Raw genomic sequence first — 60948 nt, 5'->3', positions numbered from 1 at the left:
TCCTCCTCCTCCTTTGTGGGTCCTTACTTTTTCCTCCTGCTTCTTCTCTATTAATCCAAATCTATTAAGTCTCCATTACAACCATAATTCAATGTTAACCTACAAGTATTATTCCAATTCTACTAATATTTTTCATTGTTTACAATGATTTTTTAAGGCAAATTATATATTTTCCCCATTCCTTATTAAAGTTTTGGTCTTTCTGATTCTTCCGGTCATTTTTGCCATTTTGGCATAGTCCGTCAACTTCATCTGCCATTCTTCCCTGGTAGGGATTCTGTCTTCTTTCCATCTTTGGGCTAGTAACATCCCAGCAACAGTGGTCACGTACATAAATAGTCTTTTCTGATCTGTTGGTATTTCGGCACCTAGAATTCCAAGAAGGAAAGCTTCATTTTTTAAAAAAGAAAAAAGTTATTTTCCACATTTTTTTCAGTTCATTATACAACATCTCCCAGAATGTGCCACAATAGATTACATCTCAACCTCACAAAAGTCAGGGGGTTATTTATGCACACATACCTCTCTCCATTTCTGCAACCAGCCAAGCAAGAGTTCCAAGATCCCAGTTTCAGGATGCACCACAGTCAGGAAAAATCAATGAGTGCAACAGAGCACCCTGGCAAGAGGGATTGGCTGGTAAAATACTTCATGAATTGTAGCTGTAGCAACTCTTGTTGTTGTTTAGTCATTTAGTCGTGTCCGACTCTTCATGACCCCATGGACCAGAGCACGCCAGGCACTCCTGTCTTCCACTGCCTCCCGCAGTTTGGTCAAACTCATGATCGTAGCTTCGAGAACACTGTCCAACCATCTCGTCCTCTTCTCCTTGTGCCCTCCATCTTTCCCAACATCAGGGTCTTTTCCATAGAGTCTTCTCTTCTCATGAGTTGGCCAAAGTATTGGAGCCTCAGCTTCAGGATCTGTCCTTCCAGGGAGCACTCGGGGCTGATTTCCTTCAGAATGGATAGGTTTGATCTTCTTGCAGTCCATGGGACTCTCAAGAGTCTCCTCCAGCACCGTAATTCAAAAGCATCAATTATTCGGCGATCAGCCTTCTTTATGGTCCAGCTCTCACTTCCATACATCACTACTGGGAAAACCACAGCTTTATCTATACAGACCTTTGTCGGCAAGGTGATGCCTCTGCTTTTTAAGATGCTGTCTAGGTTTGTCATTGCTTTTCTTCCAAGAAGCAGGCGTCTTTTAATTTCATAGCAACTCTTAGCGCCCTTAAAAAACTACACTTCCCAGGATTCTTTGGGTGGGGGAACCATGACTGTTGTGGTGGTCAGAGGCAAGTATGCTTCAAAATACCAGCTGCTTGAAAGCAGAGGGGAGAGAGTGTCTGGCATTACTGCTTGCGGGTTTCCCACAAGCATCTGGTTGGCATGCATGAGAACCATATGCTAGACTAGATGAGCCATTTGCCTGATCCAGCATCGCATGCTCTTATGTTTCTACTGATAAAGTGCTTTGAATGCCTGAAGTGAATGCCTGGAGAAAAGGTGAAAGAGAAAGAGAGAAGCTGGAACTGACAGACTCATCCATCCCTGCTTATTCTTGTCCTTTTCTGCATTGTTAGAAAAAAGAACGTACATACTGTAAATGTCCTTTACGAGGTGTTAAAATGACGTGTGCACCTCTCTGTGCCCTTGAGAACATTCAGTACTTGCAACTTTACAGGGGAGACTGTTCAGTGAAACAACACAGGTTGTGAGTTTGATAACACACTGTCAGTTATTTTTCCTGAACACTTTTTTTTAAAAGCCACTTTATTGGTTTTCCTCATTTCCTGCCTGGTTGTTAAAATATCCGTACTCTCATTTTTTTCAAGGGCAGAGGCTGTTGAGTCCTTTCTCTTCATTAGCATCACCTTGGATGCTTCTCTTTTGGACATCTCATGTTTCCAGAATTAGCACACTCTGGTCCTCTGCAATTTGCTTGCCTCCCTTTGTTTGATCTTCTCAGTCACTGCTTCAGGCACGGCCCATGAGGTTGCCATAGAAACCACTCAGTTAACTAGCCCTGACACAGGATTTCAAACACACACACACACACACATACAAAATACAAACTAGGTCCAAATAAACCCTAAAATGCTCTAAACCAGGCATCCCCAAACTTCGGCCCTCCAGATGTTTTGGACTACAATTCCCATCATCCCTGACAAGTGGTGCTGTTAGCTAGGGATCATGGGAGTTGTAGGCCAAAACATCTGGAGGGCCGCAGTTTGGGGGTGCCTGCTCTAAACGTTTGTTGTTGTTTAGTCATTTAGTTGTGTCTGACTCTACATGACCCCATGGACCAGAGCACACCAGGCACTCCTGTCTTCCACTGCCTCCCGCAGTTTGGTCAAACTCAAGTTAGTAGCTTCGAGAACACTGTCCAACCATCTTGTCCTCTGTCGTCCCCTTCTCCTTGTGCCCTCCATCTTTCCCAACATCAGAGACTTTTCCGCCTCTTCTCATGAGCCTCAGCTTCAGGATCTGTCCTTCCAGTGAGCACTCAGGGCTGATTTCCTTCAGAATGGATAGGTTTGATCTTCTTGCAGTCCATGGGACTCTCAAGAGTCTCCTCCAGCACCATAATTCAAAAGCATCAATTCTTCGGCGATCAGCCTTCTCTATAGTCCAGCTCTCACTTCCATACATCACTACTGGGAAACCATAGCTATACGGACCTTTGTCGGCAAGGTGATGTCTATACTTTTAAAGATTCTGTCTAGGTTTGTCATTGCTTTTCTCCCAAGAAGCAGGCGTCTTTTAATTTCGTGGCTGCTGTCACTATCTGCAGTGATCATGGAACCCAAGAAAGTAAAATCTCTCACTGCCTCCATTTCTTCCCCTTCTATTTGCCAGAAGGTGATGGGACCAGTGGCCACGATCTTAGCTTTTTGGATGTTGAGCTTCAGACCATATTTTGCGCTCTCCTCTTTCACCCTCATTAAAAGGTTCTTTAATTCCTCCTCACTTTCTGCCATCAAGGTTGTGTCATCTGCATATCTGTTGTTGATATTTCTTCCGGCAACCTTAACTCCGGCTTGAGATTCATCCAGTCCAGCCTTTCGGATGATGAATTCTGCATATAAGTTAAATAAGCAGGGAGGCAATATACAGCCTTGTCGTACTCCTTTCCCAATTTTGAACCAATCAGTTATTCCATATCCAGTTCTAACTGTAGCTTCTTGTCCCACATAGAAATAGAAAGCAACAGTTTGATGATTAACTGTATAATGACATGGCACCTCAACACTTCACAGCCGATAAACAGGAGCACTTTAGAATCACAGCATTGTAGAATCATAGAACAGTAGGGTTGGAAGGGACCCAAGAGTCATCTAGTCCAGCCCCCTGCAATGCAAGAATCTCAGCTAAGGCATCCATAATTAAACTGTAGAGCTGGAAGGTTGTAGATGTTCAGATGATCCTCCCCACGCACCCACACATACACACACCTTGAAAGAAGGCATGAGGCAGGTTGTGAGTCTAAGACATAGCTTGGCATGACCCTAATCACCAGTGTGCTTGGTGGCCATGTGTCCCAGACATCCCTACCAGTGGGCAGGGTGACGCCCCTCCCAACATCCTTTTATTGCACTGTCATGATGATTTGTGTTCATGATGCTTTGGGGGGCAGTCACAAGGGATCCCACTTTTAATACCGTACTGCATGAGTAATTCCATGGTGACCAATGTAACATTTGTAAGCTTCAAAAGCTTCTTTTGTGTTTTATCTAAAGTTATTTAACTCCAGTTAACATTGTACCACAATATTACAGCTCCCTACAAATATAATCAAGTAATATGCCACAGGTAGCGTACCGTAAATGCTTTATTTTTTATTGTGTTTTAAAAGATGTGACTAATTTAACTGTTTCACAACTTCAAAAACCTGTCTGTAACTTGGACAAGTGTTTTCCTTCGAAGTATGAATCAACCCCTCCCCCCCAAAAAAAATCTGTGGCAGTATGCATAAAGAACTAACATGGGCAAGTGTCCAGCTTATGGTCCAACTGTGGCAAAAAAAAAGTTTTCTGGCAAATAAACTGTGACCAATATAACGTGACTAACATAACATGGGTTGATGGGAGTTGTAGTCCAAGAACATCTGGAGGGCTCCATGTTGGCAACCCAACCCTATGGCAGCCAGCCACAGGCAAACTTGAAAGTTTCATTATTTCCTCATTCATTTGCTAGAAGAGCAAGCTGAGATACCAATTACCTTGCAGGTCCAGATGGTTATTTTGTATTATTTTATTAAATTTCTATACCACCCTTCATCTGAAGATCACTGGGCAGTTTATACCACCACACCTGCTCTGAGAAAGCACCTGAGCTGTGCTCCTCTTTATCTCCCCTTGACTATGCCACTGTTAGCTTGGCCCTTTTCTGAATGTCTCTGTGTGGTGCACAGAGGAGCGCGCAGGCAGAGCAGGCGCATCTGGCAGCTGGCGGAGGAGCCGAGACACTTGCCGAATCATCCTCTTCTATACATGACTCTATTGCTGGGATGGAAGAAAGAGCCATATAGTTTGATGGAGAAAGAGAAGATAAACAAATGAATTGGCAGGGGGTGGGGGCTGTAGTATTTCGGTCATCTTCTTGTTGGTTTCTGCTCAAATCGCAGTGTGCATTTCTGGCACTAGTGAATGTTAAATAGGCTGGCAAATACATAAACTCACAAGACGAATGCATAAACTCACAAAACTAATCCTGGAGAACAACAACAAAAGCCCAGGATGGACTCCTGCTGCTATTGCTCAAAAACCAACCAGGCAGCCAGAGCAAATGATCAAGCACTTGAGCAAAGAGGCTTGGAAGGGGGAAATTTCACACAGCTACATCCAGAAGCCACACAGAGACATTCAGAAAAGCATGACACGGGCCTGCGCAGACTAGCTCAGCAAGCAAAGGACTTAGAAAAGAATCATCCAGGATTATCGGATATTGTCAAACAAAATGAGCCAAATCACTTAGGTTCATAAAGCAGGGGTATAAATCCAAAACGCCTACGCACTACATCTTTTTCTTTTCTTTTGGTGCATTCATCATGATTTGCGCTGATATAGAAAAATAGGGGTGGTTGGCTTTTGCTGCCCAACTCCCCAAGAGACTGAGTCCCCTAAGTCCATGATCGGTTGGAGATGAAAGGATGGAGGTAGGATGCAGTGAAAGCAAAGCACATCTTTATTTTTCTGTTGTAACAGAGTTCCCTCCCCTCCTAGCAAGGGGGCAAAAGAGACCCAGAACCAAGAAGAAACATCTCTTTTAAAGGCCTGCATTTTGGCATGGAGAAGCACAACGCCTCTACAAACAGTCAGAAATTACATCCCACCTAAGGTGGGGTTCAAAATTGGTTGAAAATTGGGAAAGGAGTATGACAAGGCTGAATGTTGTCTCCCTGCTTATTTAACTTACGGTATATAAACAGTTTGCCTGCTGCCTCTCCCTCAGCTGTAGGGCGGTTGAGTGGGAGGAGGCAGGCAGACTCCGGAGGCCCCGTGGAGCATCCTGCCCCAGCTGGCCCCACCCCTGGGCGCAGGGCACATACACTGCCCCAGGCGCCCGATCAACTTGCTCCACCGCTGCCCTTGAGGTCCCTTCCAACTCTACAATTCTGTGATTCTGTGGTAACAAGGTATCCCTAAATTTCATTAGATTAAATTGGAGAATAAAAACCACAGGTTTGTCCATCCTTACGTCCAGGTACCGTAATTGGCATTAGGACTACAAAAAGTGGGGTGTTTTTTTCTGGGAGTGCTCAAGTGTATGCAGTTCCAGCTCCTTCCCCCTCCCCGCTCCCCATTAAAAGTGTGGCACTTGGACCCAGAGCTTTAAAGTGTGAGCCATGCCTGGAAAATGCATAGGAGAGGTAAGTGCAGATAATCTTTAATCACTGTACTGTGTTCAGTTCTCTGCGCAGATATTTAAGAACATAGAGAAGCTAGATTGTGTCCGCAGGAGTGTGACACACATGATGAAGAGCGTGGATACTATGCCTTATTAGGAAAGGTCGAAGTCACAGGTTATAGTCAACCTGGATGGAAGATGTCTTAATTGGTGATATGATAGCCATCTTCAAATATTTAAAGTGTTGTGACATGCTAGAAGGAACAAAGTTGATTGCTGTTGCTCCAAAGGTCAGGATCTGAACAAATATTGTTCAAATTGCAAGAACAGGGGTTCTTGATTAAACATTCTGAATATTCTTGATGGTATAGGCTGTGGGACAGTTTGCCTTGGAAGGTGGTTTACTCCTCTTCAGCAGAGGTTTCCAAGAAGAGGCTGGATGGTACCTGTCAGGGATGCTGTAACTGCATCAACAGGGGGTTGTACTAGAGACCTTTAGGTCATTCTCTGACCCTCCACCTAAAAATCTAGATGTCCGGGGGGGGGGAGAGAGATCTAAACAGAGCCTTCATTCTGACATTTTGTTTTTTATGTGCAGCAATTATCACTTGTAGTTTGAAAGTGATGCAAAGCAATCAAATCAAGAAAAAGGGGCTTTGTTGTTTAAATGAGCTAACAAATATATAACTGAAAATGTGGCTTTTGATGCCTTTGTAGTAAAGTATGACAGATTGTCTTGATGATCAACGATGGCTGTGTAGCGAACTTGACGTTTTACACCCTGAATAGGAGATTATGTTTTTAGAAATTATTCATGGCTTGAAGTCCAAACAAATACCTTTGATCTAATCTTATACAGAGGCTTTGCAAAACAAAGTTTTATTTCACCTATTAAAAATCATTCAGGTGGACTCTCTTTCAGGGCTCTCACTCGACTTCTCCATGTGCTCACTTTGGACTTGAGGGATCGTGGTCACAATTGCTTCATGGATGCTCTCTGCGACATAGTCCAGGTTCTTTGAGTTAATGCTACAAATGTTGATCTGCTTGTTTGCAAGGAGGTAGATATGTTTGTGCTCCGCTAGGAACTCCACTTGGGAAGCTGGCAGGAAATAAGTAGCAGTATTGGCCTGGGCATAAAACCAGCTATGATAAAAAGGCTCATCAATGCAAACAACTACAAAAGAATTACGAAACACACAGGATGCAAATGAGGCATGCATGCATACAAATAATCTATATGTTTACTTAGCTTGAATGGCTACAGAGTTTAGGGCTGACCTGATACAAATCTGCAGCTTTGAGAATTTCCCATCCCCAATGTAACGGATGATGATTAAAAAGTCATATCTCACCCTTCCTCCCAAAGGATTCCAGGCAGCAAACACACAAACAATAAAACCATTAATACAACTTCTTCTTTTTTAAATGTTCCTGCCATTCTCCTGATTCTGCCAGTTCACTCAGATCATCTCTGAACTGGAGAACTCACTTCATTTCCATGCCCAGTCTGAATGAGGTGGACATTTCAATTTCTTATTCAACTCTAATACAGATAGCTAATTGGGAAATTTAATTAGTACAGAATCCAAAGCTTTTGTAATCGTTCATGAATCGTGACTGTGGAGCCACCTTTTGTTTAGAAATAAAACATTTTGAAGCATGACTCGCATATTAAAAGCATCCACCTCAATCCAACAAAGATTTGGGGACCTGTACACCTCAGTACATGTTTTCGGGGTGAAATCTGCAGATCTGGGGGAGGATCCCCCCCCAATTACTTGTAATCCTCTGATTCCATCCCTTGAACATAAATTAGAGATGGAAGTGAGATCTTGGACCCCCATCCCAAGATCTCTTATAGGCAGGTATGGCGTGTTCACCTCCACCTCCTGGCGACCCTGCCCTGTGAGTGGTAGGTATGTGAGCCAGGAAGTTGCACCTGTACAAACTCTCAACCTCAGTAGGAATCTGGTGCACTCAGGGATCCCACTGACATGCACAAGCCCCTTAACTGATGTTCTGCTAGGGATGGGGACCAAATTTGTTTTGGTTTGGACTGGCATCTGGGCAGCTGAACAGAAAGGGGAGTGACCAAGAGAGTAGGAGGAAATGGGGAATGATCTGGGAGACAGGTGGGGCAGTGGATGGGAACAGAGCAGCCAGGGGGACTGGGGAACAGCTCAATGAGTGTGCTCAGTGGCTACAGAATTGTGACTCACTGCTGGGGAACAAAACAGAAAACCACAGGAAGGGGAACAAATAGGAGAGACTCCCTGACCAAAAGCACTTCATGCTGCAATGTTTTGTTGCACCTCCAACTTCCACCTTTTAGAAAGCATTTTGAAAACAGTGCAGAGGCTCCCATAAGCCACCCAGAGGCTGTAATTTCCCCCTCTCAACACATGTTATTTGAGTTCTTTCTCTTAGGGGCAGCTTAGAGATGTGAGGTGGAAGTTACATCCAGGTGAACAGACCAAACCAAACACACAGTGAAGCAATCCTGTGGTTCCTCTACCATGCATCCAGATCAATGGCAACTCACCATGGCAAAGCAGGGAGCAAAGAGAGATACATACCCCTGCTAAGGTTTGAGCCTAGTGCTTAGGAAGGGCACAGTCCAGATGCAGACCTGCCTTGGGCTCACCAACAGACAATGGCGGCTGGTGCCCTTTGGGACTTGTTGGGAGGAAGGCAGGGAGGTGAACAGTAGGCACAGCAAGAGCAAATGACAGGCAAAGCCAACTAATTCTAGATTTGTCCGCACAAATCCTCATCTCTGCTGAGTTCTACAAGGCTAACACTGAGGCAAAGGAGGAGGAAGCAGATAGCAGCCTCTGGACTGGTTGTAAGAAAGAAGGCAGCCAGGTAGGGGCTGACTTAAGGTAGACCAAAGTCATGGAGCCCCATTTGCCCTAATGGACCAGCTCCCACTGTCAAGAGAATAGGCTTATTGGATACATACGGAGGAGCCCGACAAAGCTATTGACTCCTGATTGGGCTGTAATATGTTCCCAGGAACCCGGTGTCCCCAGGATACGCAGCTTTTCCTTCAGTTTTTCTCTAATCAGCATGATTCTTTTTACTAGTTTCAGCAGACTCTGTTTCCTGAGGACAGGGATAGAAAAGATATGGCATGAGATCCCCCCCCCGGCTCTCCTCAAAATGGCTGTGATGTCTGGTTCAGACATAATGACTACAGCCAGTGGCGGAGGAAGCCACTTTGTCACCCGGGGTGAAAAATTGCCGTGCCTGGGGGGGTGGGGTGGGGCGTTGCTACGTAATGACGCATCCCGCTGCATATGCGTGCTATGTAGAGGGGGATTGTGTGCCCCCGCGACTTCAAAACGGAGCCTAAATGGAGCATCCAGGCTCCAGGTAGATAGCCCACTGGCGCAGCGCGCCCGCCGCACCAGTGGGCTATCTGCCTGGAGCCTGGACGCTCCGTTTAGGCTCTGTTTTGAAGTCGGGGGGGGATGCAATCCCCTCTACGTTGTACGCATGTGCAGCATCCCGCTGCATATGCGTGCTACATAGAGGGGTGACTTCAAAATGGAGCGTCCAGCCTAGAAAGCTTCGCTTGGCGCGGCGGGCAAGTGCCACCCTGGAGCTGGACGGGGGTGACAGTCAGCGCCCCCCAATTCCCGAGCCTCCAGCCTCCAGGTAAAAAGTTCGCTCAGCACAGCGTGCTGTGCCGTGCCAAGCGTGCTTTTTACCGGGAGGCTGGAGGGGCTTGCCTTGGGAGTCGCTGGGTGGGGCGCCAACTGTCCCCCCCTCCCCTAGAGTGGAACCCGGGGCGGCCTGCCCCTATTGCCCCCCCTTGCTACACCCCTGACTACAGCCCAACAAACTAAAGTTTGTTGAACTAGGAATGAGTCATGCGTTCACCTACTCCCACATTCTTTCTCTCCTCCCTTCGCTTTCATGCTTTAATTCAATGTTCAGTTAAACCACAGTTTCCTTGTGATATCCAGACCAAGAAACTGTGGTTTGAGCAATCCATACAAATTATGATATCAAACCAGAATCGAACCAATCTGTGGGTCTAGACATCTATAGATTTTAAGAATGAGGCATTTCTCCTTTCACAGTAGTACCTGCTGTGACATGTCCATGAATCCTCTAAAAAAGAAAGAGGCTTTTTTTTGCTTTAGCAGCTGGTCTTATGTATAGGCATCTATGCAGATTTAAAGAGTGGATGAATGAACCAGTCAACCACCCATCAATTAATCATTCCTGATTTCTTTTGACAAGTGGACAACCCTAATTTTTGATTCTAATGATATAATCTGTATATGAGATCTCTGAATGCTTTTAAATGTTCCCCGATCATCCCTTCATCCTTAAGGGCACCAGGGCAGAATATTACAGGCATGACTAAACCAATCATACCAAGACAAAATACAATAATGCAACAAGAACAAAACAATCAATAAAACAGTTCATGAACCAGTTAACCCAACAGAGCAAACCAACAGCATAGCCAACATTTTAAATGTCCAGGCAAATAAAAGGGTGATAATTGTTGGCACCACTTACAGCCACGCTAGTTGGGACTGATGGGAAATGGAGTCCAGAGGGCTGCAGGTTCCCCACTGCTGCTCTGAATGCTATCATAGCACTGGTGCCTGCAGAATATTTATTCAACCCTTGCCTTGGTTGCTGATCTCCCTTTTCCCACTCACAGCAATTGTGCAAAAATATTTTGGGGGATATCTTCATTACAGGTGCATTGAAATATTCACAAAACAGCAGCAGACAATACAAGCCCCGACCATGGAGTTACCTGCCTTCCTTCTTACCACTCGTACAGCAGTGCAGGGCTGGTCAGCACCATTGCAATGACCCTTGCCCCCAAGCTGGTGGGGCTAAACCACGTCATGCATATTTGCTTGGACAGCTGGGATTGGATTCTGATCAGTGTCTGGTTGTTTTTCGTCACCACAATGAGATTTCCCACCCGCTCATCTGCATGGAGTAGCAAAAGGGAACAGGGCATGTTGAAGATGGCGTTGCCAAATCAATTGTATACGAATCAATTACACACCTTCGCAGCCAGCTCTCCCCACACAGAACAACTTCAGGCTACACTTCCTATCCTTCACCAAATTCAGAAATTGCTGGGGCTGGTGGGCTGCCAAGTATCCCGTATTCCCCGGGAAACCCCTGTTTTTCCAGCTGTCCCCAGCCGAAAAAACAGATTCCCCCCCCCCGGTTTATTCTGGTGCGGTGGCCATTTTGGAACAGGGCAGAGCAGCATCAAAAGTAGCTTCTGAACATGCTCCACCCAGTTCCAAAATAGCGGCAGCGCTACTTCCGGTTTGCTACTTCCGGTCCAGTCCCTTATTTCTCAGGCCGGAACTTGGCAGCTATGGTTGTAGGGAGTATCCCTGAGGCTGCCAGTCCAGAGGACAACCCACCCAAGCTTTCAAAGGAATATAGGAACATGCCTTATATTGAGTCAGTCCACTGAGGACCATCAGGCATAGGGTTGTCTACACTTTCACCAAATGAAATGCCTGGACCCTGAGATTGTCATCTGAGCCCCTTCTCTGTATGCCACCTCTGAAGGACATTCGGAGGGTGGCAATGAGAGAACATACCTTTTCTATAATAGCTCGGTATATATGAAAGGCTCTCCCCAGAGAGGCCCACTTATGGCAGGCAAGGTTTTGATTTACTGGGCACTGGGCAGTACCAGTGATTGGATGTCTGCATTATGATTATTATTTTTAATATGCTTGTGCATTTTTTATCATTGGAATTTTATACTGGTCGTAAAATCACTTTGGGGCTTTTTGTGGTGGGATTTAATAAACCGAAATCTACACTGTCAGTGATTCTCCGCTGCTTCAGGTGGGGGACATTCCTAGCTCAAATCGGAAATGCTGGGGATTGAACCTGGGACCTTCTGCATGCAAAGCAAATGCCACACCACTGAGCCACGGCTCTTCTCCTGTGTGATTAGTTCCTGATGAGCATCAGTCAGTTTTTACCCCTGCCACTCAATCCAATTTAGGAAGCGCTTTTGCATGGCAAACAATAGGAGTGGATTTTTAAACCTCTCCATAAAATCATCACAAGCAGAAATGTGATATAAACTGGGCATTGATGTAGTAAGCTAAAGTCTGGGATTACTGTACTTCCAGAAGAAGAAGAGAATAACAACAACTCGGAGTGAGTGCACTCATTGTTACTCGCTAATTTATGAACTCCTTTCTCTTGTCTTTGAGGACCTCTAGTGTTTAAATATAGGTATGATATCTTTTCAGAGCAGTCACGGACTTCCAGGCAGCCTTCCCAACTATGTGACACCTGCTTTTTCTTACAGCTCCTGGGTCCCCATGATGACGGGTAGGTTTTAAATGCAAGTGACAAACAAACAGACTCATGCGCTGAGAGCATATGCGAGGAGGTTGCAGAGCTGTGCTGCCTAGGCCTGCAACACGCCATCAAGGCACATGGCAGCAATGGATTTGGCAGCAATGCAACACAGGTTCCTGATATGGTAAAAGGGGACAATGTTATACCTGGGATGACCCCACAATCCTCTTATGCATGCTTTTGCTGTTCAGCGTGAAAGGGGTTTCTTGTGATTCCACTGCCCTCCCCCAAGATGCTTAGTCTGCCTATGACCCACTTAGTGTGACCATTAGAGTCCTACCGTATAGGCCAAACATTTTGGAAAAAGACTGGGCACACAGGAGCTCAAAACCCTTTGCTACAAAGTGCCGCACTGCCCAGGCATCCCTGTCCAAGTTTCCTGAAGCCAGTCCTTGAGCTACGATGTCGAAAAAGGGGAAGAGGTGCTTTTTCTAAGGACCCAAAAGAGGTGGGGAGAGAGAAGAAACAGATGCATTGTGAATTTGGCTGACTATAGCTATGGGTTTACCTAAAAGCAGCTTTGCTTTTAAGCAGTAGCCTGGCAATTGTGACAATGAATTGTGGGTAGGTGAGTAAATGGAATTCCATAGTGGTGAGTGAGTGAGCTAAAGGAGGATGGATGGAGCACCCTGTTCCTCCTCTGTAGCGCTGCATACAAAGCAAATTTGCTATCAGAGCAAGGAAGCCCCCTTCTCCAAGTCTAGCACAAAATACAGCAGGCTGCTGTAAGAGGACTGGAGCTCCAGCAGAATACAGGTTTGGCTTAGTTCTTTTGGGCAGGCTAGTGACTTTTATGGTCTTATTTACAAGGCTGCTTAAAAGTACAGTATCTCCTGATGAGTGTCTAGGATGGCTTGATGTTATTTCCTGAATGAACAATTCACATGCAGAGGTGGGATCTCAGAATGTGCATGGGGAAAACAGGCAGGCAGCAGGGTTGTTTTTAATGGAAGGGAAAGGGAAAGATTTTGGGATGCAGTCTCTGGTGAATGTGCAGCCTGCTGGAGGAGGGCTTCTTTTGCCTCTGTTGTAATTTGCTTGTAAATTTGTAAATCAAGCCAGTGTTATAAACAGAACTGAAGTTTCTTAACTGTCCACTCATTGAAAGACAAAGAAAAACCCTAAAGTTCTGTCCTAAAACATCTCACTTCTTGGAAGTGGGGATGGCATTCTTATTTGCAGTGAAGCATGGGATATACTTGCACATTATCTTTTTCACAAGTAGGACGTGCAGCAAACTGGGTATAAAGGATTTCTCCCCAGGATTCTAACCACTCCACTACATACCATGCCCCTTTTCCCAACAAATTTCCATTTTCCCACTATCAGATGGGCCCCATATGCCATATGCTTTTAAAGCAGCATCATACCCAGGCACAGGCAAACTCCGGCCCTCCAGATGTTTTAGGACTACAACTCCCATCATCCCAGGCTAACAGGACCAGTGGTCAGGGATGATGGGAGTTGTAGTCCCAAAACATCTGGAGGGCCGGAGTTTGCCTGTGCCTGATCATACCACTTTGAACAGTCACAGCGCCCTCTCCACCACCAAAGAATTCTGCTAACTTTACTTTGTTATGCTGCTGAGAGTTGTTAGAAGATCTCTATTCCATTACCGGATCTACTGCTCACAGAGTGGTTTAACAATCGATCCCTCTTCCCAGAGAACTGTGAGAATGGTAGCTCTGTGAGGAGAACAGCGGTCTCTTAACCAGTGTTTCTCAACCTTTTTTGGGCAAAGGCACACTTGTTTCATGAAAAAAATCATGAGGCACACCACCATTAGAAAATGTTAAAAAAATTAACTCTGTGCCTATATTGACTATATATAAAGTAATTCTCCCACGGCACACCAGGCAACATCTCGCGGCACACTAGTGTGCCATGGAACAGTGGTTGAGAAACACTGCTCTTAACAACTCTCAGCACTCTTAACAAGCTACAGTTCTTGGGATTCTCTGGGGGAAGCCATGCCTGTTTAAAGTGGTTTGACTCCAAGAACATTAGGAGGGCCGCAGCTTCCATATTCCTGGTCTGTTGAGTCACTGGCCTCTCTAGTGGATTCCTATATTTACCTCCATCACTGCTGCAACTTCTTCCCACTGCTTGTGTGTCAAGCCAGTTTCCTCAGGAGCATGCAGGAACACGATGGAGCCTTCTGGTGCGTCCTGAAAGCAAACCAATCCTTCAGTCAACACCTTATGTTGATTGAAAACACTGGGGGTCACACAGGTTGGGTGGGGGAGAAACATAGCTGCCAAGTATCCCGTTTTTCGCAGGAAACCCCCGATTTAAAATTTGTTTCCCGCTCTTCTCCCGTATTGCAAAATACCCCGTATTATCTCCGTATTTCTAAGACAGCAGCTGAGCTCCTGCCGGCCAGGGAGGCTCCTCAGCTGCATTGCTCTGTGAGCAGTATCAGAGCAGCTAAAGGGTTAATAGGAGTCTGAGAACAATTGGGGGCGGAGCTTGCATGCCTTAAGCCTGGGAAGAAAACTGGGATTGCCTGAGGCAAATGTTATGGTTTATCAGTGGCTATTGCTATCATTCCTAAGTACCGTATAAAACCTTCACATTCAGAAGCAGTGCACTTCTGATTACAAAATGCTAGGGACACAGAACAGGAGCGATGGTTTGTGTCGGGCATATGAGTGTGAGGGACGTGACACTATAGCTCAGTGTCAGAATACATGTGTTGCTTACAAGAGGTCCCAGGTTACAAAGGAACAAAGGAGGCTTCTTTATACTAATCTCAGGGCTCATCTAGACTTGCATTTGCCCTGAGGTTAGAAAGTGTGGGTGCCAGACGTTTTCCTCCTGCCCCATCGTTTCCTCCCGGGAGGGGGGGGGGAACACTCTTTGGCACTAGGTCAGAGCAAACCTCCATCTGGGAAAAATGATGTTTGCTCTGCTTCGGTGATAACAATTGGGTCTTTCCAGAGGAAGGCGGCAGGGGAAGAGGGCATGTGGATGAGCCAATAGTTGGTATTGTTTATGCTTACTTGAAACAGATTTCCATGATTTCAGCCAAGGGCCTTTTCCAGCCTTACCTGGTGATGCTGGGGATTGAACTTGGGGCCAGCTGCTCCATCACTGAGCTATAGGCCTTTTTCAAGGCCGAGCATCTCCTCTTAGCAGCATCAGGAGGCAGACAATGAGGACGACTTCAGACTGAGGCTCGGCCAGGGTAGATAAAACTAGACTAGGTGACACAGCTTCCTGTGTTTTGTTGACAACTGGGTGGGCACTGCTGTAGGAAGGAGGCTGTATTTATTTAATCAATTACATTCGCATCCTGCCCTTCCTCGTCAGGGGTCAGAGTGCACACACCATCATACCTGCCAAGTTGCTGTCAGAGAAATAAGGGACCGGGCTGGAAATAGCAGACCGGAAGTAGCGCTGCCGCCATTTTGGAACTGGGTGGAGCATGCTCAGAAGTGACTTTTGGTGCTGCTTTGCCCAGTTCCAAAATGGCCGCCGCGCCAGAAGTCGCACTGCAGCCATTTTGGAACTGGGCAGAGCAGCATCAAAAGTCGCTTCTGAGCTTGCTCCGCCCAGTTCCAAAATGGCCGCCGCGCTAGAATAAACCGGGAAAAAACAAAAAAATCAGTTTTTTCAGCTAGGAACAGCTGGAAAAACGGGGATTTCCTGGGGAAAATGGGAGACTTGGCAGCTATGCACACCATCCCTGTGAAGTAGGCCAGGCTAGGACACAGTGGGTGGGTCGGTGGGTACCCAGTCAAGCTTCATAAATGAGCAGGGAATTCTACCTAAGTTTCCCACATTCCCTCCCAACCCAACATTCTAGCTCAGGGCTTGCTAAACTTTTCCGGGTTGAGGGCCACTCTCACCTTTGACCCATCCTCTGGGGGCCGCATACCAACAGTTCCTCTCCACACCTGCGCTAATTAAATGGCCAATATAATGAGAGGAAGGGGTGATTTGGATCCCATCAGGGCTCTCTGAGCTCTGACCACACCAGTGTTGTGCCTACTTTACCTTTTTTTTTTTTGCCAGTGCTGGGCCCCAGAAAAAAATTGTTTGGGTGAGGGAGTGAAACAGACCCTCAAACTGGGAGATTGCCAGTTAGGATGTTACCTGCAGTTCCTCCAGGAACCCTTCTGTGTCGACAGTCAATGTGATGGGATTCCAATAGTGGTAAGAACGGATGTCTGAAAAGCCAGCAACTTGGAATATGCACCCAAGATTGTCTGAAAAGATGGGCGGGGGGGGGAGAGCGAGAGAGCGAGAGAGCTTATGGGAGTGTTTTGTGCCAGCTTTGTTTTTTGGTTGAAAATGAGGGATGCATTCACATGTAAGAGATGAGGAATGGGGCAGAGTTCAGTGGTAGATCACATGCTTGAATGCAGATGGCCCAATAGTCATTCTCTAATTAAATGATGTCAGGAAGAAGGGCTGGGAAAGACCTCTGCCTGAGTCCATTTAGATATACTCCGTGTCAGGGAAGGCTCCATCATTAGGCAGAATTGGCAGCATACCGCCCTCAGATGTGATGAAGCCAGGCAGTGTTGAAGTAAGATCCAGGTGCCAGTCTGGTTAGCTTCTGCATGCGGAATTATATTGTCGTTCATCTCAGGCATTCAAAGGTCTTGGCCAATACTTTGCAATATTGTCAGAGTAGGTAATACCCGGATAGATGGATTAACAGTCTAAAGCAGCTTCATATGTACATGAGATACTGGGTAGAGCAGAAGATGTCCTGCAGGCCTGGCATTGGCTTGGAGTTTCCTAGGGCAACTGCCAGGGGCCCAGGGGCTATGAACATTGTGTCTACCAGCATTGACATCTGCCCAGGGGCTCTCCTGTCAAGGGCAGCTGGGCTGCAATTCTCTGTATTCATTTCCTGCAATGCCCTGTAATGATATGGTTTTGGGTGTCCCGGGGCATTGTGGGAAATTAAAATGGCAACTTCTTGGAATGTTCCTGCTGCCACTGTCAAGTGAGTCTGATGGGGTCCAGCAGCCTAAGCAAGGCCCACGGTAGGCCCACGGTAGGACGTGATATCCAGTATCATCTCAAATTTGGAGGCAGCTGTAATGGCCTGATTTAGGAGCTAAATCTCCCTTAACTGAATTGCAGTGGGTGCTTGGATGTGATGACAGAGGCTCCTTCCTCATCTCACAATGCTGCAAGACTCTGGCCATAGGCACAGCATGCATTTAAAGCATTATAATACCACTTTAAACAGTCATGGCTTCCCCCAAAGAATTCTGGGGACTGCCATTCATAAAGGGTGCTGAGGCTCCCTTGTTAGGAGGCTCCTAGTCCTCTTCTTTGAGAGTTACAATTTCCTGAGTTTCCTGAGAAGAGAGATTGACTGTCACAATACAGTCTATAACTCTGAACCTCTGAACATGGTTCTTCTAACAACTCTTAGCACCCTTATTGAACTACATACCATCCAACATTTTGGGACGGCAAAGCAGAACATCCCTCCCACATCCTCCCTGCCTGATCTTAGCACTCTTTCACCCACCCCCTGCCCAATCTCCACGTTCTTTCTCAACCCCACCCATCCACCTGATCTTCGCTCCAATCTTTGAGCCTATTTGGCCTCTCCACGGCCACCCGAATTGATGTGCCCACTTTCAGAGGTGTACTTCCGGATGTGCTGTGCCCGCTTCTAGGAGTACAGCAGTGGCAGAGGAGGTTGTGGAGGCTGCCGTGGCTGTCCCAGAAGACAAGGATGAGGAGGTGAGGAATCCAGGATTTCAAACAGAAGCCGGGGCAGCTACTGTGAATCTGGGGTGTCTCACTCAAAGCAGGACTCTTGGGTAGTATGGAACAGCTCTCAGAATTCTTTGGGGGAAGCAATAAGTTTTTAAAGTGGTATCAGAGTACTTTAAACATATGGTGTGAATGTGCCCTCTAGATTATGTTTTCTGCACAGCTGGCACTGCTACAGATTGGGATTCTTTTTTTAAATCACAGCAACATTTCCCATGGGCTTGCAGCTTCAATTGTAGGGCTAGGCATCAAAGTGGTGGTGGGAAAACAACAACAGTTTATATACCTAATTGGGGTGTGGCGATCAAAACAGTTGCTGGAGCTGTGCAGTAGCTGGGCTTGTACCAATGGTGCAGAAATTCAGCTCCAATCCACAAGGCGCCGGTTCCACCATTTGTCTGAACACCACATGCCTATTTACAAAGGAAAGTTTGGAGTAAGTCAAGACAGGACAAGAGTACGGATTTTAGAAGGCATCAACTTCCATTCTGCCCTGCATTTGCCGTGTTCCACTGCTGCTTGGATTCCAACCAAAGCCACATTATTTGTCATGCTTTCTGCTGTGGCAAGATCTTTTAATGCAATTAATCATTGCATTGATCCACAATATTTGTTTCAATGCAAAGGAGCATGAACGTGGGAGGGAGTTATCAATTACATATCATTACGTATTATTTGTGGTCTGAAAACAGCAGCAGCAAATATCAAAAACAACAATAGGGAATAGTGATTGTATTCCCTCGACTGATATCTGTCCTGGACCAAATAAGTGAACACCTGCAATTTCCCCTCCCAGTTCTGTTTTGGTCATAATTCTCCAACATCTCTAGACAGGAGGACCACATAAGTGAGGCTAAGGTACAGTGGCATGCACAGGGTTAATCTGTGCGCAGAATGGCTAAATCAGCACTGAGCTGACATCTAATTTAGCTGCTATTGCTGATAAAAGCTGTTACCCGGTTGTCTAGGAGAGCGTGGCTGTCCTTGCCAATAGCTAGCTCCATGGCTGCTCGGGTGAACCCCAAAATTCCGAGCTGTGGGAGGTATTCGTGGTTCAATGTTGGGTCCTCGGGAATTTGAAGCAGGATTCGTTTTACCACTGGTGGGATCCAAACTTCATCCAGATCTGTATGGCAGCCTGGAAAGAAGGGCAGGGCTGATGTAAGCTGTACCCACCAGAATTTCAGAGACAAAAACAGGAGGGCACACCCTTGCGTTTTGGTCATGCTGAGTCTCAGTTCTGCGTCAAAAAAGGAATTTTGGAGGTTCCAAATTATTTGATCCTGTTGACTGTTGAAAAAATATGGCCCTCTCTTTCTCTCTCCATGGTCATCTTGTGTCTTTGCAGCTTGTGTCCGCTGCCAAAGTTATGTGCCTATCTTATCACTAGGGATGGGGATGAAATCTGCTCCAGTTAGCATTTAAAGGCAAACCTATCTAATTCTTACTTTCTGAAACAATACAAAAATCTCAACATTGTGCGAAAATGTGGAAATCTGAACTTAAGTTCGGGAAAATGAGAGGAACTGATATTGATAGATTCACCTGCCCCAACTTGCCCTTCTGATGACATGTATCACTTTTCAGTTCTCTGCTACTGGAATCTGGCTGGCTCCTGGATCTAGCACAAAGCTCCTTGTCATTATCTTCAAATCTCTCCATGAATTCACACCCTCACTTTCAATCTCACATCTTAATGCAGCCCGACCCATGACCCTCACTTCTCTAGCTCCACCACCCTTATGTTTACTGACTCCTTTAGGTCCCAGTTCTCCTCCAAGGACCTCAAGGTGCATATATGGTTCTGTCCCTCTCCCCTCTTTACCCCATGACAACCCTGCGAAGTAGGTTAGGCTAAGAGGCAAGGGACTGGCCCAAGGAAACCTGGCGAACTTCATGGCCGTGTGGGGATTTGAACCCTGGTCCAGAGTTCTCCTGCTCCCTCAAAAGCCTGCTGTTGTGGATCTTGCATCTATGAGTAGGAAACAGGAGGGGCGTGGGGTGTTGCATACTTTAAAAAAATATCTTCTTCTCCCCCCCCCCTCTCTTGGCTTTAGTTGTTACTATGTGGTTAGTCTGCCTGCTGGTTGGCTGCACTCAGAGAATTGTTTTTTGCCTCAGGGTGAGAATTTGTTAGTGAAACCTGCCGCCCCTCTCAGGTGAGAGGTGGGAGATGTGTGTATCCCCCCTGGGTGAGACATGCTTAGTGGATTTGTTTTGTTTTGTTTTATGCTGCAGGCTGATTGATGTTCCTGGCATATATGATTTATTTTTTCATGTAACTGGCACTGTTTTGATTGGTTTAGCATATGAATTATACTTCTGGTTCATTCATTGTGCTTATTGCATCTTTGTTGTATATATATATATATATATATATATATATATATATATATATATATATATATATATTCTGAATTAGGAAATGTTCTTTATATTGGTTAATCCTTCGTTAATCACTTTGAGCTGCTTTCAGCTAACTTCCTTGCTGGAAAGGGGGGTGTTCAGATATAAAACCAAAGTATAGACAGGCTCTGCACTTTCTGTCTGTATGCTTAGAAGTCCTTCTCAGAACTCCTGTGGGTGCTAGCTTCCCTCAAAGCCCTCCTTTTCTGTTGGCTCAACCCTTGACTTTCCATGCAGTACTGGAACGAACCAAACACACCTGCAACTTTAACAACCACACATTGCTTCCCTCTGCTCCCCTTCCTAGGTTGAATCTATCCATCCCATTATAATTTTAGACTAGAAGCCGCTTGGGAGCAGGGGCCTGTCCTCTTGGCCTCTGGAAAGTTTGTACACTTAGGGCAACGTATCTATATGTCTTATGTTTTTGCTTCCCAAAATCACAGTTGTCTGGGTGCAACCTTCCCTATTGAAACAGATTATTGTTGGAAGGAGCTAGGCTTGGCTAGGAAATCTACCTGCATGGCCAAGGCACACCTTTTGGGGTGAAGGATCTGCTCTGTACGCATCCAAGGGAACGTCTGCTGCTTTGGCTAATGGAACATCAAGGAAAACTGAAAGAGTCGCCATGGCCCAGCCTGGCTAAGACAAATAAAGCTTTCACTTGCACCTTCTTCTGCTCAAACAGTGGTGTCAAAATAGTTGCTTAAAGTCCTCCAGAAGAACCCACATTGACCCTCCGTCTCATGGAACTGTAAGACAATTGTTTCCTGGGGTACCATGTGCATTTGCACTCAAACATTCCAAGGTAAGGATGTGGATAGAAAATAGCCCACTTAGTGAAATCCAGCATGCATGATTCTCTGGCATCGCTCCCTCTCTTCTCCTCTACGAAAGGGGAGAGGGGGGAAGAGAAACCCCATATAAAGTTATTTGTCATTGCGTGAAAGGTAGGGCTGTGCAAGCCGCAGCTTCCCCGATTCAGTTCAGATCCAATTGGATGGCCTGGATTTGGGCCTGATCAGACCAGTTTAGACTTTTTGATGCTTAGGGCAGTGGTAACTTCTGAAGTGCAGCAGTTCAGTGTGGTAACTCATGGCCATGCCTCAAAGGAGAGTCTAAAAGCAAACAAACTAAAGAGAAGGTTAACCCTGCCAAATTCCAGACAGGTAGAGCCAGGGCCAGGATAGACGTCTTCTAACAACTGTCAGTACCCTTAACTACAGTTCCCAGAATTTTTGGGGCAGGAAGTAATAGCTGAATAAAGTGGTATGATGCTATTTCAAATGTATAGTGCAGATGGGGCCATTGTCAGTGGGGGCAACTCTCTTTGCTCCCAGGCACAGAGAATGACCCTTATTTGCCCCTGGTGAGCATTATGTTCAGCAGCCTAAGACCAACCCTGCTTTATCAGCCCCATCCATTCCAGCATTCTGTTCTCACAGTAGCCAACCAGATGCCTATAGAAGGTTCACAAGCAGGACCCGAGTGCCCCCATTAGTAGAAGTAGAACACAGCCTTATCCTCAGGAATTTGTCTAATTATCTTTTAAAGTCATCCAAGTTGGTGGCCATCATTATTTCCTGTGGAAATGAATTCCATCAATTAGCTAAGCTCTGTGTGAAGCGGTGCTCACTGGAAGGACAGATCCTGAAGCTGAGGCTCCAATACTTTGGCCACCTCATGAGAAGAGACGATTCCCTGGAAAAGACCCTGATGTTGGGAAAGATGGAGGGCACAAGGAGAAGGGGGTGATGGTTGGACAGTGTTCTTGAAACCACGAACATGAGTTTGACCAAGCTGCGGGAGACAGCGGAAGACAGGAGTGCCTGGCGTGCTATGGTCCATGGGGTCACAAAGAGTCAGACGACTAAACAACAACAACAAGTGTGAAGAGGTACTTTCTTCTCTCTGTCCTGAATCTTCCAGCATTCATTGAATGTCCTTGACTTCTAATCTGCTCATCTTCTGCACAGCAGCCCTTCAGACAGCCTCTTCATTGCATGAATACCAGTAACACATTGCATAAAATGTGCCATTTTTTACACACACCCTTCAAAGGGTCTCAATTCAGCTTATCATAATTATTTCAGAAGTCTTTTGCATGGAGGAGTGTGGTGCAGTTGTTAGAGCCTAGTTAGGATCAATCAATCAATCACTGGTTCATCCACTGACCTTGGGTCACGGTGCAGGAATACTTACTTTTGTTGGTCCTGAATCTTCCAACATTCAGTTTCCGCCAATGTCTCTGAGTTCTAGTATTATGAATGTTTGCTGCTAATGTTTACTTGCTCAAGTGTACCAACTGAACACAGCTTACCAATGGAGAGAAATTCGAAGAAGAAGAAGAAGAAGAAGAAGAAGAAGAAGAAAAAGAAGAAGAAGAAGAAGAAGAAGAAGAAGAAGAAGAAGAAGAAGAAGAAGAAGAAGAAGAAGAAGAAGAAGAAGAAGAAGAAGAAGAAGAAGAATGTAAGAGTGTAATTTGTGAGTTCGGGGGCTGTGCACACACATGCATGCACAAACCAACCCAGGGCTCTACCCTGACCCAGGGAGTACATGCTCTGTCCTCAAATCAGCTTTTTGGGAGGGAGAGCTAATGTTTAGGGTTAATGTGGTCAGCCACCTTGACTCAAAATGGTGTCTGGCATCCAAGACCATCACTTCCACTTCAGAAATCCTCGTGCCAAGTTTCACGATAATATCTTAGGAGGCATCCAGATTGGTGCAGGTTGGAACTGTCCCACTAAATGTGGTAAAGACCCACCAAATGGGGGGGATGGAACATTCAGATGTGAGCAAATTGGTGTAGTTTGAACCCCTTATGCAAAAAAAGGGTTAAGTCACTGCAAAGTCACATTTTGATCCATCATCTTGATTTAAAATTGCACCCAACATCCAAACATTGGCAAAGACCACCATTCCCACCTCGGGAACCCCTGTACTAAGTTTGGTTACAATATCTCAAGAGGTGGCTGAACCTATGCCAAAGTGATGTTTCAGTCTGCCATCTTGATACAAAATGGCAGCCAGAGATAGAGAGACACACACACATTTGGGAACCCTCATGCCAGATTTGGAAATGATATCTCGAGAGGCATCTGAATGCATAGAAAACATAGGCTTCTCAGCCTTTTGGCTAAGATCAAGTATATACGGACAAAAAATTTTCCCCAAATATATAGTGGACTGGTAATATTTTAACCACAGAATGCCGCCAAACCAAGAGGACCTCATGGCACAGACTGGAAGAGAAGCAGCAGCTTTTTTTCCTCCTCTAAAAAATATTTAATAACCGTTCTGTAATATAATCTGTTGGTAGCATTTGGAACCATCTGAAGCTGTTCGTTTGACAGACTTCCTCCATACGATGCTTGCCACAACGAGGAAATGGGACATCATCGTTCATTAGCTTCTTCTTCCTAAGGATGGGAGATACAGCAAAAGATCAGTTTTGAGAGCTCAAGTCAGTACATACTCAAGATTCCCTATTTGAAGGTGCTGACTGCTGTTGCCACCTTTTCACTTCTATTTTTTCCTTATTCAGCCCATCTGGGAGCTTTGGGAGCTGAAGAAGGGGCAAAAATGCTTTCATATAAAGCTGTGGGACCTGTGGCCTTCCAGGTGTTGTTGGATCGCAGCCCACACCAGCCCCAGTTAGCATGGGCAATAGCCAGAAGTGGTGGGAGCTGCAGTTCTTCAACATGTGGAGGGTACCATAATCATAGCTGCTAAGTCTCCCGTTTCCCCCGGGAAATCCCCGTTTTTCCAGCTGTTCCTAGCTGAAAAAATGGAATTTTTTTGTTTTTTCACGGTTTATTCTGGCGTGGTGGCCATTTTGGAATTGGGCAGAGCATGCTCAGAAGTGACTTTTGATGCTGCTTTGCCCAGTTCCAAAATGGCTGCAGTGCGACTTCTGGCGTGACGGCCATTTTGGAACTGGGCAAAGCAGCATCAAAAGTCACTTCTGAGCATGCTCCGCCCAGTTCCAAAATGGCGGCAGCACTACTTCCGGTCTGCTATTTCCGGCCCGGTCCCTTATTTCTCTGACAGCAACTTGGCAGGTATGACCATAATGACTACCCTTGCTGCTTCTTCTTCTTTTAAAACCACATTCATCTTCAACAGCTAGCTTGAAATGTGTTGTTGCTGGCATCTGTCTCAAGAGTCAATGGAGTACACCTCTAGGGGTGAAGTCAAACCACTCTTGAGACTTCAAAAACTCTGAAAATTTGTTAGCTGCACAAATATTTGGCCAGGTGGTATTCAGTACCAGCATTTTGACATCCAACCATTTTACAACAGTCAATGTCTGGCCATATCCAACAGCCAAGTTACTATAGGATTTATTAAACTAGTTCTCCCTCGGCCAGTGTTTGGGCTGTTGCTTATGCAGCCAAAGCAGTATCATTCAAATACGGGGAAGGGCTGTCAGAAGGAGGGACAGGGGGAGAAATGCAATTTAGTTTGCATTTAAAGGCAAATCTACCTAATCACAGTTTTTGGAACAATATGCAAATCAAAATACAGCTGTCCTTTGAAATCCAGATTGTCTGAATTTTGCAATGCAGTTTTCCAGCCAAGTATTGTATCCAAAATGCAAATTGTAGGGTGAAATGCACAGATGAATGCATATACTAATGAAAATAACATCAAAATGCATTACTTTAATAGAAATATAATTATTATGGAAACAAGCCTTGCATAAATGAGTACCATACATTAGGCAAAACAGCCTACAAAAATGAGTACATTAGGATAAATTTGCACTAAAATGCTGCTGAATTTTCATGAGGCCTTTAAAAAATAAAGCAATCCCAAACTATTGTAGAGAACCGAATTTAAGATTGGGAAAATTGAGAAATTGAGAGGAAGAGATAGAGTCACCCATCCCTAATATGGAGCTGACCATAGTCAGTGCCACCAGGTAAACAGAATACCTGTGGGTAGGAGGGATGGGCAGAGGCGAGTGACTGATGGCAGTTAACAGCAGCAAAGCCATGCTGATGGCAGCGGCAATGGAAAGGAGCCATTGGAGGGAGACCAAGCATGCCAACTACCAACCCTGAGGGGAACTTCAGGGTGGTCAGTGGTAATTACTAGGAAGACAACCACAGGAAAGAGTTGCTATATTTCAATAAAAACAAAATCAAATTAATCAGATCTCCTGCATGAACATAACACATAGCCCTTTATAACATATCCAGTGCTATTTTTCCAGAAAAAGAGGTATCGGAACTCACCATGAACACCTCCCTCGTTCTCTTAGAATAGCAACAGAGAGGTGCCGGAACCCACCTGACAGGTGCTGGAACTGAGTTCCAGTGAGTTCCAGCTGAAAAAATCCCTATATATAGCCACGCACTCACCCAGCACACGAACATCAGAAATGAATTACTTCTTGCTTTGCTTTGGCCCTCCGGATGTTGTGGAACTACAACTCCCACCAGCCATGGTACGCATGGCCAATGGCCAAGGCAGGGGCGTAGGAAGGGAGGGGCGATATGGGAGCTCCGCCCCGGGCTCCACTCTGGGGGGGGGGCAGCGCCCTCTCCCCACCTCCACCAATGCCCCGCTACACAGCGGAGCCACCAGCAAAAATCCCCAGCGCCGCGTGGGGATGAAGCCGCTGAAGCCACAAGTGGAGGATCCCAGGCAGCAGGATCTCTGCACAGTGCTGGGGTCCGCCGGTGGCTCACCTGCGCAGCACGCATGCGCTGAGCCTCCGCACACGGCACATGCATCGTGTGCTTCCTGCATATACATCGTGCGCGCACGACACGTGTCATACGCGGTGATGCCGCGCATGCACGCTGCGTGGGGCGACGCCCCACCCCCAGGTGCACGCCCACGGTGCCGCCCTGGGCCGCGGAAACTCTTCGTCTGCCACTGGGCCAGGGATGATGAGAGTTGTGACTCAGCAACATCTGGAGGGCCACACCTGACTGACAAGAACAGTAGCTGTACACAACAACAAAATCCTCTATACCAGGCATCCCCAAACACGCCCCTCCAGATGTTTTGGCACTACAACTCCCATCATCCCTAGCTAACAAGACCAGTGGTCAGGGATGATGGGAATTGTAGTCCCAAAACATTTGGAGGGCCGAGTTTGGGGATGCCGGCTCTATATCCTTGAGAATGGCCCCATCAAACCCAGGGCAGATTACATCTGAGAAGACTTGTATAGCTTTGGAAGTATCACCTGTAAACACCAGTGAAGCACCAGAGGGAAGGGCACTGGTGTATTCAGGTCACACGTGCAGCCTTCCCATGTGCAAGGGCGCTGACTCGGGCCCCACACTGTGGGTGCCCAGCGCTGTGGGTGCTCACTATGACAGTGGAGGCAGCCATCTTCCCCTGAGTTTTTATAAAGGATGCTGCAATTGGGGTGGGTGGGTGAGGGAGGACTCACAGTGCTTTCCTCCTATGCCACTGACCTAATTCAAGACCATTTTCCAGCTGGGGGTCCACATTTCTTCTTGGGCAACTTTCGGGGCGGGGTCATAGCTGCCAAGTTTTCCCTTTTCTCGCGAGGAAGCCTATTCAGCATAAGGGAAAATCCCTTTTAAAAAGGGATAACTTGGCAGCTATGGGCAGGGTGCACATGGCCAGGGCTGAGCTTTCCCTATGAAAACCAGCTCTTTAAAGCTGAATTGGAGCAAACATCAATTCAAGCTTTCAATGGTTTTGCGTTTGCTAAGATTGGGCTTTAAATAGCAGGTTTCTGTGGGGAAATCTCCAGAGCAAAAAGAAGAGTGTTCAGACACTGAGCTTTAAATTTCTTCAATTTCTCATACATGCCCTGATATTACAGGTCACCTTTCAGCAACTTATGCAGTCACACTGGTTTCTTTAGGTTCCTCCCTCTTCTCTTTTGTTGGAATTGTCTGCATACGTGCCTTCAATATTTCACTTTTACAAAATTTCAATTCTTCTTGGACTACCTTCTCTTTGCGTATTTCTGGTCACGGAATCTCACCCAGTAGTTCCTTAAGCTTTTTGAAATCCGTTCAGAGTGCATGTCCAACTACACTCTGATGACACTAAACTTTCCCTTGCCTCTGTTTCACGAAACCCAGGAGGACATGATCACTTCCTCCCAAGGGCCCCAGACAAACTCCATGAACATCTAAATTAGAACAGGAGTGAAAACTTCAGAACCAGGGGCTAAATGAATCCTCACCCAGCCCTGTCTTTCTTTCCCCAGACCATATACCTTACCAGGACTGCTGTGTGCCCCTCACAAGAGCTTTTGCCTGGCTGGAATGTGTCCTTAAACTGTGAGCATTGTAGCTAACAGGAAAACCATTAAGAGTCGCCATCTGTTGCTCCACCCACTTCTTGCCTCTGGCCCCACCCACCACTAGCATGCAGCTCACAGAAGGCTGCCCACGAGGGAACAGCCACCTTGAAAACTCAATGATGAAGCAGTGAGGTATGCTTAAAAAATAGGTGGCACGGTCTTTCATATGCCATTTTCAAACGCTGCAACAGCCTTCCCCAGCCAGCTGAGGTCCAAAATATCTGGAAGGCACCAAGCTGGGCCTAGGTGTGCCATAATAAAGGCTGAGCTCCACCTGGGGTCCTTGGTAGGTAAGACAACTTAGTCCAGGTCATTGGTGTGGGATAAATCAGCTTCATGTAACCAACATGCTTAACTCTAATTAATGCATGAAGGGGTTAAGACCACAGAGTAAGCTATCCTGCCTGGCTTAGCTAGGTAAGGCCCCCTTAGCTTGGGAGGAAGGGCTACCCAATTCTGTTCTTTCTCTCTTCCACCATGTGAAAGCTTCCAGTAAGAAGGTCCAAGCTTAGGCAAGCCATCTTTATGTTTCTATACAAATAATTTAGAAATATTTACCATTTTGGAACTAACCTAAGTTTTACTGCCTGTCTTTCCTTGCTGCTATATGGAAAAGCACATGAATCTGACCTTTGAAAAGTTTGTAAGTAAATCGTTTTTAACTTACCAAACATGTGGTTTCTTTCTATGCTCAGGGAAGTGGGGGGGGGGGCGCTTTGGAAGCAACTTAGAAAGGAATATTTTAAAGATAGAAATATTTTCCATGCTTTATTTTGCTGCATATTTTGTGATTTTAAATCTCTGCTGGGCCTCTTTCAACAAAGAGCAAAAGGTAAAGGTAAAGGGACCCCTGACCATTAGGTCCAGTCACGGGCGACTCTGGGGTAGTGGCGCTCATCTCGCTTTACTGGTTGAGGGAGCTGGCATACAGCTTCCGGGTCATGTGGCCAACATGACTAAGCCCATTCTGGCAAACCAGAGCAGTGCACGGAAACACCGTTTACCTTCACTCTAGAGTGGTACCTATTTATCTACTTGAACTTCGTGCTTTCGAACTGCTAGGTTGGCAGGAGCAGGGACCGAGCAACGGGAGCTCACCCCATTGCGGAGATTCGAACCGCCGACCTTGTGATTGGCAAGCACTGGGTTCTGTGGTCACCCGCGTCCCTCCACAAAGAGTACTTGCCCCAAACCTAGATTTAGGACTGCAAGGAATTCTCTTTTTATTTTACCTAAAGTATTTCCCCCTAAAACTAACCATTTGCTTTAAAGCACTGGTCTGCAACTGAGGGGTTGGAACCCAGTACTCAGCCATGACCTGATCCAAGGTGAGTTGCAACAGCAGTGCTACCAACTATACAAATGTATGATAAAAATAATACTGTAATTAAGAAGTAATTAACCACATGCACGTTTGGGTTAAACGTTAGTCCTGAGCTGGAAAAGGTTCAATTAACCTATATGCCACCTTTCAAGAGGTATTCCCAGATATTGGAACTTCAGGGAAGGGACATAGCTTGGTGGCAGAGCATCTGCTTTGCTTGCAGAAGATCCAAAATTCAACCCCCAGCATATATCCAGGGAGGGCTAGAAGAAACGGTCTGAAACCCTGGATAACTGCTGCCAGTCATGGCTGATTCAGTGCCAGGCAGGTTGCTATGTTCCCATGTTATTTATCATGCGCTACTTAGGGTCCTGAATTACACTTAGGGAAGGAGCATAAACTACACGTGAAATAAATGAACACAACTTACTGCTTGTTCTTGTTTTTGTGTTTGTGCTTCAGCTGCACTTTCTGCTGCAGCTTCAGGACCATACTGCTCCACGTCCTCACCATAATTGCTCTCCCCGAAGTCTGCTTCATTTGAATAGTCCACATCTGGCGCCCCATAGTCCCCAGGTCCATAGCCTTGGAAAAGGGAGTTGCAAGGCAGGACGAAGTAGAAAAACCAACAGCAACACAATTGTGCTCCTTTGAAAGGCATCGCCTCCTTCCCTTAACAAAAAGTGCTCTGGGCAAACTGGTGAGGAGGAGGAGTGAAGAAAGAAACGTCCTGGGTTGCGCAGAGAAGGGGGCGCGCGAGCCTGCCTTTAGTTGGGGAGCGCAGCCAATGGACTCAACAGCACAAAGAGTTCTGTGCCAGTTAAGTTGGATGTTGGTGGAGAGAATAGAAGCAAGAGCAGGAAGTGATGTCACAATGACAGCAAAGGCTGGCATTTGTAAAAAGAACCTGATGCTGGAAACTGGCACACTGGCTCCTTTTATTTTAAAAGTTGGCTACAATAAAAGAGTTTCTTCTGGGGCTGCCCAGTGGATCCAGCACTGAACCAGGCGTTGGCTGTATTGAGTTGAGGTATTCTCCCAATCACACTGGGTCCACACAGATTGATCTGGGACTGTCAAAATGTGGGCGGCAGTCTGATGGAGAGGACCAGGGAGCAGGGAGAGAGAGGTGTACAGGCAGCTTCATGCAGCTCCTTTTCCCGCCACCCCGACTGCATGACTCTCCCAATTGGTTTGGGGCTCAGAACCAAATCAGATCCACTTGGAAGTGCTGGACCAAGCCCCAAATCAGATAAAGCAGGCAAACATGCTGCCCTGCATTTTACAGGCATAATTGCAGCTGAGCCTTGGGCCTGATGGGGAGACCCCAGGGGTCGCATCTGGTTCACAGGCTGGCTGGTGGTTCCCCATCACTGTGATAAGCATTGCCATTGCTAGATGCCTCCAGTGGCCAAAGTTTGGCAAGGTTCAGGCAAGGACTTCCCCTACAGAACAGGTGGCCGTGGGCGGGATTGAAGGTGCCTTTCTGAGAATTTACTCTTGCCAGCTTGAAATCATTACTAATGCCTCTACAGTGGAACCTTGGTTTATCAACACCTCGGTTTACGAATTTTCGGTTTACGAACGCTGTGGACCCATCTGGAACAGATTAATTCACTTTCCATTACTTTCAATGGGAAAGTTCACTTCAGTTTATGAACACTTCAGTTTATGAACAGACTTCTGGAACCAATTGTGTTCATAAACCGAGGTACCACTGTATATTTAATGATGAGAGTCATCGTGTTTCATGGTATCTGGTTCTTCAATGAGCTGTACGCCACTTTTGAATATGTAAGGTTAGAAAAAAGCAGCTTATAGAATGGCATGCCCAATAAGTGGAACAAAAGCTAAAAGCCCCTGAAGGGCTAAAATTATTGTTTTTTAAAAATAATTTTGTTATTAGTTTTTATACATATTTTCCAGCATGACATCCTTTTAAACATCCTTTTGAAATTTTTGGCTATCACAGCCTAAGACTTCCTTCAACCTCGACTGATGGTTTTCTAAAGTCTTTCTAATTATGCATTTTGTTACTATAATTATTGCTATAAACTCAGATTTCCAATACATCTATTCTTAATTCTTTTCACAAAAGCAGCTTATAGAATGACATGCCCAAACAAAAGCTAAAAGCCTCTGAAGGGCTAAAATTAAGCCTGATGTAGGAGACACACAAACTTTGTCTCTTTCCCCCAAATACTGATACACGCCACCACAATATTCCATGGGTTCCAGGTGTGTTACCTAGGATTTGTGTTTCCTTTTGGAAAAGGAGGAACAGCGGAGAGAAAAAGTTGTCGTATACCACTTCAGGCTATTGGTTCAGTCATCTACTCTCAACTGTCAATGGCTTCTCTAGAGTATCTGGCAAAGAGTCTTCCCTGGTCCCATCATCAGATTTCAGGGAGTCCTTAGCACAGAACAGCCAATGAGTTCTGATCCTGTCAACCCCCTCACATGCCCATGTCTTTAAAATTCTGCCGCCACCATAGCGGCTCAGTGGCAGATGCTTTGCATGCAGGAAATCAACCCCTGGCATCTCCAGGTGGGAATGCTGGTGGGTGGGAATGTCAAGGTGCATTCCAGGGGAAGGAACCCCCAACACATGTCCACGAACATGCAGCATGCCACTTGAACCTGTTTTGAACACTCAAGAATGCCAGCACTTCTGAGCATGTGCAGAGTTCCTTTCTAGTCATACCAAGGCATATCAGAGCTTGCCCTCTACCACAGTAAATATTACGGGTGAGAATGTTTTGCCCTCAAGATGTTGCTAGGCTCCCAACTGCCACCATTCCTGACTGGGGCTGATGGGAGTTGGGAGTACAACATCTGGAGCATCACAGTTCCCTGGTTCCTGTCTTAACTGCTGCAGATTAAATGGCAGTTAAATAAATGGTTGCAGGGACCAATCAAAAAGTTGGCAACCTTTTTAGCTAGAGAAGCAACTGATGATCTGACATGGTGTAAATTTCTAAGGACTTTATCGCCTATTACCCATTTGCAGGGAGGGAAATAAATGTAGGTTCAGCTTTAGCTCATGCCTGCAGCTTTTATACATTAACTGTGCCATCCCATCTAGACTGCAGCTAATTTTATGACTCATGAAAGTACTCGAGGCACAGAATAGATTGAAGGATGCATGTCCATTTTAAGTCAACCAGTTAGCCTGGGTTTCATGGAGAGAAACCTGTATCCAGCAGATGGCAGCAGGGCTTTGTTCTTGACAATGTGACCAAAACACAACCATGCACAGTGAGTGTATGGGGTATTAGGAGAGGGATAAGGCCTCAGGTGGCGCTGTGGGTTAAAGCACAGAGCCTAGGGCTTGCTGATCAAAAGGTTGGCGGTTCGAATCCCTGCAACAGGGTGAGCTCCCATTGCTCGGTCCCTGCTCCTGCCAACCTAGCAGTTCAAAAGCACATCAAAGTGCAAGTAGATAAATAGGGACCGCTCCGGCGGGAAGGTAAATGGCGTTTCCGTGCGCTGCTCTGGTTCGCCAGAAGCAGCTTTGTCATGCTGGCCACATGGCCCGGAAGCTGCGGACAAACACCGGCTCCCTTGGCCTATAGAGTGAGATGAGCGCCGCAACCCCCAAGTCGGACACGACTGGACCTGATGGTCGGGGGCTCCTTTACCTTTTAAGGCCTCTGGTGGGGGCATGTTGTGCTCCTTCTGGGGTAGTTTGTCCACCCTTGGTCCCCACCCTGCACTCAGTTCTCACCTGTGGCTCCTAGAAGCTGTCAGCATGTGACAAGTCTATTAATCTCAGGGTCAGGATTTCGGCAAAATTCCGATGCCGTCCAATCCGATTCACTCCAAACCAGTGCCAAACACCAGGAAAAGGCCCCCTTTAATGTTTGGCAGTGAAAACCTCACAGCGCCCTAACCCAGGGGGGGGTCAAGATTTTGCTGAAAACCTGGTGTCATCCGATTCACTCCAAAGCGGAACCAAACGCTGGCAGAAGTCGCCCTACAACATTTGACGGTCTAAACCCAATGTTTTAGGCACTCCACAAAATGACCCCTTGACCCCTTCGCTGATAAAACAGCATTGTCCGATTCACTCCAAAGTGGTGCCGAACACAAGGACAAGCGTCGCCCCCCCCGCAATGTTTAGTGGTGAAAACTCCACGTTTCACAGCACCCCACAAAATGACCCCACAGAGCCCTAATCTGTGGGGTCAAGATTTCACCCAAAACCCGAGAGACCCACACATCCTTTCCACCGCTGCTCTAATCCCAAGGGCCCCTTATAAAAGACTTATCAAAAGTGCCAATGAACCTCAAAGCCAGGATCTGAAATGTGAGCATGACTGCTTCTGATTGTAAATAAGACTTCTCAACACTCGCAATGTTTTCACATTTTTATTTTTTATTTTTTACAAAATTTACATACATTGATAGTTAAAGAGTTCTTTGATGGGCATTTTGCTGGTAAGGGGAGGGTAGGTGGGGCAGAAGTACAGTAACTAAAACACATTTATATTCACCATCCAAAATGCTGTTGGTATAAGACGGCCAGGCACAGCAGAGGACATTTCCTCTTCCTCCTCCTTCAGCGGCTTGCCCATTAAGGCAAATGCACCATCAGTCTGAGACTGCCCTCAGCCAGCTCCCACCCACCTGTGTTCTTACATACAGTACAACCAATTTGGTGGGTGTCACTGGCTGGCCATTTCCGCCCCAGTAGAAGGCAGCAGGGAGGAGGCCGGGGACGAAAGCTGTGCCTGTCATTGGCTATGGCGCCACCTAATGTTGATCTCCCTGCCTTCCACTCCAACAGGCACCAGCCACCATCGCTCCTTCGGTTCTTATTAGTTGGTGAGGACCAGGGAATTTCAGCAAGCCCTCATTCTAGTGCCACAGAACTGCAGGAGTGAGAATTAAGCTGGAGTTGCCAAAATTCTCCTTGCTACCTAAGCAGGACAAGTGCAGGGAGTCCTTTTTTTTCTATTGCAGCTGTATGTAGTAAGCACTGAGGACCTGTATGCAAAGGTACCCCCGCCCAAGATAGGACTTTCCATGGCATGTCTGTGTACTCCACAACAAGAATGGAAAGAACCTGACCCTATTGGACTCCAAGTACCCATCAGGCCCCAGCCAGTATGGTCAATGGTCAGGGAGGATGGGAGCTGGAGTCCAGCAGCATCTGAAGATGCCTACCCTTATTTCCATCACTTATTGTCCAGCATTGTTTGGGCCAGAAGGAGAGGCAGGTGAACAAGCAATGGTGAAGAGGAGAAGCAGTTCAGGAGGTTTGTCAGTGGGCCTGACCATGCTGACCCTTGACACCACCTAGAGAAATAGCATCATAGTTTAACAGAGTGCTTTAATGAATTCCCCCCCCCAATATATTATAAAATATGAAAACCAAAAGGAGGGAGGAAGAGTGCATGTGAAGCTAATACTTTGGCAGAACTCCAAAGCTCTGGCTTCTGAGGTAGATAATTCAATACAAGAGGCATTCCCTCTGTGGTTGCTTTTGGGGATTTTACAGAGCTGTTCTCTGGCCCAGGAAGGACTGACAGTAAAAAAAAGTTGATTATCTTCATGGATCAAAAATAAATATTCATGGACTTGGATGGATATTTAAATTGCAAGCATTTGAAATGCAAATTGGCATACATTTCAAACAGGATCCATTCCAACTCCATTTAAATTAGGCTGTAGGCTTTTTATTCATTTTAATAAATAGAACTGGAAATGAATTCCCAAGGAAGACGTTCACTGCAATCTCTGCACCTTTCAACTGAATCCACACTACGTTTCAGATTTGTCAAAACTCATATGAAATAAATGCCAATGATAAAATAATTACAATCTGGACTAATCCTATTTCACAGGCATTTTACATTTTCAGATGAATTATGGAATTTGTATATGTACTTTAGGGGAGAAAAGCATTTTGAGTCTGTAGTTCTAATTTGAATTGGTGACTTCTGAACTAGTGCAAAGCATCAGAGTCTATAGATTGTTTCAGACGTAACATGAGAAGAATCTGCTGGATCAGGCCAATGGCCCAAAGTCCAGCATCCTGTTCTCACAGTGGCCAACCAGATGCCTGTGGGAAACCTACAAGCAGGCCCTCAGCACAAGAACACTCTCCCTTCTTGCATTTTCTAGCAACTGGTCCATCTTCGTCCCCAGGGCTGCCTATCTTGTCTCACTGCCTGAGGCAAAGGGGGAAGATGCCTTGCCACTGTCATCTCACATACTGGGGTTGCCCAGCTGCAGTGGCTCCTGGCAAAATCCTGCCAGACGCTGCCACCAATTCTCCTTGCTTCTCCAGGGATGGGTAGGGTTGCCCATGCAGGCACTGCCCCATGGCATTCCAGCACCCATGGCAGCCACATCAGTCTGCCTCTTGGGTGGGCCGGCCCTGTTGGTCCCTTATTTATACTGACTGATAGCTGCTGCAGCTTCTGTAGCGCATTCTAAAATGCCGCCAACTGCTTTGAGACATCAGAACTCATGGGACTCTTAACAGTTGTGTAGATCAGGAAATGTCAACAGAAGCAGCTTCACATGCTCCTGACTGGCAAGCTATGTGTGCCAAGATTTCCTGCTCATCTAAACAGCTAAAAGGGACTTTGACAAAGCTCTGCTAAGAGGATCCTTGTTCTCCTCTGAAACTGGCAGAGAGAGAGAGAGAGAGAGAGAGAGAGAGAGAGAGAGAGAGAGAGAGAGAGAATAAGTCCTTATGGGATAGATTCTTGAAGGCAAATCTGTTGGATTGGAAGAGTCTTGGATGAATTGCATCTGACCCCTTGGAAGTCACAGCTATATGGTGAAAGTGTCGAAGTTGGACCAGACAAATAGATGGATTGATCAGCATTATAGGGCACAAAAATTCACAGCAGCTAGACTGTCATTCATCAGTCCCACCCTGGGATTTCGAAACTGCATGAGAGAGAAATCCAACAGATGCAATGTTTCTGGAAATGACTATGAACCTAATAAGCTGCCTTCTCTCAGCAAAGGCTATTGATCCATCTAGCCCAGTGCTGTGTCTACTCTGGCCAGCAGTCCCTCTCCAGGGTCTCTGGCATTGGTCAGCTGCCAGCTGCCACCTGATGGCTTAACTGGAGAACCTTGGGACACTCTGTGGGTAAAGCATGTGTTCTACCATTGAGATATAGCAGGGTTGCTGCCTAGCCAGGCAGGTGGGAAACAGCCTCGATGTTGCTGAACTGCAATTCCCATCAGCCCCAGCAAGCATGGGCAATGGCTAGGACTGATGGGAGTTACAGTTCACCACTGGTTCCCTACACCTGCTTTACAGGTTTCAGCCCCTAAAAATCAGCAGGGGAAGCTTTTGACGGCATACTGCCATAAACATTAGCACCTGCAAATCAAACAACCAGCTGAAATGCTGGAAACCCTGAAATGTGGTGATAAGACAGCTCATCCCTGTTAATTCTCTGCCATCACCAAAGAACAACAGTGCCTAAAACAGTGCCCTCCATATATTTTATTTTACAGATCCCATCCTTTCTGTCCACTGGCTGGGGTTGATGGGACTTGTAGTCCAAAATATCTAGAGAGTGCTGGGTTGGAGATGGCTGTCTTGAAGCATGATTCCACATTCACCCTTGTTTGATCCTTGACCATCACTATCAAAACCAATCATGACAAAATCCATATCCCTACCCCCTCCTTTGCTACGTTTGCCTATTGGTAGATTAGCGGCAGAGAACCTGGAGCCCTCCAAATACTCCTAACATCCCTGACCATTGGCCGTGCTTGCTATGGCTGCTGGAAGTTGGACTACATCAATGTCAGGAGGCATACACCTTCGCTGCCTCTGTTGTAAGTATGAAACTGCATTAAGGGTTCACCCAGCCATCATGACTTGCTTAAAGTGTTGTTGTCCCTTCTTCACAATGGCTGGCTGCTGGAGGGAAGGGGAATTATGGTGTGTGCATTTCAAAATACCTGAGTCAGCATCAAAAAGATAGACATCTATGCATGTCAAGTAGGCGCCCATAGAAGCGGCTTATAGCCGGACTATGGATGGAGGACTTGTATTCCCTCAGTGTAAGTTCCATGTTAAACCAGCAGTGAGCATCTTGGGTGGAGAAACAGTATTAAAGGGACAGAATTGCTTCTAGGATTTGTAATTTAACTAGCAAGTTAAATTATGGCTGATGATTCTGGGATCCAGAGTAACTACTCCTGTCCTTTCTCAACCAAAATACCCACCTCTGGAGTTTGCCTATTGGATGACGGCAACTTCACTGTCTCTGGGGAACACATGATAGCCATTCCCCAAATTGAACACAAAAGGAACAAACTGGTAATTTTAAAGGGGAGTTTTCCCTCCCTTCTCCTTCTTTTCTGAACACTGATGTAGTCAGTTATAATTATTTGGCAATCAGGAGAGCCGGACCCCTCCCAGCCAAGCTTGTGTTGCTGTCCTGAAAAGAAAGAAGAAAAAGGAGTATGAGAAGGGAAATAACAGTTTGCTGATGCACGTCAATTCCCATCAAAGACAACAACAGGCCCTAATGCAACACAGCAATTTAGCCTGTCATTGACAAATCAAGCCAGGCTTAGGTTTCATTAAGGCAAACAAACACACAGAGCGGGAATCAATAAGCAAGTGTGTGTGAATTGATTGCCTAACTGGTTCTTCAGAGCTCCTGGTGGATTTCTCTCCGGGGGGGGGGAATAAACCGTAAACCATTTCCGTCCCAAGCCAAGGCATAAAGCCAACGAAAGCAAAAGCAATCTAAGGCGACACACGTTTTACTCCAGCAAAATGCTGGCCCCTTGCCCCTGTACCTGCAGAGCCATGAAAGCGAGTAAACCAAGAAGCCTAGAGATCATGTGCTTCTCAGCATACATGAATCCCATTCGGGCAAGGAGTCACTCGTGCTTTGGAGCTCTCTGCTCACTGATGTCAGGCAGACGCCCTCACTATCTCCTTTTAGACCAGGGGCTGGGGAACCTGAGCCAGGTAAGCCTGCTCACAGGCAGCAACCATAGGAACTTTGCCATAGCTGCAGCTGTTTCCAGGGAGAACCCTATTGTTGAGGACAGGGTTTGTGATGGGCAGTTGGCATTTGCGGTGAGAGCAGGAATGCGACTCACAAATGCACGAGGTGTGATTCATGGTGCGCCTGGGTTTTTCCTATTCTATATTCATTGGTTTACCAGATTTATCTTTTGTATTTTTGTGTTTCTAGTTGATGCACTTTTATTGTATTTTGGGGGGTATTAATCTATTCACCTCTTTGGGGGCCTTGGGAAAACGGCAGTACTGTATATAAATAACCCGATGAGGATTTGATTCACGAGGCCATTTCTCCCCGAAACCATACCTACTTCCCCAGGCCTGATCTTATATATGGCATCAGGTGTGGGGAAGGTAGAGAAGGTGCTGGAACATAAGGCTCCCAGGCAACTGGCAGGTGGCTTGTCTCACCCATGTGTCAAAGTTGGTTTAAAAGGTTTGGCTTATTTTTATCTGCACTTTAAGGGAAAATATGCTATGAAGATTTGCCTTTTTAATGATTCTGTGGATTTTAGCTGTCTTTGATCTACAGTTTTAGCTGGACATCACTTAGAGAGCTCTTTGGTGAAGAGGCTTCTAAATAAATGTGTTCTGTGGATGCAGGCAGTCACACAATGAGGATGGGAGCCACTGTCCCCAACCGCAAAATTCTACCCACTACTGCTCTACCCTGACTCCTAACCTCCTTCCACTGAGTGGGAAGGTCTGAAGGGTTCCCCCCCCCAATGCATTGTTCAGTTGAATGTGCCCTTCAGAATCCTCTGCCCAACAAGGGAATGGGGCACATCCACAAAATTGTTGTTGTTTAGTCATCTAGTCGTGTCCGACTCTTCGTGACCCCACAAAATTAATCCACAAAATTATCATCTAGTTATTATTTTATTCCTTGCATTAATGCCCCGTCATTTTCTCCAAGTACTTCCAGGGGGCATCTGTGGTTCTCTCCCCCCCCCCAATTTAATCTCCACAACAACCCTGAGAGGTAGGTTAGGTTGAGAGGCAGTGACTGGCCTGAGATCACCCAGTGATCTTCATGGAAGAATGGGAACTTGAACCTTGCTCTCCCAGGTCCAGGTCTGAAACTCTAACTAACCACAACACTGGTTTATTCATATTATTATTTTAATTTATATCCCACCCTTGCTTTTGAAGGAGCCCAGAGCAGAAAACACATCAATAATAAAACATTTAAAACAAAACAAAACAAAAAAACAGTGATCTCAGGGTTGCTAGTAACAGTGTCTTTCAGCCATCAAACACTGGGGTAAACAGGATTTTTAAAAAAAATAAAATAAAATCCTGAAAGTCAGTAATATTTTAAATACATTTAAAGCATATTCGTTTCCCCAAAAAATCTTGGGAACTGTAGTCTACCCCCTGCAGAGCTACCATTCCCAGCACCAAACTACAGTTACCAGGATGCTTTGAGGGAAGCCCTGTTACTACTACTACTACTACTACTAATAATAAATAATTTTTATTTATACCCCGCCCTCCCCAGTGAGAGCCGGGCTCAGGGCGGCTGTACTGGGTCCAACTCAAAGTGTTAATATGGGCATACAAATGACTTGGGAGCAGAGTACCTAAAACAGTGGCTTCCCCAATATCAACCATCTCCACAACCAGCTGGTGAAATGGTGGCGGTGGTGGCGGCGGCGCCAGCAGCAGCAGCAGCAGCAGCAGCAGCAGCAAAAGGCGTTCCTTGGTCCCCAGGGACCTTTGACAGGGCCTTTTCAGTGGCAGTTCCCTGTTTGTGGAAAACCCTCCCAGGCAAGGTTCATCTGTCTCCTTCTCTCAGGAGGAATGTGAAAACCTTCCAGGCATTTAATGGCTGAGAAACACTCTTCCTGTCAACCCCGGGATCACTATTTTTAGAATGCTTTTAGATTGCTGTTGTTGTTAATGTTTTTGTCACCCTGGGTTCCTTTGGGAGGAACTGCAGGATATCAACTGAAATAATAATAACAACTAATAATAATACTTATTAGTCACTCTCTACAAACAAAGCACCAAAGCAACTTAAATTAAAAGCTTCAGACATAGAACAAAATCAGATATGCCTTCCAAATTCCAAATATGGCATTTGGATCCTGGGAGCACTAAGAAGATTACGAGTGTAAGCAGGAAAGATAAAATTCTCTAGGTAAGCTTGGCGACAGAAAGCGCTTCTGATGTTTTCCCTACAATTATGATCCCTGCCTCTGGACTGCCTTCTTGTCCAGTCCAACATCCACATGCAGTCACCAAAGCATTAGATTAAGAACTCAGGCTTAAAGGTAAACTCAGGCTGAAAGGTACACCTGACCATTAGATCCAGTTGCGAACGACTCTGGGAATGCGCACTCATCTCACTCTATAGGCCAAGGGAGCTGGTGTTTGTCCGCAGACAGCTTCTGGGTCATGTGGCCAGCATGACTAAGCCGCTTCTGGCGAACCAGAGCAGCACATGGAAACGCCGTTTACCTTCCTGCCGGGGCGGTACCTATTTATCTACTTGCACTTTTACGTGCTTTTGAACTGCTAGCTTGGAAGGAGCAGGGACCGAGCAACGGGAGCTCACCCCGTCGCAGGGATTCAAACCGCCAACCTTCTGATCGGCAAGCCCTAGGCTCAGTGGTTTAACCCACAGGCGCTATCCATGTCCCAGCAGCCCAAACATCCATCCAGCTCCAACTTTATTTTTTAAAAAACCCCGTCCAGCCTGTTTGTCTCTCTTGAAGGTTCGGTGATTGTGCTGTGGTTGTTTCTCCTACTGTCTAAAGAATACGACTGGTTGAATTTCTTGAATTCTTGAAAGAAAAGCCCCCTGGTCTGATTAATTTGCATGGTTAAACCAAGGATGGGGAAAGGGCATAGCTTGGAGAACATTTGTTTTGCATGCAGAAGAACCCAGGTTAAACCTCCAGTAGGACTGTGGGAGACCCCCCCTACTCAACACTGGAGATATGCTGCCAGTCAGGGTAAGCAATACTGAGCTAGATGGACTAATGGTCTAACTAAGACAGCTTTGTCCATTCATCTCCAATATCTGCATCGTAAAGCATGACTAAAAGAGCTTGCCTAGAAGCCATTGAGCCTCTTCAAATGAACGGGGGCATGATTCAGAACCCTGGGGGGGGGAAATAGGGTTCTGAAAAGCACAGGAGGCTCCTCATTTTGCCCAGCTGCCCTCCAACTCAGAGTGTTAACTGTACATGGTATCAGATCACCTAGAGAGGGATTTGGAATCCTGCTTCCTCAGCTGAAGGGCTGGAGCTGAAAGGGAGAGCATTAGCTCTTCTATGCAGGAGGTCCCAGGTTCCATCTCCATCTTCTCCAGGTAGTTATGGGACAAAGAAACACCCAGAGGGCTGCTGCTACTCAGAGCAGCCATGAGGATCTTCATAGCCCAGTTGGTAGAGCATGAGACTCTTAATCTCAGGGTTGTGGGTTCAAGCCCCACATTGGGCAAAAGGTTATTGCATTGCAGGGGGATGGACTAGAATCTAGATGACGGTTCTGCCATTCTACGCTCCTATTCTCTTTTTCAGCCCAAGGACCACAGTTCCTTCTGGGCAGCGATCTCAGAACTGCATGCCAGTGGTGGGTGGAGCCAGAGACAAAAGTGGCCAGAGTCATGAATGCAGATACCACCTTTGAACAGTAGCCTACACACACACAAACACACTTCTCTATCCTTCATCTAGGGCTCAAGCAGGGCTTCTTTTCTGGGGGTAGTCCAGGGTACACAGTGCCAGCAACTCTCCCACCCCCATGTTAAAAGTGTGGCATTTTTGTCTATTTTTTTTAAAAAAGCTCTGGGCTCAAGGACACATCCCAATGAGGTGAAAACACTCATGGGTGGTGCAAAGCAGATCCAGTGAAGGGTGCTACCTGGGGAGGTCCAGACAGAGCCCAGAGGGTTGCATTCAGCCCCCAGCCCTGATGTAGACAGTACTATGCAAAATGGACTTAGTGGATTCCTGGTTTCCAATCTTTGCTCCGCAGTGAGTGAAGCTGGGCAGGGCTGGGCAGCAGTGACACAATGCAGGAAGAAGGAAAAACTGGTGCACCCCGTTTTTTCCTATCACGTGATTCCAGTTGTGTGAATCTTTGAACATCTGCACTGGACCATTACGCTCTTAATGAAGGGAGCAGAATGGGCATAAGCAAATTAATGCATGAGGAGAGGTCTATCCATGAAGACTAGATGGAACCTCCCTGTAAGGCAGTTTGCCCCTAAATTTCCTAGTGGTGGTGTTAATTTTTATTCCTTTAGAAGATTTATAATATGCTTTCGGAGCCCATGTTCCACAAAGCTGCTCACTGTATCAGTCAAAATGCAAACCCAAATACAGTCATACCTTGGAAGTTGAATGGAATCCATTCAGGAAGTCCATTTGACTTCTAAAATGTTTGAAAACCAAAATGCAGCTTCTGATTGGCTGCAGGAAGCTCCTGCAGCCAATCAGAAGCCCCGTCGGATGGTTGGCTTCCAAAAATAGTTCGCAAACTGCAACACTCACTTCCGGATTTGTGACATTCAGGAGCCAAAACATTCGAGACCTAAGCTGTTCAAAAACCAAGGTACGACTGTACAATATAACACCACATAATATATCCAGTTAGAACACGAAACCGAAAATCCAGCTTGACATAGACAGCAAAATGTTAACAAGCAAACAGGCCAAACTGGGTTCCTGGGCAGGAGGTTTCTCACTTCTGAAATACAGGTTATACCCACTATTGGCCCAACAGCAATTTTTCTGCCACCACTGCATCCTTGGAGCACCAGCAAACAGAACATGTCATCCTGAACAATCTTCTAAGGCAGTCCCATGTATAGCAGATTGTAATAATCTATCCTGGAAGCTACCAAAGCAAAGGCAGCTGAGTCTGCGTTCAAATGCAGAATCTATCAAACAGCCTGCATATTTAGTTTCAAAGGGATACTCACTGCATTCTCTTTGGCTTCTTTCTTCTCTCACATTCTAGGACAATCTGTCACTTCTTTGGTGGGAAATCTTCTTTTTTTAAAAAAGGAAAAAGGCAACAAGAATGAAAACAGTTTAATTTACCAGTCAGGTTTTTTCTTAGCCAATCTTTCACAGCATTGAGAACTGGGTCTTGTTGGAAGCAGGTGTTTTAAAGCACCAGTTGCATCTGACCAGAGCAGATTTGCCCGTGGAGCAAATCCTCAAAGTGTTCTCTCTCTCATCCTCTGTTTAGTCTGTCATTGGCACGTTTCATATTGTATTTCTTTTATTATTACGTATACACAGTATCCAACCTTTCCCCCATGCAGGTGAAGGCGGCCCTCCCCATTTTATCCTCGCAACCACCTTGTGAGGTAGGTTCGGCTGTCTCAGTCTTGACTAGCCCAAGGTCACCTAGTGAGCTTCATAGCTGAGTAGGGGTAGGAATCCTGTCCTCCCAAGTCCTGGTCCAGCGTTCTAACCACTGCCCCACATTGCTACCCATAAAAAGTCTTCTGAAATTAATTAAGATAAGCTGAAATGGGCCCCTCTGAGGGGTGTGTCTAAAAACTGGCAAGTTTTATTCAATGTGTTGCTGGTATTCATGTAAGGAAGATGCATGTCTGAAGGGCTTGTCATGCAGAAGATGAGCAGATTAGAACTTGGGGACAACCAGTGGAGCTGAATGCTGAAAGATTCAGGAAACACAAAAGAAAGTACCTCTTCACAAAGCACATAGTTAAACTACGGAATTTCCTTCCAGGAACATGGAGGCTTAGACAAATTCATGGAGGATAAATCTAGCAATGGCTACTAGCCAGGACAACTATGTTCCACATCCACAGTTGGGAGGCAGTACACCTCTGAATACCAGCTTCTGGAGATCACACAGGTGGGGAGAATACTGTTGCACTCAGTGCCTGCTTATACCACTTAGAGGGTTGATTGTATTCAAGAAGTATATAGAATCATAGAACTGCAGAGTTGGAAGGGGCCACGAGTGTCATCTAGTCCAACCCCCTGAAATGCAGGAATATTTTGCCCAATGTGGGGCTTGAACCCACAACCCTGAAATTTAGAGTCTCATGCACTTCTGACTGAGCTATCCCCATTAACATTTTGTTAAATGAATAAATCTGGTTGGCCACTGTGAGAGCAGGATGCCGGACTAGGTGGACCATTGGCCTGATCCAGGAGACCCTTATTACATTAGATTTGTTACATTGCACCAGCCCAGCCCACTTTTTCAGGTTGGGTACCACTGCACCTGGATGCATGCATCCATTCATGTAGGTACCCTCTTTCAGTGGCTGACAGTGACTCCTTTTAGAAAAATATACGCATGGCTTGCTTCATGATCTCACCTGCAACTCAGCCCCCTCACCCTGTTAATCCCAGAAAATGAGATCAAACTTAGAAGTCTGGGCAAGAAGACAGCATGAGATTGATGCAAAAATACCCAACCACAAGAACGAAATGCATATGGCCATCTATATGGAGGCATGAGGGGGTGAGGGAAAGAATGTAACTGTAAGTGCTGGGAAAGTTGGGGAAAATAGTGTAATGGGTTGAAGATGTTGCTGTGGAGACCCCTAGTTCAGAGGCAGAGTACATACTTTGCATGCCTTGGGTTTAAACCTTGACATTTCCAGACAGAGGATGTCAGCTCTTCCATTCAGAAAGGACAGTATTAAGCTCCGGAGGTCAATTGTCTGACTCACTTGAAGTGTGTGTGTTGGGGTGAGGGGATACTCAGGCAGTAGAGCATGAGACTTAATCTCAGGATTGTGGGTTCAAGCCCCACGTTGGGCAAAAGGTTCCTCCTTTTGGAGGGAGTTGGACCAGATAACCCTCGTGGTCTCTTCCAACTCGCTCTATATAGGCTAACAGCTAAAGCTAAATGGTTTGAAGTGGGGGGATCTTCCAGCCTTCTGGGGGCCACACCGACAGTGGGCAAGGCCAGAGGCAAAAGTGGATGGAGCAACAGGTGTACATTGTACCTTTGATAGTTTAGATCCTATACAGCCATCTCTAGTCTCCATCCAGAGTCATTATCAGAGATCAAAGACATGCTCCAGCCAGGCAAAAACACTTGGGGTGCAAAGCAGGGCCTCTGAGGATTGTGGCCCAGGAGGGTTGTGTGGTGTAAGGGGAGCAATGAGGGCCAGATAAGAGAGGCTTGGAGGGCCATAGCTGGTCTCAGGGCGTGAAGTTCTCCATCCCCTGATCTAGACAAAAGACCTTCTGGGAACTTCTCCGGTTTCACTGAAGAAAGGAAGGATGTAAAATGAAATAAAGGAATAAATGCAAGTGCTTGTGACAGTGCAATGTAGCCAACTAAGTTCTACGCAGAACAGACCCACTGAAATTAATGATCCTACAGTACATTAGTCTTGTCCATTAACTGCAATGGGTCTACTCTGATTAGGGCTAGCACTAGAAAAACAACCCATTATTTACATCTTGTTTTTCCAGCTTTCAAACAGCATGCAACATGGTATGAGAGGAATCATTAGAAATTAAGGACATGCGCCCTTTCGTGGGGGCATGTTTGCCTCAAACCAGAGCTGGCCGTTGAAGAGATGAGGGCACAGTCCACATTGGTGGCCAAAGCCTATCATCCTATAAAACTGAAAGACGCTGACTGTCCCCACTGTTGAACCCTGGCTTTGAGACCTATTGGAACTTTCTGCTTACAAATGGGGCTGATATTTCAGACTCCAGGAAGAAGATACATTTAAAGATATTCTAAAAGAATCTAAGAAGCAAGCTCAGTGCAGTGTTAAGAACGGAATGTGCTTTTGTTTCTCTCTTTATTAGTAATGCTATTCTTAATATCTTATTTGCAGGCTTTAGTACGCCGAGATGTCCTATAGGCCTATTTTTGACATTTTATATGGACACTGGATGTAATGGAAGCTATTCTGTAATTTATGCCCAATCTGTAAATGGGCACAGATAGGGAGGGGGAGGGTAAGTGGGGGGGGGGTAGAGGCAGGAAATCTTGAGAAAAAAATGCAGCTGTTCACTTTTTAAAAAATGCCAGGATAAAAATCAAATCAAAAAGCAATAAATAAGTTCTCAGTTCATGTATGCCAAGATCCTCCTTTTGCTGAAGAAACCATTTAGGCTGTGCACATGTGTAAAACACACCAATGACATTTTTTCACAGGCCGCCCTTGCATATAGTGGCTAGCAAGTAAATCCACCTTTGCACAATAACCTAATCTAAAGCAGCAGCTACTTCTGTGTCATCTGTACACGCAGGTGGGCACATTTTCGCACTTGTGTGCAATTTCCACCTCTCAATTAGTGCTTCCACAGTCCTTTTTTAAAAAATAAATCATTTCCCCCAACCTTTCAAAAGAGAGGAGCTAGAATTTGGTGTGTTGATATACTATATTGGTATGCAGAGTTTCTGTACTGTGTTCTATTTTGAAGGGGACTGGTAAGTATAAGCAACCCAAGGAAGTTCTCTCTGTATAGTACACAGCCAGGCAGCAAGTGCTCAAGAAGTACATTACTGGCATAATAATAATAATAATAATAATAATAATAATAATAATAATAATGTATTGTTTATACCCCGCCCATCTGGCTGGGTTTCCCCAGCCACTCTGGGCGGCTTCCAACAGAAAATTAAAACACAATAATCTATTAAACATTAAAAGCCTCCCTGAACAGGGCTGCCTTCAGATGTCTTCTAAAAGTCTGGTAGTTGTTTTCCTCTTTGACATCTGTTGGGAGGGCGTTCCACAGGGCAGGCGCCACCACCGAGAAGGCCCTCTGCCTCTGCCTCAAAATGAATTATACCCAGCCCAGCAGAATGCACTTTAGATTGGCAAGTAGTGTGGGCCAGGGATGACTTGGGGATGATGTCATGTGTATAGCACCCCCAAAAAGCAGTTGCACCCAGCACTGAATGCACATTGTCATGCTATGTGTATGTGCTCTTTGAGAGGCTGACCAGGACAAACACACATTTGAAGCCCTGGGGTGGGGGGAGATCCTGCAGAGGGTGGAGATGGGGAAGGGCTGTAGCTCGGTGGTAGAGCATCTGCTTTGCACCTGGAAGGACTCTGGTTCAACCCCCGGCATCTCTCACGTAGGGATGGGAGAGATCCCTGGAGATGCTGCTGCCTGACAATGGTGGGCTCAATGGACCAAGGGTCTCACTCAGTATAAGGCAGCTTCCTATGTTCCTCAGGGTCCTCCTCTCACCAGTTCACCCCACCCCAACATGAGCTGGCTTCTCCTGTTGACATTTGTGTGAAATGTATAGTTTGGACCAAAGGAAGCTTTGCCTGCTGAGATATATTTGGGCTGAGTCACACTTCACTCTGAGATGTAGGAAGGGCCATGGCTCAGTGGAAGAGCATGTGCAAAAAGTCCTGGGACATCAGGTTAAGAGCTCAAACTTACAGCAGCCCTCACTTTAAAATCCAGCTCCAACTTTAAGAACAAAAAACCCAGTCCAGCCTATGCGATCTAAATAATACTACCAGTTAAATGTCTTAGAATCTTGATAGGGAAGTCCCAAGTCTGGTTAACTTATATGGTTAAACTGATGAAGAGGCATAGCTCAGTGGTAGAGCATCTGCTTTGCATGTAGAAGGTCCCAGGTTCAATACCTGACACCTACTGATAGGGCTGTAAAAGACCCGTGTGGAAATCTGGAGAGCCGCTTCCAGTCAGGGTGGACAATCCTGAATCAATGATCTGACTCAGCTTCTCCCATGTCTTAACGGTTGGGAAAGGATTATACGGTAGCTCAGAACTAGGGCATGTCCTTTGCATGTAGAAGCTCCCAGGTTCAATCCCCAACATCTCCAGGTAGTTCTGGGAAAGAGCCTTGTCTGAAACCTGAAAGAGAGCCACTGCCAGACAGCGTAGATATTTAGAAAATACTGAGCTGGATGGGCAAATTGACTGACTCTATATAAGGCAGCTCCCAATGTTCCTAATCTCTGGAAAGTATCCCTAGTTATAAGGAGATCAGTCGCAGGCAATGGGAAAGGCTTTTCTGTGTCTGAATCCCCAGAGAGCTACTGCCAGTCAGACTAGATAATATGGGACTAGATCAGAGGTAGACAAACTGGTATCCATGCAGATGCTCTTGGACTGCAACTCCCATCAGCCCCAGCCAATACGGCTAATGGTCAGGGATGGTGGATGTTATAGCTCAGTGACAACTGGTGGGCACCACGTTGGCTAGATTGGGTTAGATCAGGTGTGGTGAACCTGTAGCCCTCCAGATGTTGCAAAACTACAACTCCAGTCACCCCTGGCTATTGGCCATGCATGCTGGAGCTGATGAGGAGCTTTAGCCAAACAACATTTGGAGGGCTAAAAGTTAGTCACACTTGGATTAGACGGACAGATAAAGCCGCCTTCTACGAACCCGTGAATATGAGTTGCCAGGGAGCCACAGCCACATCATGACTCTTCACAAATATGCTGTAGTTAGAATGCCCCTTTACACATGTCAATGTTCACCCTGAAACATTGGTGCTTCCTAGAAACAGAAGACAAGCCCTAATAAATTAGTCCAGTTCTCAGGGTGGTTTCAAAGTCATTCCCTATTCTTTGGGAACTCTGGGAACTGAAGCTCTGCAGGAGGAATTGGAGTCTCCTAGCAACTCTCAACACCCTTAACAAACTACAGCTCCCAGTATTTGGGGGTGGGATCTATGGCTGTTTGAAGTGGTATAATTGCTTGGTCTTCCACGCAATGTGCCCTCATCGCACATTAGCGAGATTGAAACATGCCGCAAATAAGAGGCATAGGCACTCTTTAGCCCAGGAATGAGGAGCCTGTGCCCCGCCCCCAGGTATTGTTGGACTTCAGTACCCATCATCCCTGACCATTAGTTACATTGGCTGGGACTGATGGGAGCTGGAGTCCAACAGCATCTAGAGGCTGCTGTCTCCCCACATGTGTTTTAGTGTCTTGGGTGACATGGGGCCAAAGGCATCTATACCATTTGCCACATGAGTGGGCCAAGTAGAAGTTGCCTGGGGTGAGCAACCAAGATGCAGAGACTTGTTCTCACCGGAAGCTGAGATGGATGGTGGATTTTGCACATTGCATCCTCTTAATTTGTCCCTGGCAATGAAAGAAGAGGACCTGAGGGAGAGCAAAGACTGGAAGCTGTCATAGACTATATCCACTCTGTTTCCCCAAACACAGCAGGGGGTGAGGAACTACCTCATCTGTATTTAAAACACAGATGTGTGAACTTTTGCCTTCGAAAATGACCGCAGCTGCAAGATAAGTTGCATAGCAACTCAATCTACATCAGCCAACCGCATCATGTTGAGGAAGACTTACATGGCTCCTGCTGTATAGTATCCAAAGCCGAGCACAACACAGTAAGAGACCTACTGGACCGTCACCAAAGGCCCATCTAGTTCAGCATCCTGCTCTCATAGTGGCCAACCAGATGCTGGTAGGAAGCCTGCAAGCAAGACCTGAGCACAGCAAAAGTCTTCTCACTTGTGATTTCCAGAAGCTGGTAAAGTTGGCTCTGTGAGCTGGGAGATGAGTTTATGCACCACAGTGAAATGGGGCACACTCTTGCAATCATAATTTGCTTAATTAAGTTGACATGCTCAAGCTCTTGTTGAGGGGCTCGTCCACACTTCCGCTTGACTTGTGCTTAGAAAGTATGGGTCCAAGCAGTTTTCTGTTTGTCCCACATTTTCTAGGCATGGATCCAAGTGGTTCTGCCTTTGCCCTGATGCTATCCTGTTACGGTGATTTTATTAGTGCACTGCCTATTATAATGCTCTGTATTGTTTTTCTTATGCTCTGTAAAATACATTCTTAATATTGTACACCGCCCTAGGGTATTTTGATATAGGGTGGTATATATATCTAAATGATAATAATTATGATGATAATCCCCCTAAAAAAACTCCACTCTTTAGTGCTAAATCGGAACAAATGGCAACCTGAGAAAAACCTGATTGCCATTTGTTCTGAATCAGTGCTAAACCACAGGTTTTCCTGGGGGAAAGTTGTAGGGTAAAAAGATGGGTGGTTATGCCCAAAGTGAAATGATATTACATTTGAAAATCTAACAACATGCATTTGGAATTCTGTAGGGGGCGCAAGTTGGAGTAGAAAAAGAGGAGTGGGAGAAGGATCGAGGCCACACAGCCATGCATAGACGCATACCACTTCTCTGCCAGTGACAGACTTTGGCCTTTCAAATTTCAGTGGCATCCTGTGCAGCACCAAAATTTGGTACCCCCACCCCTCACCTTCCATTCTAACTCATTGTTCCAGCAGCAACCTCTCTGCCTGGCGCCTAGTGTGAGTGAACCAGTTGGGCTCCCCTACGCCCACCTCTGTCTCTGCTCCAGATTCTCCCCCCCCCCTCAACTTTCTGTACTTTATTTAACAAAAATGGCTGGGGCTCCTATACATACATTCTGTGCAACGTATAGAGTAAGCCGCCTAGTTTTTTTTTCCTAAGGTGGTGTCATTTCCCCTCCCCTCCAACCAGATTTTCTTTGGGATGTTGAATTTTACATGCACTGAACTTTTCCGTTTTTTTTAATATACGGGAACTTGCAGCACAACAGCCAAAGAATGGAAAGTACTGGAAAGTTTCAGTAAGATTAAAACAAGGAGACCCCCCAACTATATAAACCAGCATTGTCTCACTGTGGCTGTCTACACATTGGAGACTTAAAACGAAACATGACGGCCGCCCCCACCCGGGGCTGCATTTCAAGTCACAATTTGCATGTTGCTGTACCCATCAGAGAGGGAGGGGGGTGTCTTCACCCAGTGCATACTACCTGTTGGTTGCAAGCCCCCCCCTCCCAACAATTCCAATTCAGGAGGCTGTCATCTGCAGATGTCTACCAGCTATCTCAAATGTACACACCTCAGCTTAACTGCAAAGTGATCTGGTTTAAGGGAAAACACATCAAACACCAGTATTTCTCAAGTAAGTCCAAGATAGGTGTGGGTTGTGGCCAATGCCATGTGTACACGGCTTCAAACACCAGTGGTGAGAGCACACTGGAGCCAGAGTAATGATAATGAGTACACAGCTTGTGCCTTCAGCTGTGACCCCAGACATGGTTCCTCGCCATCCCTCATTCCTACTCTTGCACTAGCTCCCTTTCACAGTCTTGGCTGCGCTTATAACTCCCTGAAGCCAGGGGCTATTTATACTGTGCACAGCACCTACCATGGCAAAAACACTCATCACAGGATCAGATGCCCCCAGTCCAGCTTTTCACCGGCTCCTGCCTAATCCATTCTCCTACACCACGCATATAGCAAATGCAGACAGGCTGATAGCATCCCCATTGTTAGCTAGACAAATTTGGGACCCCCAACCTTCATGGGCTGGGAGCATTTGGGTCCTGATCTTTCTGAACATGAATATTCAGAATATTCAGGAGGAAAATCCTGCAATTTCTGAATGTGGGGCAACTTCCTACGATTCAATTATCTCTGCGGAAAGAGAAACAAATGAAGGAGCCCTACACACACACACACACACACAAACACAATGATGTTTGAAAACCGCAGGACCAAAAAGAAAAATTGGGGGAACTGACAATGAAAGAAAGCATGGCAGAGGGTCTGAGGAAGCTGCCTTATCCCAAATCAGGTCATGGGTCCATTTAGATCAGTATAGTCTACATGGGCTGACAGTGGCTATCGTGGGATTGAACCTAAAACCTTCTGCATGCAAAGCATGTTTTACCATAAGGTCATAGCCCTTCCTTCAAGTGTGCAGCTCTTTGAAATGCTGCAGTAGAGAAATAGCATAGGAAGCTTCCTTATACCCACTCAGATCACTTGTCCCCATAGTTCCAGACTGTCTACTCTGACTGCTTTCCAGCAGAGTTTCCCATCACCTGAGGCCTGACTTCTTTAACCAGAAGAAATGCTAGATTAAATTTGATACCTTCTTCAAGGAAAGCATAAAACTCTGAGGCAAGCGTGAGGAACCTTTGGCCCACCAGATTTCACTGCAACTCCCATCATCCTTGGCCATTGGCCATTGGTCCTGCCTGCTGGGGCTGATGGGAGTTGTGGTCCAACAACATATGGAGGTCCAAAGGTTCTCTACACCTGCTGTAAGTCTTCAGAGTAATCAGTCCTTTGGGTAATCAGTCCATGATGTAGCCTTCTGGGCACCAGTCCCAGTATGATGGGTGCAATCTAAGACACGCTAATTAAGGAGCAAGCCTCATTGAACATACTAGGACTTACTTCCAAGTAAACATCCATAGGATTGCAACATGTGATTCCTTCCCTTTTCAGTCCCCTCCCACACCACCTTGTGGCACACTGTTGGAAAACAAGAGGAGCACAATATTTACCCCTCCCCCAATTGCTGTAGACCAGATGTTATGGGCTACAACTCCCATCAGCACTTGCCAGTATGGCCAATGGGCTGGGGTGATGGGAGTTGTAGTCCAACAACGTCTGGCAGAGACTAGGTGGAGGAACCTTACCCTACATCTTCAACACACCCCTCCCTCAGCACCCCACGGACACTTTCCTGACACCTACTCTTCCAGCTGCGGGCACAAAGTGATCTGCGTGCCTTGAAGTTGGGCTTCCCGCAGGGGGCGCTGTGCGCAACCGTGCCCATTGCTGGCGAGGTACAATAGCTTCGTTTCGCCAGTCCTGCTGCTGGAGCGGCTGCTGGCGCTGCTGGAGCCCACGTCTTCGTCCTCCTCGTCGTCGTCCTCTCTGGCTCCCTTGGCGATCGGCTCGCCCTCCTTCTCGGACGGGGCCCGGGGGCTGAAGGCGCAGGGGCAGCGGCGCAGGTCCTTGGAGACAGCGTGGAGGCGGCGATCGGCGCTCCTGGGGCGGCACAGGAGCTTCTGGAAGGCGCACCTGAAGTCGGGGCTGCGGCAGTAGATGATGGGGTTGAAGGCCGAGTTGGCGTAGCCCAGCCAGTTGAAGAAGCGGAACAGCTGGTCGGGGATGAGCGTCCTGGCGAAGACCTTGAGGATGTTGGCCACGAAGAACGGCAGCCAGCAGAGGGTGAAGATGCCCATGATGAGGCCCAAGGTCTTGAGCGCCTTGTGCTCCTTGATGGCCAGCAGGAGCCGGGAGGGTCTCCTGCGACGGGAGCCCTTGGCGGCGTCTTGGAGGAACCTGCCCTTGTCCTTCTCGATGGCGTGCAGCTGCCGGGTGGCCACGGCGAAGACCCTCGCGTAGACGAAGAGCATGACCAGCAGCGGCACGTAGAACGAGATGATGGACGACAGGATGGCGTAGGGCATGTTGGTGACGAAGTCGCAGCACTGAGGGTCCTCGTAGCAGCGCAGCGCCTCCTCGTCCGCGCCGTCGCGCCACCAGTGGTTCATGATGGGCAGGAAGGAGATGAAGGCGGCTACGGCCCACACGAGGCACACGACGCCGCGCGCGCGGCCCTTAGTCACCAGCGCCTCGTACTGCAGCGGCGCCGTCACGGCCAGGTAGCGGTCCACAGCGATGGCGCACAGGGTCTCTATGCTGGCCGTCACGCACAGCACGTCCAGCGAGGTCCACAGCTCGCAGCCCGTGGTGCCGAAGGGCCAGCGGCCGCTCAGCACCAGCGTGGCCCCCGGGGGCACCACTAGCAAGCCCATGATGAGGTCGGCGCACGCCAGCGACGTGATGAATACGTTGGTCATGGTCTGCAGGCGCGGCGTCTTGGCGATGGCCACCACCACGAGCAGGTTGCCCGCCACCGTCACTAGCACGGCCAGGCTGAGAGCGGCGCCCAACGCCCCCTGCCGGCCGAGGCTGCCCGCCGCCCCGGAGCCGTTGCTGCAGTTGCCCGACGGCGCCGCGCTCGCTGCCCCCAGCCACGTCCCGTTGGGCGGCCAAGGAGGAGCCATCGCGGCTAAGACGGCGACGGGAGCAAAGCTCGGCGCGCCTAGCTCGAGGCAGCCCCTCGACGGCTTTAGTTCGACGAGCCCGCGCTCCGCCACTGTCGCGCAGGGAGAGCGGGCTCCGCGCGCGTCGGACACTGCTGGCCCGCTGCGTCTGGCTCGGCAGCCCAGCCCATGCTCCTGGGGAGACGGAAGGCGCCTCGGCAGGGACGGCTCCCTCCCCTTCGGTGGGGATTGCTGAGAGGAGGAGTCCTTAAAGGCGCAGGGAGCCTGGAGGGAGAGACGGGACACGCCCCGGCAGAGCTCTCCTGCATCTCCGCCTTACCCCACCCCGAGCCTGCTGCGGGAAGGAGAGCGAGCGGCGCTGACGTCTAGGGTGGTTTTTCTTTTACAAAGCCGCCTCTCCCACTGCAGAGATCAACCCCCACCCCAGTACTTTTCAAATTTAAGTTGCACTGATATAGATGCAACGCGTTGCCCCACGTGCGAAGAAATTGCATTTCCCTCGCATTATTCTAGGCTCCTCTCGGTATAGATAGTGCTTTACAAACCTTCTAGAATTCAGGAATGGGCCGGGAAGCAGATTTTTGGCCCTCTCAGGGTTGTTGGACTACACGCTCCCACCATCCCTGACCACTGGACATGCTGGCTGGCGCTGGTGGTAGTTCAACAGCCTCTGGAGGGCCGCAGATTTGCCATCTATTCTTGGCTCTTCCTTGTAAGACTCGCGGGTTACAGACCGCTGGAACGATGAGATGACGCTGGGGCGGGTGGTTGTGTGTCTGCCAGCTATAGTCCTACACATCCTCATACTGTAAAGGTAAAGCAAACGGATTGACCCCCCAGTTTCTCTTTCTCCCCGCCAGCCCCTCGCTTCCACGAATCGCTCCCCCGGGATCACCCCTTCCGGAGCTGCGGGGCAGAGCCACTTTTCACTGCCCATCTCCAGCCCTTCCCACCACCACATCGCCCACCCCTCCTCCCCTTTGACCTGGTTGCTCCCACGTCCCACCAGTGAGGATGGGGACATTTTAGCGCACACAAATTAAAAAGCAGGGGGGCGAGGGTAGGGACTCCCTGTGGGAGAGAAACGGACGGACCCCCGGGTACCAGCGACGGTCAGAGCGATGGCGAGGTTGTTGGGCGCTGGTGAGTAGCTGAGCCAAGCATCCCCAAACTGCGGCCCTCCAGATGTTTTGGCCTACAACTCCCATGATCCCTAGCTAACAGGATCAGTGGTCAGGGATGATGCGAATTGTAGTCCAAAACATCTGGAGCGGAGGGCCGAAGTTTGGGGATGCCTGAATTGAGCGAATCAAGGGTGTCCCCAGAGGCTGAGCGTGGAACTGCGGCGTTTCACAGATGACCCGCGAGTGGAAACAGAAAGGAGAGAATGAAGCACGGTGCGCATTCACCTCAGCCCAGTGGTATGAGTGAGATAACAGAGAGGCAGCGTGGTTGCAAGAGGCAGGCTACTGTCGGGGGTGCTGTACTGTAATTCGAATCCTCGCTCAGTTTGTGACTTTGTGACTCTCTCTCCTCCAGTCAAACCCACCTCCCAGAGTTGTAATCTGTGTGCATCCAATACCAAAATGAAGGTCAACCAGGCTGCGTGCTGAGCATGCTGCTTTATGGAAGTGAGCCATGCACATCCACCTGTCAGGAAGATTTTGGGCATCACATAGCAGAGCAGAGTCTCCAGCAGAGATGCCCACATTCTCAGCATGTTCACACTCCTGTCTCAACAACCTCTGTGCTGGCTTGATCGGGTCCTCTGCATGGAAGACGGAAGGATCCCCAAGGCTGGGGAGCTGGCTTCAGGCAATGATGGGAGTTGTAGTCCAACAACACCTGGGAGCCCAAGGTTGAAAAAGGCTTGCATAGACACTCTGGGTGGGTGTGCCCGCCCACCTCTGCTCCCCTCTTCCAATTAACTTCTGTTTCCCATGAAATCTCAGGGTCTGGAATGCTCCTGACCTGGCACCCTAGTCAGCACAGTACACATAATAAATTACTGTATTTTCCTGCGTATAAGACTACTTTTTAACCCAGGAAAATCTTCTCAAAAGTCGGGGGTCATCTTATACGCCGGGTCATATTTCTTATACGGTGAGTATATCCCAAACTCTATATTTTAACTGGAAAAGTTGGGGGTCATCTTATACGCCCAGTCGTCTTATACACCGGAAAATACGGTAATAATAATAAATTCTTATTTGTACCCCAGCCAGAGCTGGGCTCAGAGCAGCTAACATCATATAAATAATACAATATGCATAAAAACATGCACTAACAGAACCAATCTGCCTCTCCTGCTGATGTGCTTGCACCACAATGATGTCCCTTTACTTGCCAGGTAAGCAACAGCAGCCCACCTGCTGACAAACTAGCATAGCAGTTCTGCCCCACCTGGTGAGCTGCTTCTGCCACACAGATTTGCCTTCCTCTTTGATTTCCATCAGGACAGGGTTAAGAGCAGGAGGCCTCAAGAACAGATAGAAACAGTGGCCACAAATGATGTCTCAGCTCACTTTACAAGTTAATGAGTGCTCCTGGGCAATGAAAGAGTCCATCTAGCAATGAAATCCCATCCTGAGGGGGGAAGGGGGGGAGAAGCCTGGCTCCTGAAATTGAGCACAGTGTAAATAAGAAGACTAAAATAGAGGCATATGTTCATTTGGCGGGACTCACTGCTTTCTGGAGAAAGACAAAAAATAACAATCCAATCTCTTTGGACACCATTATTACAGAACAAAGTCCCATCTACACAAAATATTTAAAGCACTTGTATACCACTTTAACAGTCATGGAGAATCCTGCAAACTACAGTTTTTACAGGGCGCTGGGTATTGTATGTCTGTGAGGTCAGCTCCCATAGCGAACTTTAGTTCACAGGATTCTTTGGGTGAAGCTGTGACTGTTGAAGTGGTAGAATACTTTATTATTATTTATTGCATTGATATCCTACCTTTTTCTCCAAGGAGTTAAAGTTGGTGTACATGGTTTTCCCATTCCTCATTTAATCCCCACAACAATCGTGTGATGTAAGTTATGTTGGGAGGCAGTGACTGGCCCAAGTGAGCTTCCTGGTTGAGGGTTGTTGTTTTTTGAACCCTAGTCCTTTAGGTCCTGGTTTGACACTAACCACTACACCATACTGGCTCTGAAATTTATGGTTTGGGTGTGCCAAAGTGTCAAGATCCTGGAGTACAGCTGAACTCTGAGGAAGCTCAGTATTATTATTTTTCTGATAGGAAAGTAGCAAAGTTTCACTCTAAAGGGATACTTTAAATGTTCTTTTAAACAAACATTTCTCTGACCATAGGTAAGCAAGTTTGTTTTCAAAGCAAGGACTTGCAAGTTTCTTACATTGGAGTAGTTTCATTGCCTCTTCTTGGAGCCGGCAGGATTAGAACACAGAGCTCTGTGCAAAACTGCCAGTGAATCTGCAGGTTAGAGGATGAGAACTTTTTTCAGCCTGAGGACCACATTCCCTTTGGAGCAACCTTCTGAGGGCTGCATGTCACTGCTGGGCAAGAACAGATGCAAAAATGGGCAGAGCAACAAATGCAAATTTTACCTTTTTACAGTAGGCTCCTTTACACACACAAACACCCCTCCATCCTCCTCCCAGGCAAGCAAAAGGCCTTACGGGTTCAAGGAAACATTCCAGCCAGCCAAAAACACTTGGGAAATGTGCAAATCAGGGCTGGGGAGGGGTCTGGCTGGAGAGAATCCCAAGACAGAGAAAGTTGGAGGGCCACATTCAGCTCCCAGCCACAAGGTTCCCCATCCCTGCCCTTAAATATAATGGGGAAAATAAAGCAGTCCCAGACAGGAGCCCCGGGTGAATCTCCTTTCACCAAATACGCACAGCCCCAATTTCCAGTGAGCCTTGCCAGGTGCAAGCCTTAAAATCCTATTTTATCAATTTTAGGTTTGTAAAGGGTTGCTGAAAATTGCGACTCTGTGTTGAATGAGCTATAGTGCCCAGATTCATTGGAGGAAAGAATGTGCTTTAAAGGTACAGTCTCTGTGCCTCATGCCAAGTTGTGTCACTGTCTAATGCAGATGCAGCTGTGTGGTGCAATCTTAGGCATGTTCATTCAGAAGCAGATCCCATTGTGTTCAATACAGCTTACTAGGTAAATGTGTGTAAGGTTCAAGCCAAAGTCTCTCCCTAGATCAGTCATGGCCAAACTTGGCCCAACTCCCATCATCCCCAGCTAACAGAACCAGTGATCAGGTATGATGGGAATTGTAGTCTCAAAACATCTGGAGGGCCGAGTTTGGCCATGCTTGTGGACCTAGATGGACTTCAGTATTGCTGGACTGCAGGCTGGTATTGCCATGGATGTTAAGCCTCAAGAAAGAGAAAGCCCGTTGTCCGAGAGAGGAAATGAATTACCAAAGAGGACACCTATTTTCACAACATTTGCATCTGCTATTTTTTTGGGGGGGGGGTAAAGATTCAAATTTAGAAATTATCACATCTTCACAAATCACATTTCACATATAAACAGCTAACACAAGGTTTATTTTTTATAATATTTTTTATTTGGTTTTACATATTCAAAATTACAATCATTCCACAACATATCCACTGTTAAAAGATTCCTCCGAATCTCTGGACTTCCCACCTTCCCCTCCGATGGGTACCATCATTAAACCTTTTCTACTGCATCTTTTTCACAAAACCAAAACCAAGTTTTTTTTATAACTCCATTAGATGCGAAGTTCTCGTTACATTGCAAGTGTTATTACAGTCCTGTTAGTGTTTTCAACTGCTTACAGTGATCTTTAAGGTAACTTATAGATTTTTCCCATTCCTGGTTTCTGAGCTTTCTGGTCAGTTTTGTCATTTCGGCATAGTCCAACAACTTCATCTGCCATTCCTCTCTGGTAGGGACTTTATCTTCTTTGCATCTCTGGGCTAACAACATCTGTGCAGCTGTCGTCGCATACATAAAAAGTATTTTCTGCTCCCTTGGAATTTCAGCACCTACAATACCTAATAGAAAAGCCTCTGGGTTGTTGTTGTTGTTGTTGTTGTTGTTGTTGTTGTTCTTGTTCTTGTTCTTGTTGTTATAAAAGTTACTAGCTGGCCCTGGTGGGGGACTCACTCCCTGTGAGTCCCCCCACCCTACCCCGACCCATGAGCTACCCCTTCCCCTCCTCCCCCACCCCCTGGCTCATCCCTGTGGTTGTCCCCATCCTGTCCTGACCCATGGGGTATGTCACCCCCTCCCCCCCCAGCCCCTGGTTTATTCCTGTGGGTGGGCATACCCTGTCCCAACCCATGACCCATGACACAAGGTTTAAACAGTACAAAGAATAACTAAAGATGATACAAAATGCATACCTAAGACAGAAACTTCTACAGCCAGTTGTAAAAAAACTTGGGGAAAGAGAAATGTCTTCAATTGTTTCTGGAAAGTACAGGTACTGGGCACCTGTCATAGCTCAACAGGGATGTTGTTTGACAGAAGAAGGGCTGCCACACAGAAAGCCCTGTTCTGAGTTACTGTGATATTTTGGAGACTTGAATGAAAACCTCTGCTGCAAAACCCCTGGACCTACTGGGTATGAATAAGGCAGTCTCTCAAGTAACACATATCTACTATAATACATCTCTCTATAGTGAGAACAAGACTGTGGCTAGGTGACCTTTGCATCTGCTTTGTTTGCTGTCCAAGTGCTTAGTGCTGATGGGCATCTTCATGGCCCCTTTTATGCTCCTTAGGGCTCATTCACACTTTCACTTGTCCTGTGCCCAGGAAGTGGTTTGTGGAATGTAATCCACTGGGAGCAGTCAAGTACAACATTCCTTGTTTTCCTAGCGTGGATATGCAAGGGAATGTTTGGTCCAGCCAGTCGAAACTTCCTCTTCTCCTGGCCTGGAGCATCCTTCCTTGCATGTGACTAGTGGGTGGGCATGACCTTTCCAGACCTGGTAAAAGGACAAGGCATGCTGCCACTCTCCCTCTTTTCCATCTTCCTTTCATCATGCGAACTTCCCGGACTGGTAACTGCAGCCACTAGGTCAACCCACATATGGGGTAAACCTGTTTGTATATGCTTGTAAGCCTGCCTTCCGGGATCACACTGTGCTCTGCCTGATCATGAGTAAACTTTCTTTTTATTGCTTAGGATAAGGAATAAAGATAAAGAATAAAGACTGCGGTGTCTTTATTCTTTTTGGAGGGTTTCAAAGGGTCTTACTAGGAAAATATTAGAACTCATTTCAATCTGGACAAGCCAGATTGAATTGTGTATTGTCTTAAGAAACTCACATGAGTCTGCAACAAATTTTCTGCTGTGTGTGAGAAGGGGAATATAAACTCTGCTAAGTAAAGGAACTTGCTAGTGCAGGTTAGGAAGGATATTAATAATAAATATATCCTCTTCTGCCACCCTGAACATTCCTACATGGTTTTCCACTTGACCTGCTGCTTTCTCCCAGAAAACCTGCTCTTTAGTGAGTCAGAACAAATGGCAATCCATGGGAAACCTAATGGCCATTTGTTCCAATTCAGCACTAAATATTATGTTTCCCTGAGGAGGGAAGATGGTGTGGTCAAGCCCTCAGTCTTGGATCTGATAACCCTTCAAATAGAGGACTGTCCTCTGACAGCCATTCAGATTGATAATGAGCAAATGTTAGGCAGGAGTATGGCCACCGCACTTGTGTGGCCTGATTCTGTGTATGTCTACTTGGAAGCAAACTTCACTGAGTTCAATGCAACTTCCTCACAAGCGAGAGTGCTTAGGATTTCAGCCATAGTAATATTTGGGGGACTGATGAAACTCTGTTTATAAATATTAATAAACAGGGAATGTTGTGGATATTTTCCCATAATGTTTATGTAAGGACGGAATTAGCCTTGCCCAAGCATCATCAAAGAGGAAAAGAGGGGGAAGAAACAATGTAGGAAACTCAAGAGCTTATTAAGGAAACCTCAAAGGACAATTGCGTAACCTGAATTCCCCAGTATGTGATTGAATCCCACCCCAGAATAGCAATGGTGCCTTTTTTCTCCAGTTTCCTCACCTGTTTTGTCTTCTCTGGATATGATCCCATTTATTAAGAT

At 46.7% G+C, this 60948-nt stretch overlaps 2 protein-coding genes across 5 annotated transcripts; both read right to left on the bottom strand.

Moving 5' to 3' along the window:
* Nucleotides 1-6754: 6754 nt before the first annotated feature.
* On the bottom strand, nucleotides 6755-21020 carry GOT1L1 (glutamic-oxaloacetic transaminase 1 like 1). The gene is made up of 9 exons (XM_035140058.3): nucleotides 20909-21020; nucleotides 18941-19122; nucleotides 18271-18397; nucleotides 16335-16447; nucleotides 14312-14404; nucleotides 12517-12667; nucleotides 10655-10820; nucleotides 8818-8960; nucleotides 6755-6954 (listed from the first exon to the last, which is right to left on the bottom strand). Exons 1-9 carry the CDS (start codon nucleotides 21018-21020, stop codon nucleotides 6755-6757), a joined length of 1287 nt encoding a protein of 428 aa, XP_034995949.1.
* Nucleotides 21021-33375: 12355 nt separating this feature from the next.
* Nucleotides 33376-54690, bottom strand: ADRB3 (adrenoceptor beta 3). Of its 4 annotated transcripts, none has more exons than XM_035139829.3 (3): nucleotides 52542-54690; nucleotides 42976-43045; nucleotides 33376-37440 (listed from the first exon to the last, which is right to left on the bottom strand). In XM_035139829.3, exons 1-2 carry the CDS (start codon nucleotides 53861-53863, stop codon nucleotides 43003-43005), a joined length of 1365 nt encoding a protein of 454 aa, XP_034995720.1. In that variant the 5' UTR covers nucleotides 53864-54690; the 3' UTR covers nucleotides 33376-37440; nucleotides 42976-43002. The 4 variants fall into 4 exon arrangements, with proteins under 4 accessions (XP_034995720.1, XP_034995721.1, XP_088513751.1 ...); XM_035139830.3 differs by having other exon boundaries at nucleotides 42976-43042; XM_088657625.1 differs by lacking the exon at nucleotides 42976-43045.
* Between the last annotated feature and the right edge of the window lie 6258 nt (nucleotides 54691-60948).

The sequence above is a fragment of the Zootoca vivipara genome, chromosome 14, assembly GCF_965207765.1.
Source record: "Zootoca vivipara chromosome 14, rZooViv2.hap1.1, whole genome shotgun sequence".
In the NCBI taxonomy this organism is placed as follows: Eukaryota; Metazoa; Chordata; class Lepidosauria; order Squamata; family Lacertidae; genus Zootoca; species Zootoca vivipara.
This window is presented reverse-complemented; position numbering and strand designations above follow the sequence as displayed.

Coding starts and splice junctions, on each gene's coding strand:
- GOT1L1 (XM_035140058.3), bottom strand. CDS start 21,020: ATGGCGACTCTTTCAGTTTTCCTTGATGTTCCATTAGCCAAAGCAGCA. Junction 19,123..20,908: donor GGTGTGCCTTGGCCATGCAG/GTAGATTTCCTA, acceptor CCTTCTTTCCAG/GCTGCCATACAGATCTGGAT. Junction 14,405..16,334: donor GGTTCCTGGAGGAACTGCAG/GTAACATCCTAA, acceptor GTTTGCTTTCAG/GACGCACCAGAAGGCTCCAT.
- ADRB3 (XM_035139829.3), bottom strand. CDS start 53,863: ATGGCTCCTCCTTGGCCGCCCAACGGGACGTGGCTGGGGGCAGCGAGC. Junction 43,046..52,541: donor TTGTGCCCGCAGCTGGAAGA/GTAGGTGTCAGG, acceptor TTTTAAAAAAAG/AAGATTTCCCACCAAAGAAG.